The 54,016-nt window shown below is 41.2% G+C and overlaps 1 protein-coding gene across 2 annotated transcripts; it reads right to left on the bottom strand.

Moving 5' to 3' along the window:
- Positions 1-10,256: 10,256 nt before the first annotated feature.
- On the bottom strand, positions 10,257-36,828 carry LOC105533884. 2 transcript variants are annotated; one of them, XM_011972472.1, is made up of 4 exons: positions 36,757-36,828; positions 17,588-17,643; positions 12,278-12,429; positions 10,257-10,735 (listed from the first exon to the last, which is right to left on the bottom strand). In XM_011972472.1, exons 1-4 carry the CDS (start codon positions 36,774-36,776, stop codon positions 10,466-10,468), a joined length of 498 nt encoding a protein of 165 aa, XP_011827862.1. In that variant the 5' UTR covers positions 36,777-36,828; the 3' UTR covers positions 10,257-10,465. The 2 variants fall into 2 exon arrangements, with proteins under 2 accessions (XP_011827862.1, XP_011827861.1); XM_011972471.1 differs by lacking the exon at positions 36,757-36,828 and adding an exon at positions 34,182-34,824.
- Positions 36,829-54,016: the final 17,188 nt, after the last annotated feature.

The raw sequence follows: 54,016 nt of genomic DNA, 5'->3' as shown, positions 1-54,016 counted from the left end.
CTGGTCTCGAACTCCTGACCTCAGGTGATCCGTCCGCCTTGGCCTCCCAAAGTGCTGGGATTACAGGCGTGAGCCACTGCACCCGGCTTAACATGGTGTTTCTACCCTTGTCTCAGAAGCCAACTACTGATACCTGCTTCAGAAAGCTGACTATGAATTCCACAAAGTCCTGCTTTTTGCTTTTGGATTATACAATAAACAAACAAGTCACCCTTCTAAAACTCTGTTTCTGAAATTTTAACATAATTCCTGAAGTTCCAGAGTCTCTTAAATCCTAAAATATTAATAATACCATTCAACTTTTTTTCCCCTAACACTCGGAAGCATACTGATACTCATCCTGTACACAGCCTTTTCTTGAAATAACTGGCCTGATAACAAGAGCACTAATGACAGAGCTATTGCATCAGGTTGATTAATAAACCCTGTCTTAGGCAGCCTCATCATGCGGATAAAGAACAGGAGTCAAGATAATGTTCCTGCTGCCTTCCCCAACATAGATACACACCCACACCACCCCCAGACCTGGAATAACCAGGTGTTATCTTCATCATCACACTAGAGCACTGTAAACCATATCAAAACAAAACAAAACAAATAACAACTTCCCTGGCCACCAAAAAGAGATGGCCCAGTCAGAAATAGTGCTGCCAGAGGCTGTTAAATGAGCTGCAAGGCAGGAATGATAGTTGAGCTGCAGTGATGCTGGGGCCTCCCAAGGATTACCAGACTCCAAACTAGATTCTCCACCACTTTGGCCCAATCAGCATCAACAGGACTTGGTGTTTGTTCACAATTGGTTCAACTCAGATTATTTGCTAAGCTTCTGGAATTCAGAAAGAGTGACTTATGGCCTCACCTTTTTCTCTAGATTTTAAATAATCCTTTCTCCATTTTTTTTCTAGGAGTGAAGGCAATTTTGAAGCCATGACTAGGACCTGCTCTGGTCACAAGAACTAAGAGTTGCTGGGTACGGTGGCTCATACCTGTAATCCCAACACTTTGAGAGGCCAAGGCAGGAGGATTGCTTGAGGCCAGGAGCTTGAAACCAGCCTGGGCAACATAGTGAGACCTTGTCTCTACAAAAACTAAAAAAACAGGCCAGGTGCAGTGGCACTTTGGGAGGCCAAGGTGGGTGGATCACCTGAGGTCAGGAGTTCAAGACCAGCCTGATCAACATGGAGAAACCCCATCTCTACTAAAAACACAAAATTAGACAGTGTAGTGGCACATGCCTGCTATCCCAGCTACTCAGGAGGCTGAGGCAGGAGAATCGCTTGAACCTGAAAGGCAGAGGTTGCAGTGAGCCGAGATCGCGCCATTGCACTCCAGCCTGTGCAACAAGAGTGAAACTCCATCTCAAATAAATAAATAAAATAAAGTTTAAAAAAATCAAAGTTAGCCATGTGTGATGGTATGTTCTTGTAGTCCCAGCTACTCAGGAGGCTGAGGTGGGGGATCTCTTGAACCCGGGAGGTCAAGGCTGCAGTGAGCCAAGAGTGTGTCACTGCACTCAAGCCTGGATGACAGAGCAAGACCACGTCTCAAAAAAAAAAAAAAAAAAAAGAAACAAAAAGTCAAGAGTCCACAGTGACACCATGAATGCCCATGGCTGCAACAATAATGCCTTGACCAGAAGTAGGGGGATAAGGGAAAAGACACAGCCAACATGAACCCCAATTGACCCTCCCTTGCTCCCTCTATGACAGAAAGCCTCCTATTCCCGAATTCACCAGGCTCACGCTCCCTCCAGGACTTTGCATGGGGAGGAGCATTAGCCTGGAATGTCACTTCTCTTTAATTCCCACCCAGCTCTCACTTAACTAATCCCAATTCACCCATAGGGATCTAAGTCAGAAATTACCTACTGAAAGAAACCTATCTGGCCCTAATGCCTGGGCAAGGGCTCCTCCTGAATGCTTCCACAGCACTGCGGACCTACTCTTATTGTGGCCCATTTCACAGTATATGGGGATTATCTGTTTGACTGTCTCCCCAGGAGATTTGGAGTTCCTTAATAACAGGAAGAATCGTCTTTACTTTTCTTCCAAAAACAGAAATCGCTTTACTGTTTTTTGGTTTGTGTTGCTGTTGCTTCACTGGTCATAAAAGTAGTACATGTGCCTGTTCCAGTTGTTCTCTTTCTCAGTGGAAGGCATAACCTAGTTGTTGCCCAAGCGAGAAAACTTGACATCATTTATTCATCCAAAACAAACAAAAAAGAAGAAAAGAAAAGGGGCATGCCTACTATGTACCAGGCATTATGCTAATCACTGTATCTAGCAGTGAAAAGAAACCACTGTCCCTGCTATGGTGAGCTCATGCTCTAACAGAAAAGGCAGACTTTGAACAAATAACTCATGTTATTGAAGAGAGAGGTGAAGGTAGTCTGGAAGTTTATGACAAGGTGACAGTGGGTAGGATGTGAGTGAAGAGATGAACGGGTGGTCAGTCATCTTTGGGTTTCTTCAGCCTCACTGGTTCTACATCCAATCAATGGCTTAGCCCTATACATTCTGCCTCTGAAATCTCTTTCACCTGTCCATTTCTCTAATTTTCATACTGGCATCTCCACCAACGTTTGCCTGGAATGCTGCAACAGCCTCCTAACTGTTTTCTCTGCCTCTAGACTACTCCTCCTAGGCAGAGTCCATACAGAAGCCAAAAGGATCTTTCTAAGAGGAACATCTGATCATGTCGCCTCTCTGACTAAAAGCTTTCAGCAGTTCTCTTGAGCTCAGATAAAATGTGAAAGCCTTTACATAACTTGCAAGACTCTGTACGATGACTCCTCTCTCTTTTCTCCGGTTTCAGTTCTCTGCATTCCTTACATCCCATGCTCTAGGAATACTGATTATGGTTCTTTCTCTCCTCTGGATCTTGATTCAAGCTATTTCCTATGCAAGGAACATTCTTCATTCTCACACTCCCACCCCCTTATTAGTGGCTAATTCTTATTCCTTCTTCAGGTCCCTGGTTAGAGGCAGTTTCCTCTAGGAAACTTTCCCTGAATCCCCCAACCTCTTCAGATTGAGTAAGTGCCCAGCTATATTTTCCATAGCACTCTTTACTTCTATTACAATAATAATTACATTCTGGTGGGATTTGCTAATCTGTAAACTCTATGAAGGCAGGAACCATGTTTGCCTATTCAGTATTGTATCTGCAATGCTTAAGGCATGCTGCACATATTAAAAGCCTTAGAATATTTTCTCAGTGAATAGATAATTAAAATAAATATAATACTCAAAGTTATAAAGAAGGCAATAGGCTAATTCCATCATCCAGACATAATCAATATCAATATTTTGGTATGTATCCTTCCAGAGATTTCCATCTTTTCTCCCTCAAAAATGAGATCTTATTTTTTGTAATATTCAGTCAAATTGTTGTTGCTGTTGTTTTGTTTAATCTCAAATTTGTTATAATGGACATCCTCCCAAGTCAGTACATTGCTCTGTAATGTTCTATTGTATACATATTCCACACTTGAAATAATCCTCACCTTGAGTACTAATACTATATTGGTATAAAGAATACTGAAATAAACACTCATCCTTGAACATACATTTTCTTTTCTTTTCTTTCTTTTTTTTTTTTTTTTTGAGACAGAGTCTAGCTCTATCACCCAGGCTGGAGTACAGTGGCAATCTCGGCTCACTGCAACTTCTGCCTCCTGGGTTCAAGCGATTCTCCTGCCTCAGCCTCCTGAGTAGCTGGGATTACAGGTGCCTGCCACCATGCCTGGCTAATTTTTGTATTTTTAGTAGACACAGTGTTTCACCATGTTGGCCACGCTGGTCTCAAACTCCTGACCTCAGGTGATCCGCCTGCCTCAGCCTCCCAGAGTGCTGGAATTACAGGCATAAGCCACCACACCCAGCCAAAAATACATATTTTCATACATTCATCCTTGATCATTGTGCAACTAATAGCTAGAACATGGCCTGGCACACACGACGCACTCATAAGTGGATGAGTGGCTTAACAAACAAATGAATAAGGGGGTCAGCTATCAATAGGCATAATAAAATTGTGACTAAGAGTTCAGGCATTAGAACCAGTACACTTATGTCCAAATCCCAGCTCCAGCACTTTCCATCAATTACTAGTGTTTTCCTAGCTCCAGTGTCTCTCTCTTTACAAATGAAGACAATGGTTGTACCAACCTCAGAAGACTATTAGGAGAACTGAATAAGATAATAAGGTCAAGTGCATTCTCAGAACTTGGCACACTGTAAGCACTTACAAATATTAATTGGTATCATGATCTTTGTTGTTATTTTTTAAATTTAGTATTGGAATGGAAATTATCATTAGAATGGAAACTTTGCAAAGTCCACAGAAAGCAAGATAGGGCTTCTCTTCGAACAATGGAGAAGAGAAGAAAACAAGTTCTAATGAGGAGACAGAAAGGAGATAATTTAAAATTACAAAAAGAATTGTTCTAATTCAAGTGCTACATTCTCTGTGAAAGTGATTGCTCTCTTTTCTGTGTTGGTAATCATACCTTTCAGAATGTTCAGAGTTGTCCAACTTTTGTAATTTCATTCTTTTTGATAGTTTCTTTATTAATTGTATAATCAAATGTAAGCAAATATTTACAACTTTGAAAAGTTTACACATACACACATGCGCGCATGCAAATTAGAAAAAAAGTTCTAGTATTTAAGATTTATTTATCTATTTGAGACAGAGTCTTGCTTTGTAGCCCAGGCTAGAGTGCAGGGCTTGATCTCGGCTCACTGCAACCTCTGCCTTCTGGGTTCAAGTGCTTCTCCTCCCTCAGCCTCCTGAGTAACTGGGATTACAGGTGCATGCCACCACGCCTGGCTAATTTTTGTATTTTTAATGGAGATGGGGTTTCACCATGTTAGCCAGGCTGGTCTCAAATGCCTGACCTCAGGTGATTCGCTCGCCTCAGCCTCCCAAAGTGCTGGGATTACAGGCATGATCACCACGCCTGGCCATATTTAAGTTTTAAAAACATACATTAGTTTGGCAAGTACTCCCATCTTGAAATATCTCTTTCAATATTGCCTTAGATGTTATTTAAATTAAATTTCTTGTATAATTTAAATTTTTTATGCCCCAATCAGATGGTACATTCTTTGAGAATGGAATCTCATGTCCATCTTTGTATCTTCTAGGCACTCAGAAGCATTCCTTTTACTCTGTAGTTCTTAAGAAAAAAGTAGTTGATTTGATTCCTAACTTTGGTAATGTTGCTTAGGAATGAAAACTTTGCACGGAAAGTCTGTGGAATGACTGTGTGTCAAGACCTCTCTTTCCCTTTTTAAACATGAGATTGAAAAGGGAAAACAAACTGCACTTGTGATTGCTGAAAGCTTAATAGTTACCCCCCGCCTCCTAATAACTTTTTGCATGTCTTAAGATACCCATGAAAATAAAACCAGTATGTTTGGGACACTGTGGTTTGGAAGAATGAATGCATTTTTTTAAAATAAAAATGCACTTTACCAGTAGCATTCATTTTCCAAGGTTGTAATTAGAGAGAAACACTCAAGAAGCAACAAAACTGTGGAACATAAAGAGGGCAGTGACAGGACCTCAATTAACCTAAATTAGCACAGGTTACCCAGAGCTCCAGAAACACCCCAAAATGAAAAAGCCTTTTGCTTTTAGCACTTTTTTTTTTTTCTTTTTTCCCCCCAAAGACTTCAAGATCCAAGTGGAAAAGTTCGCCAGGATGGGTGGGACCTGAACAGGCTGACTCACTGCGGTTAGATTCGGACTGCCAGGGAAAGCTGCAGAGTACAGTTAGGCAAACACTACAGCTGGTTTTGATGATATTTTCTTGTTAAAGACAACATTATTAGAAAAATGTGTAAACAGGACAGGGCAGTGGAGGCCCCCTCTTGATTTTATAGCCAAAGGCTCCCACCCTTCTGTGGCTTTTCTGTACCGTCTGCCGTGCTGATTCTATGTAAAAAAACCCAACTGCAGGCATTCCACCAATGTAACGCTCTCCTTCTCTGAGAGTTCTTTCATTTCCCCAAGAACTTTGGAATCATGGGAGTTATAGTGGCTCTGTTACTTTATTCTTATATAACTTTGGGCAAGTTATTTGAACCTTGATCTCTTCACTAGTATAATGGTTGTAAAAATAATATCTATCTCATAAGTTAGGAAAATGAACTGAAAAGACACTAAATTAAATATGTTAAATATCTAGAAAAGTGCCTGGTGTATAATGAGCACTCAGATAGTAGTTATTGTTATTAGCTGCTATTGTGATCTTAATAAATCCTGTCAAATATGATTTCAAAAAGACTCTGTTCCTCTCCTGTCCTTTTCATTTTCAGTTTTATCATTTCATTCAAAGTGGAAAAGAGGCCAGGCACGTAGTTTGCGCCTGAAATTCCAGCACTTTGGAGGCCAAGGAGGGCGGACCACTTGAGGCCAGGATTTGGAGACCAGCCTGGCCAACTTAACGAAACTCTGCCTCTACTAAAAATACAAAAAATTAGCCAGGTGTGGTGGCGGACTGAGGCAGGAGAATCACTTGAATCCGGGAGGCAGAGGTTGCAATGGAGCTGAGATCGCGCCTCTGCACTCCAGCCTGGGCGACACAGCGAGACTCCGTCTCGAAAAAATGAACAATAAAAAAAAAAATAAAGTGGAAAAGAAATGTACATTTCTTGACTTCCTAGTTTCCCATCCTACCCAATCAATTAACACACCAATACCCTCCTTAAAAATATTCAACTTATTGTGAATACCAAGTAGAGGCAGAAGAAATACAAATCCAACAGGATATCTAATTTTTAATACTTTTCAGCTAGTTTAGTTGATGAATATTTACTGAGTTCTTACTATGTCCTATATTATGCTATATTCTAGAGACTAGAAAAGAATGGGCAAGAGGTTTTTTCTGTCCTCAAGGAGCTAGAGTCTTGGTATATATCCTGGGATTAGAGAATAAGAGAAGGCATCCTAAAATTAAAAAATAAATAAATGTAAAAAGGCACCTGAGCTGAATCTTGAAGGATGAGTAAGCTTTAACCAAATAAACAATAGGAGAGAAAAGGTTTTCCAGGCAGAGAGAACAGCAGGTACAAAGAAATGAAAGTATGAAATAGCTTTGAATTGCAAGCAGTTCAGAATTACTAGAGTAAAAATCATGTAATAGAGAATATTGGAAGACAAAAGTGGATTTACAGTTTACCTAGAAAGGCAGGAGTCTGGTAGAATTTCAATATGCATCAATCTAAATAGGAGGAACTAGTGATTCCATTTCCAAATAAGCCAACACCTTCATTAGCACCAAACTTTTCACCAGCTGAGTTCCCCAACATAGGAAATACCCACTATCTTTAGGTCACAAAGACATAAGGTGTTTTCAGGCTCAATCATGAGTCACTGGGCAAGTTCCTTTGTTATTCTTTTTGCCATTAGTTCATCATTTGTAAATTGGAATAATAATAATGGCTTTTCTTTTTTTATTATATTTGAAGTTCCGGGATACATGTGCAGAACATGCAGGTTTGTTACACAGGTATATGTGTGCCATGTTGGTTTGCTGCAGCCATCAACTCGTCATCTACATTAGGCATTTCTCCTAATATTATGCCTCTCCTTGGCCCGCACCCCCTGACAGGCCCTGGGGTGTGATATTCCCCTCCCTGGGTCCATGTGTTCTCATTGTTCAACTTCCACTTATGAGTGAGAACATAGGGTGTTTGGTTTCCTGTTCCTGTGTTAGTTTGCTGAGAATGATGGTTTCCAGTTTCATCCATGTCCCTGCAAAGGACATGAACTCATCCTTTTTTACAGCTGCATAGTATTCCATGGTGTATACGTGCCACATTTTCTTTATCCAGTCTATCATTGATGGGCATTTGGGTTGGTTCCAAATCTTTGCTATTGTGAACAGTGCTGCAATAAACATACGTGTGCCTGTGTCTTCATAGTAGATTGATTTATAATCCTTTGGGTATATACCCAGTAATGGGATTGCTAGGTCAAATGGTATTTCTAGTTCTAGATCCTTGAGGAATTGTCACACTGTCTTTTACAATGGTTGAACTAATTTACACTCCCACCAATAGTATAAAAGCGTTCCTGTGTCTCCACATCCTCTCCAGCATCTGTTGTTTCCTGACTTTTTAATGATCTCCATTCTAACTGGTAATCATGCCTTTTCACAGGGTTGTTGTAAATGAGATAATGCTGTCACATACTTAGAACCATATTTGCCACATAGAAAGTGATCATCAAATGCTAGCCAGTATTATGCATGTGCTGCTCCAGTCTCACTCAACCCAGCGATGCTGCAGCTGGGTGCTGTGATCAGTGAGAAAGCATACGGCAAGGGATTTTTCTCAACACATCATTGTGGCCATTTGTAGGTAAAAATTATTTCTGACCCAATAACCTGTTCAGATTTATGATCATGGTACATAAACTTATGGCCCTGAAAAAGTCAAAATTTCTGTGAGTCCTAGTTCCCTCACTTAAAAAATGGGGAGATTGATGCTTGTTCCATGTCTTATAAAGACAAAATAAGACAACTTATGAGATGCACTTAACCCACTGCTCAAGTCTACAGAGCTGAAAAGAATAAAGATCCCTTCATCGGTGGATTCTCTGAGTGGGGAAAAGCCCCTACACAATGAAGTTGGCAAGGTTGGGAAATTAATTAAATCACTCACTCATTCAAAAATACAAATGAAGCATATATGCTAAGCAATGCTCTTCTTTCACCATGGAAAATAATACCTATTGATCTCAACCTGACAAACATACAATTGGAGTTTGTATACACATACAACCATGCTGTTGGTTGTGGGTGGAGAACGAAAGAAAAGAAACACTGTTTTATGTGTGAAATGTTGCCATCTTTGTCCCTTTTTTCTGCACCAACATAAATGATAATTGTCATTTTCACTTGTTAATTGACTAATTATGTTTTGTTTCCATAATGTGCCAGTATTTGCATTTTAAGTCTGTTATTTCTTTCCCTGTAATCAAAGGGCCTTTTTTCTCTAGAATTTCCTACATCAGCAAACATTTTAGAGGTAGCCACATTACTGAACAATTACAATTACTTTCGACAGATTAAGTACCTTTAATATTACTTCTCTCCTGTTCTAACTCTCCTTTTCTTACCTCTCTATAGCCCAGTCTCTTATTTGCTCAATCCATGAACATACCTCTCTTCCTTTCCCCAAATTTCTCCTCTATCTGGAATATTATACTCTACTTCTCTAACTCAGCTTTGGAGACCGTGCTCAATGCGCAGCCCCCAGGAGAAATGTCCTCTTGTAAGAGGCCTTTCTCTATTCCTTTAATAAAAGTAGACATTTTCTTTCAAGATCTCAGAGTGTACTGTCCTTATCTCTATGAAAGCACTTGCTATCCTACATTGTAATTAATGCAATGTCTGTACTTCCAAATAGATTATAACTATCTAAGGGTAGGAACTAAAGTATCTCATTTAATGTGATCATGTGTTTGTTGTACGGATAAATGAAATAAGAAGGGATTCCTGGCTGCTCCTTCCAGGCCTGTATCCCTTTGTCTTTAAGCCCTGGAGGAGTCGACCCTACTCTGGCAAAAAACATTTAGCATGTCCCTTCCTCTCTCTGAGTACTGCTACCCGTCCTATATCCCAAGGCTACTGAATGCATATTTTAAACTTTACAGAAAATACCATGTTATTTATTTACATGTTACATATTTTAAACTTTACAGAAAATACCATGTTATTTAGGGTGGGGCATTGGAATGTGTTCCTATCTCTCCTATATTTTTTCTAACCAATGTTTTCTCTAATTTTTAAACCCTTTCATGGAAGCTTTTTGTATTTTAGGTGCTGTCATTCAGAGTCCATAGGATGGATGAATGGATATAAAAATGAACAAACGTGGCCGGGCGTTGTGGCTCACGCCTGTAATCCCAGCACTTTGGGAGGCCGAGGCAGGTGGATCACGAGGTCAGAAGATCAAGCCCATCCTGGCTAACACGGTGAAACCCCGTCTCTACTAAACAAATACAAAAAATTAGCCAGGCTTGGTGGCGGGCGCCTGTTGTCCCAGCTACTCGGGAGGCTGAGGCAGGAGGACGGCGTGAACCCGGGAGGCAGAGCTTGCAGTGAGCTGAGATCCGGCCACTGCACTCCAGCCTGGGCGACAGATCAAGACTCCGTCTCAAAAAAAAAAAAAAAAAATGAACAAACATGTGACACAACACTGCATGATTTACTGGCAATGACTTTCTGATCAAGCCTGAAGTGGGTTGTAGCCTCTTTATTTACTTTTTATTTGACACATAGCACAGAGAGATTTAAACTATCTCTTATTGGCCTTTTCCCTGCATCTTAGCTTGCTTTCTGTCAGTGTTTCCCAGCATTGAGAAATCAGAACTAATCTGTCATATTAGACCTAAACTTTAAGAGAAAAGGACTTTGGGCCTTATATCTGCATTCCTTCAATGCATTCCTTCAATGGAGGTGACACTGCTTATTTCTATATTTCCAGTCATCTCTCAATGAAAGGGAACATGCAGGCTGGCTGTCCTTTAGAGAGCACCCCACAGTTTTGAGGAGCTCTGCAGCTCTGCTCACCCTTTCTGCATCACAGCAGATCCAAAAGGTGAAAAAAAAAGGAGGGGGTTGCGGTGTTAGCATCCTTGCTCCCCCCACCAGCACCACACAGCTGTTCAGAGGTTTAGTCTTCAAAAGCCTCTTAATTATCATGCAAACTCTCCATGCCTTTAAAAAAAATACACACAGTATACATGAGAACGCTGAGCAAAAAAGATGAAGAATAGGCTGATAATTATTAGGCACATGTTATATGGTGCATATTCTTTGCCCACAGAAATATCTGGTAGGATGTACAGAAAGTATTGGTGAAATATTTCTACTTACAAATTGAGGAGAGATGGGGTAAACCCAGGTCAACGCAAACATTTTTGAAATTAGAATTTTACTTTATTTTTTTTTTTTCTGTCAAAAGTTATCAATTCCAGAATGAGAGAAACCCCAGTATTTTACAATTTACACATTACTTACGTGGGACCTGCTCGCTGGGTATCCCTGAGGGGGCACCAAAGAGCTATTTCTTTCTTTCTGTAGAGCACAGGAGTGTAAGAAATTCCAGCTGCCTGTTTCTGGGCTATTTAAAACCCAGTAACTTCTACAGACTTCCTGGGATCAACCCAGCTCACAGGGAGCTGGGGAATCTGTATTACATTATCAGTTATTGTTTTTGGTCAAATCTAAGAACAAACATATGAAGAAGCAGAGCACGCAGCACTGGTTCAGGAGGTTCAAGCAACATTATCAGATTCTTGTTGAGAAACAAACGGTTGTTACTGCGCCACCGCATACTGCAGACAATTCCTAGATATCAAGAGAGGTCCAAGCGAGCAACAGAGAATATAATACTAGCTGCTGGACTGGGACTCCCGGGCTCACTATGTTGCAGCTACAGATTCTCAGAATGCCATTTAAACTTCCTGAGTTTATCTGAGAAGTAAGCCAAGGGTATAGGTGATGAGGCAGCATTTACTGGTATAGTTAGTCCCCCTTTATCCACAGTTCTGCTTTCCATGGTGTCAGTTACCCATAGTCAACCACAGTCTGAAAATATTAAATAGAAAATTCCAGAAATGAACAACTCATAAATTTAAAATTGCACATTGTTCTGAGTAGCATGATGAAATCTCGTGCTTTCCGCTCCATCTCACCCTTGAATCATCCCTTTGTCCAGCACATCCAGGCCGTATACATTGCCCACCAGTTAGTCACTCAGTAGCTGTCTGGGTTATCAGATTGTTGCAGTATCACAGCGCAGTGTTCAAGTAACTCCTATTTTACTTACTAATGTAAAAGTGCAAGAGTAGTAATGCTGGTATATTGTTATAATTGTTCTATGTTATTATTAACTATTGTCAATCTCATTAACAATTTATAAATTAAACTTTATCATAAGCATGTATGTATAGAAAAAAACATAGTAAATATAGGGCTCAGTACTACGCAGTTTGAGGCATCCAAAGGGGGTATTAGAATGTACCCCCTACAGATAAGGGGGGGCTGCTGTACAGGCAAGGGGGTCCATAAATCACACCCCCCAGCACACAGCTAACAGAGCATATGTTTATTGGGACACATGCTCTTGAAAGAGACACCATAATGATAATACCATCCATAATCCAGACCAATCCATTGGTCATATTTTTATAAGACATCACTATTCCATAGTACTGCTTCTAATTGGGATAACAATTATCCACTCACATGACTTACCTTCTCAAAGTCTCGAAGAGCCTGGGTCTGTACCTGAGGAGGTTTCTCAAATGCTCTCAAGGAATATGTCTGCACAAAGGGGACCTTTTCACCACTTCTCCAGATCTGTGACTGCACCGGAGGGCCTCGATCTTTAGTGTCACTAAGAAAAGCTGTCAGTGAAACAGAACAACAACAAAAAAGGTTTATATAATGGCACTAGGATCATTCTGACTGGCACATTTCAGCAGAATTCAGTTTCTGCAAAATACAAACTCAATCTAGGCCACATAGAAAAAGTTTACATAAAGCAGCCTGTGGTGGATCATATTAATAGCCATCCCCAGTGAATCAAATTAGTTTGTGTCCATATGCCTTTGCAATATGATACTTTTGCCATCAAGAAATGAAGCCTATTTCCCCAGCTCTTGAATCTGGGTTGGCAAAGTGGCTTGCCTTGACTGGCAGAATATGATAAAAGTGCTACTGTATGAGTTCCAGAGACTAGCTTTGAGAGGCCTTGCATTTCTGCTCTTGCCTTATTAGCATCCCAAGACAACCATGCTGTGAAGAAGTCAGTCTACCCCACTGGAGAAGGAAAGGCTGTTCAGGGAAGTGAAGATGCCCCAGCTGACAGTCACCACCTGCCAGACATGTCAGCAAGGCTGTCTGAGATCTTAAGTACCAGTCAAGCCATCAGAATGTTGCAGCCAGTTGAGTGATCCCAAGTGAGACCAGCAGTGACAATGCCCAGTTTGCCAAAACAGAATTGTGAGAAATAATAAAGCATTGTTGTTTTAAGCCAGGTGTGGGCAGACTTTTTCTTAAAGGACCAGACAGTGTTTTAGGCTTGTGGGTCATATCATCTCTGTCACAGGTACTCAACTCTACACTGTAGCACGGGGCAGACACAGACCATCTGTAAATCAATGAGTGTGACTGTGTGGCTATAAATCTTTACTTATAAAAACTGGCTGTTGGTCCATGGGCTGTAGTTTGCTGCTGACCCCTGTTTTAAGTCACTAAGTTTTGGGATGGTTTGTCACATAACAAAAGGTAACCAAAACAGTCTAAAGGAAAGAACCAAGCTACTAGCAAACTCTATCTACAAATATCTCTACAGAGAATTTTTCAGGTTACTATTTAGTAATAGTAACAATTGTAACAACCAACATATTTAAAGGGCATTACATATTACAAAATAGTTTCACGTGAATTATTTCATTTATGAAATCGCTGCAATGAGTGAAATAGACATAAGTGATTATTAAATCCATTTTACTGATGAACAAGTAAAGGTTCAGAAAGTTTGCTTGTCCAAGATCACATTGCTAAAAAGTGGCAGAACCAATCCCATATTTTCTCCATCTGTCTTTCTTAGCAGTATGCTACTACTGTGTTATTTTAGCAATTAAAGGGATTGCAACAGGTCTGAGAGTGGGGAAAACAGGTAAAGAGTCAGAGATTCAATCACTCCATTAACCAATGGAAGCACTGCTTTGGGAGAACCTAGTGGAGTCTAAGCTGTAATTAACCCTATGCTTGCTTTTGAAAAGTAACGTTGTTAAAGAATGAGAAATCAGAGCCTCTGTCAAACAAAGTACACAGAGGACTCCATGTTGGGGCAGGGCTGGAGTTACAGACTCAGGTAGAAAACATAGAAAGCTACATTACTTTCTTGGCTGACGAAGGAAATAATGAACCTTTACTATGGAACTACTTTTTAAATAAGAAAGAAGACAATCATGGCAAAGCATTAAGCTCTACAGACAGTGTCAGGGCAAGTAAGCAAAACAGGTACAGGGTGACTGGCTTGCTGAGGAAAAGTTAACTAGACACTTGGGCAAAGGAGATCCAAGGCAGTAAGAGGTAAAATGCCATTGCATGCTTTTCTTCCTATCTCTTTTTCTTTCTCTCTTTTTCTTTCTCTCTTTCTCACTCTCTTTCTCTCTCTCTGCTTCCTTCCTTCCTTCCTCCCTCCCTTCCTTCCTTCCTTCCTTCCTTCCTTCCTTCCTTCCTTCCTTCCTTCCTTCCTTCCTTCCTTCCTTCCTTCCTTCCCTCCCTCCCTCTTCTCTCCCTCCTTCTCTGCCTTCTTTCCTTCATTCTGCCAACTTGCCAGAAGGAGCCCAAGAAAAAGCACCCAGATGCTTCAGTCAACTTCTTAGAATTCTTTTTTTTATGTTCAGAAAAGATGGAAATTCATTTCTGCTAAAGAGAAAGAAAAAATTTGAAGACAGGGTGAAGGTGAACAGGCCCATTATAAGAAAGAAACAAAAATCTATATTCTCTCTGTAAGGAAATGAGAGAGAGAAAGAGAAAGAGAGAGAGAGAGAAAAGAAGTCCCAGGATTCTAATGTACCAAAGGGATCTCCTTTTTCTTGTTTTGTTCTGACAATTGCCCCAGAAGAGCACAGGAGAACATCTTGGCTAATTCATTGGTGATGTTGTAAGGAAACTGAGAGAAATGAAAGAAATGAAGAATTACTGCTGCAGATAATATACAGCCTTGAGGAAAGAAAGGCTTTTAAGATCATAGATATAAAGGCTATTGCTGTATTCTGGGATAAAAGAAAGTCTGATGCAGGGAAAACGGAAGTTGGAAAAACTGGAAAAAGAAAAAAGAAGAAAGAAAAAAGGACTGGAAAGACATTGATGAATAGAAAGATGAAAAGGGTGAAGAAAAAATGATGATAGTCAATGGGGTGATTTTAAAAGAGGCTTTTGTTTTGTTTTGTTTTTTAAATTTGTTTTTTTTGTGTGCGTGTGTATGAGTTTGTTTTTTGCCTAAAAGTATTTAACTCCCCATTACACCACTGATTTCAAAGAAAAAAACTGAAATGTAAGATCATATCATTTGTTTTTAAACTGAACACTGTACACTGTCTTTTTATTTTTGCAAAATTAATGTAGTATCCAGTGTGTCTTTAGATAACCCTGTCCTTAATGATATTTTCAATAGCCACTAACCTTGCCTGGTACTGTGTGGGGGTTTAAACTAGAACAGAAATTTAAAGCAGGCTTTATTGGTGCATAGCACAGATCAATTACATATATATGGAGATATTATTTTTTTGGCTCTTCAATTGTTTTTCATGCAGCTTACCCAATATAATTGTTCTGTTAGTTGCATACTACTCTGTGATAGCAAATAATAAAATAATTATGATGATATTGCATCTGTTTTGGTGATATTCTGAATGTTTCTAAGTAAATGCAAAATTTTTAATTAAAAGTAATTAGAGGCTGGGCATGGTGGCTCACACCTGTAATCCCAGTATTTTGGGAGGTTGAGTCAGGCGGATCATTTGAGGTCAGGAGTTCAAGACCAGCCTGACCAACATGGTGAAATCCCATCTCTACCAAAACTATAAAAATTAGCCAGGTGTTGTGGCAGGCGCATGTAATCCCAGCTACTCCGGAGGCTGAGGCAGGAGAATTGCTTGAACCTGGGAGGCAGAGGTTGCAGTGAGCCAAGATGGCACCACAGTACTCCAGCCTGGGTGACAGAGCAAGACTCTGTCTCAAAAATAAATAAATAAATAAATAAATGTAAATAGAAAAAATGATTTCTTCCACATTTAGGTGAAATTAAATATACTACTAAGGGGAAGATAATTTGATAAGACAGAATAACAATACTTTATAGTTAGATTGGTGAATATGATAGAAAGAGCAATGCCTTGAGGCTTAGATTTGAATCCTGACCACTTGCCAATTGTGAGAATTTAGGCAAATCTCTTAGTTTTGCTGACATATTGCCCCTGTAAAGACAGGGATAATAATATCTGCTTTATAGAGCTGTTATATGGATTAAATAAAATAATAAATAAAAGCACCTTGCCACATGTCTTATATGTAGTAAGCATTTTATTCATTCCCCTCACATTTTTGCCCTAGTCCTTCAATTTTTGCCTCAAAATGTAGAATATTGACATTTAAAATGTTGAGCATAGTAACCCTTGGAATTTGTGGATTTAACACACAATTTCAAATACTAATTTTAAGTGACTCTGAAACTCTTAACTTATTCAAATTAAAAACTTTTTTCCAAATTGTGCATATAAGCAATCTGTGCTTCCAGGCTGTTACAAAAAAGGCAAAGAACTTAGCAAGGAAGTAAAACCCTCAGGTTGAGAACAAGTTTTATGAAAAATAGACCCCAAAAGAATGTTATCTTCTCTTTGGTTTTGCAATTCAAGTAGATCTCTGTCTAATGTTAGCGCACTAATAATTGTGCTGTTGTTAGGAATACATTAATAGTACAATAGGTAAGATACTGAGTGCTTATTCCTTGACAGCCTCTGTACTAAAAGCTTTTCTCCATCTCACGTATGAGATTAACATTATTATTATACCCATTTTATTTATTTATTTATTTATTTATGTTTTATTTTTTGAGACTGAGTCTGCTCTATCACCCAGGCTGGAGTGCAGTGCCACGATCTCGGCTCACTGCAACCTCTGCCTCTTGGATTCAAGAGATTCTCCAGCCTCAGCCTCCTGTGCAGCTGGGATTACAGGCATGGGCCACCATGTCCAGCTAATTTTTGTATTTTTGGTGGAGACAGGGTTTCACCATGTTGGCTAGCCTGGTCTTGAACTCCTGATCTCAGGTGATAAGCCCACCTCAGCCTCCCAAAGTGCTGGGATTACATGCTTGAGCCATTGTGCTCGGCCTATTATACACATTTTAACGGTGTATTAAGATAGAGCTTTCATTTTAGTAGCATAATTTATTTTAATCATTGTACAAGTGAGTTTAGCCTTGCAATTACAGAATCATTAAAAGTATGAAGAATTCACATAAGTATCTGTAATGATTTACTGTACTGTGCTGCTTCTCAGTACATAGAATTATATCTAGCTTATAATTCTCAGTGTGAAATTGCTACAGTAGTATGTGCAAATTTGGAAATGCACAAAAGTTTGAAGATATTGCCATGATGAATTTAAAGAGGCCGTAATTCAAGAGAATTATGATCAATAGAAAACCAAGAATTGGCCAAGTGCCAATTTCTCCCACACACTTTGGAAAGCTGAATTGGGTGTATCGCTTGAGGTCAGACATTCAAAACCAGCCTGAGCAACATAGCAAGACTCCCATCTCTAAAAAAAATATTAAAAATTAGGCATATGTCTGTAGTCCCAGTCACTCAGGAGGCTGAGGTGGAAGGACAGCTTGACCCCAGGAGTTTGAGGCTGCAGTGAGCTATGATCACACCACTGCACTACATCCATAGTAAGAGAGTGAGACCCTGTCTCAAAAGAAAAACAAATGAATAAATAAAAGAAACAAAGAATTTAACAAGGCAAGGCCCATAACATCCTTACCTGCTGTGTGACTTGTTCTGGGTACCATCTCCCCATCATCCTCTGCAAAATAATCTCTGTGGAGAAAAACACATCATTAATGAATGAGTTACTACCCCACAAGGCTCCCAATCCCAGGGATCGAGGAGAAGACACCTACCTATTTGTTGTTTCTATTTATCTCTCTGCAAGTATTTACTAAGCTTCTATTATGTATCAGGGACAGTGTCAAGTGCTGGGGATACAAAGGCAAACACCACAGAAGAGCTCCTGTTCTCAATAAGTACGTGAGAGCCAGCCTTTAAATAATTTCACAAGTATTAGCTATTGTAGTAAATGTTGTGAAGGAAAATGCAGAGGGAAATTAACTAGCACAGGGACTCAGAGAAACTCAGGGAAAGGAACGTTTAAATGTAGATGGGAGGATGTCAACCAGGTGTAGAATGGGAGATTGGGAGTGGGAGAGTGTTCCACCACGAGAGAACAGCAAAGGCCCCGAGTCAGAAAGGACTCTGGCTTTTTAGAGGAACAAAGAAAGCTAACGTTGCAACCAAGCCATGCAGGACCTGTGGTATGGGGTAAGGCTACTGAGTCTAGTGTGAAAAGCTATGGGAAGTCAATGAAGGATTTTAAATGAAGGAAAGCGTGGTAATGATCAGATTTATATTTCAGATAGGTCATTCTAGCTGCATTCTGGCTCTACACAGTGAGACTGTGGAGGGGCAAAAATGGATGGTGAGAGTCTATATTCCAAATAGGAAGTTGTGATGGTTTAACGAAGGGGAAATTTTAAAAATTCAAGATATGTTTCGAAAGTAGAATTGACACAGAAACCTTGAAAAACAGATAAAGTTTATGAGTGGAAATGTTAATAACACCATGATTCAGTAGCAAGAGGTGTGTCTGTTCATCACAGTAAATACCACCATCCCTAGCAGAGAGGGGACAGTATCTCAAAATGTATTCAACAAATACTTGTCAAGCCCATGCTATGTTTTTAGGCACTGTTGTAAGCTCCACAAATGCAGCAGTGAGCAAAACAGACAAAAATACCTGCACTCATGGAATGTTTACAGTAAGGGGAGACGAATAAATAAATTGTATAGTAGCACTTGGAAACAAATGTTATTAAAAAAAAAGTAAAGTGAGGAATGTGGATAGGGAGAGCTGGAGTTAGGAGGAGGTAGAGGGGATTGCAATTTTCAGTAGACAAGGCTGCTCTATGAAGCCATAAGGATAGGCATGGAGGTCTCTAGGGAAAGAGTCTTCTAAGCAGAGAACATAAAATGCAAAGGCCCATAAGAGGGAGCATACTAGTTAGTGGCTGGGCGCAGTGAGCACGTGGTGAGTAGTAGGAGGCGAGGTCAGGGAAGTAATGGGAGGACTGGGCAGAGGGCACAGACTGTTTGAAGCCTTTCAGGACACAGGGAGGCATTTAGCCACTAGAGTCTTGTGAATCAAAAAGAAAGACGGACTCAGTGACTAATGTTTTAAAGGGCGGCCAGCTACTGTCTTGACAACTGACTGTCTAATGGGGAAGTCAGAAACAGATTATTGCAATGGCCCTACAGAAAGATGCTTTCAATAGATAGCTTATTCTTTAAACTCTTGAGGGCTCCCAAGAATTCTATAAACAGAGATTTAAAGGACTTCTCTCTCTCTCTCTCTTTTTTTTTTTGAGACAGAGTTTTTCTCTTGTTACCCAGGCTGGAGTGCAATGGCACGATCTCGGCTCACCACAACTTCCGCCTTCCAGGTTCAAGCGATTCTCCTGCCTCAGCTTCCCCAGTAGCTGGGATTACAGGCGCCTGTCACCATGCCTGGCAAATTCTGTATTTTTAGTAGAGATGGGGTTTCTCCTTATTGGTCAGGCTGGTCTCGAACTCCTGTCCTCAGATGATCCACCAGCCTCGGCCTCCCAAAGTACAGAGATTACAGGAGTGAGCCACCACGCCCAGCCTGCAGGACTCCTCTTTTTAAAAGCCAGAAGATATTCACAGGGAGGCAGAGGAGGATCTGGCATTTGCTTGGAAATTGGTGGTTTTTTCTTCCCTGCCTCAGGGCTGGATCTTGGCAGAAATCTTCACTTAGTTAAGTCCCAGATGGACATGAAAATACCAGACAGGGCACATTGGGCTGCACATGCCACCTGACAATTATTTCGTATCTAAAAGTAGATCATCAGCTTGTGATCCTTCCAGGCCCCCTGCCTCTTTCCCTTCTCCTCTTTAAAAGCTTTCCCTAAGAGTAAACAATGCCAAAGAGGAAGGTACTACATACACACTCCCCTCTGTGGAGGTAAAATAGAAGGATGTCAAAACTATCAACCAGAACAATGTCTTAAAAAAATTTGTGGGGAAAAAATTTATACTTAGCTGCCGCTATTCACTGAGCATTTCTGCCTAGTCCACAGACAAAGGTGGCTGCATCTGCTGTCAGGAGCAAGGTCAACCCTCAGGCCAAATTCAGCCCATCCAACATGTTTTATTCAGCCCACACAAGTTTGACCCATTTCTAACTGCTCTTGGGAAATGACTGGGTCTACCAACACTGTGCCTGCCTTCCCACACAGGGGGATAACTTGCCCCCTTTACACAGGACAGGGATGTGTTTTCCAGTTTGCCACAGTTCCTGCCACTCCCTGTCCTTGTCGTCCCTCATTCACTTAATTATGATACTTGTCTGGCATCTTGCAGGCTTCTGATGCTGTTACCCCAGTACAGACCAAGTGCAGACAGAATTTCATTTCTGCTTTCTTAAGACGCAGTCTTGAGAAACCCATTGGCTTCAACACACAATTAATTAATTTGTGGTGACAAGCTACTATACTGGCTTGTATGTCACTTTCACCTCTCTGGGTATTAGTTTTCTCTAATATTTATAAAAGAAGGACATGAATTTCTAAGGTTCCTTGCAGTAATTATGCAATTCTATTCTAATAGATGCTTAAACATAAAACCCATTTTAATACTGTCCAAGGATCCAGGGTACCTTCCAGACATGATCTCACTCAATCTTCTCTGCTCTGCAGATTACTCATTATAGGTCAAGAGCAAGCTACAACATAGCAATACATATCAGCCCTACCAGACACCTCACCCTTCCTGCTTCACCCACATCCACTCTGAGCACACTGCCTGCCCGATATGAATCAATAACTGGAAGGATAGAGAGGTCACTTTAGATGGGTACTGAGTTAATAAGCATACTCTCAGTGTCTCAGGAGATTTTTAAGAAATCACTTTAGCTCTATTAACAGCTCAAGTTCCCTCTCTTATTGCCAGAGAAAGGGGCTCACTCAGCTGCTCCACAAGTTAGAAAGGAATCTGATGCTCCCCAAGGGAAGGGGCTCAGAGTGAAGAAACACAGTATATATACCCTGTGGTCTCGGTACTCAGAATCTATTGAGGGAAGCAGGAGTATGACTCAGAGAGATAATTATTAGAAAAATTAGATTTAACAGAGATTTCAGAACATAAATAAGATAGCAATTAATTTTGTCCTGATGGGGAGTGGGCTGGGGCAAGGTTGTGGCGGGGGGAGTCTAGGAAATTTACAGAAAACAGAAAACACCGAATCTAGGTCTTAAAGAATGGGCGTAAATACACAAGGAAACATAACAAAGACCCAATGACAGGAAGATGAACGGTGTGTTCAGGGGGCTTTCATTTTGTTTTCCCCTTCACAACAGCCCCCTCCATCTTCCTGCCTCCAGCCTGAGGAGCCCTAAACTGCCTCCTAGGACATCTTCCAACTTCCTGTTTACCTTTCCCCCACCTCAAGCCTTCCTGCCCGAGCACTCACCCTCAGGTGGAAATATGAAGGAAAGCCAAGGGTGAAACTGTTGCTTCCTTTGCACCTCCCTCCTCAAACAGTATAGCTTAGAAGCCCCCAAAATGATTTAAAATAATGTCAGCAAGAAAGGGGCTAAGATTTACATCACTGTGCAAATACCCATAGAAACAAACTAGAAAAGAACCCAGAGAAGTGAAAAGGCCGCAAGTTTAGAATGGTAGAAAATACACTGAGCATCCTCCCCCTGTTTTTCTTTTTACTATTTTTCCCAAAAGGCTAATTCTTATTTTTAAAAAGCTTGAATAGTGTATTTTTAGTTAATTTACATTATTCTTCCTAATTAATGACCTTGATAAAAGATGAACTCTGGAAATGATTCGGTTTGGCGTGGCCTCTCAAACAGTGAGGGGCATGTGGCTACAGTGAGGGGCATGTGGCATGACAGCAAGACTGCTGAAGTTTGCTCTTCCTTGGGGTCCTCACAGGAGTAGGCATTGAACCAAACACAGATTCTGTTCCAATTCCCATATTCTTGGAGCTCATTTAACATGAGTTGCTGGTTTCTGTTTCAAATTGAATAAATCTTTCAAATGTTCCAAGATCCACTTTTCCTATTTTTAATTTACAGCTATATTCAACTATGGCAAACACAAAAGGGTCAGAATGAGAGGAACTGTGGCCTACTTTTTGATATGTGAAGCTCTGGCCCTGACAATTTATAAATGGTAAGATTCCAGAAATAGTGTCAACTTAAAAACAAAGACATCTACAGTTAATTTCTGGACTGCTGGTACATAACTTTACAATTCCAAAGGTTTTCTTGTGCTGGAATTTTCCTCAATACTAATCTTGCATTAAATGAACATACTATTATTAATATTATTATTTTGTTTTTTTGTTTTTTGAGACGGAGTCTTGCTCGTTGCCCAGGCTGGAGTGCAGTGGCCTGATCTCGGCTCATTGCAAGCTCCGCCTCCCGGGTTCATGCCATTCTCCTACCTCAGCCTGCCCAGTAGCTGGGACTACAGGTGCCCACCACCACGCCCGGCTAGTTTTTGTATTTTTTTTTTTTTTAGTAGAGACTGGGTTTCGCTGTATTAGCCAGGATGGTCTCGATCTCCTGATCTTGTGATCCGCCCACCTCGGCCTCCCAAAGTTCTGGGATTACAGGTGTGAGCCACCGCGCCTGGCCTAAATGAACATATTATTATCATGGACAACCATCACCACTCCACCAATGCTGCCTCTGAAATTTACTGAATGCCTGATACTTTTCTAGGCATCAGTTCACTCAGTTGTCATAGAATCCTGTGAAGTAGGTACTGTTATCCCTGTTTACAGATGAGGATCAACAAGGGACTTGGAAGGATAAAGTAATTTGCCCAAGATCGCACAGCTAGTTAGTGTCAGAGCCTGAACTTGAAAGCTATATCTATTTGACTCCAAACTTTTACTCTTCCCAATACGCCCTATTTCTAACCACACATTTACTGGGAACCTCCTTTGTACCTGTGTTGACTCCAGGGAACTGACCCCTGAGAAGCTGAGGCAAAAGGAAAGGTGGACTGTTTGCTGTACTAATGAGATGGAATTTTTGTCTCAAACCCTGACACAAATTTTTTCTTTGACTATCAACTTATCCCTGTTGGGCACAGCTTACACTTGAGTATTTGAGTACTGGTGTAACAGATGTCATGTAACAAAATAATTAAAATCCCAAAAGGGAAGTGGTTAGTGTGACTTTTTATATAGGTCCTATCATGCAAAGTGAGTCATCCATCATTTTATACTTCTCTATCTCTAACCCACTTTTTTCAGAATATTTACACCTTTCTCCAGCCCCTCCTGTGATAACACTTGGCATTGTCCCTACCCGAGGGAATAAACTGCAAGACAGGAAAGGTGGTGCAAACAGAAACAATTAAAGTGGAAAAGGCATTAGTGAACAAGCTCTGAGACTTCTCAGATTTTTTTTTTTTTTCTCTTGCCAAGGAGAGACACTGGATATATTTTCTGTGTTCCAAATGTTGCCAAATACCCTCCCCACAATGTGGCACCAGAATTGCAAAAACACATATTCAGATGCAAATAGGGTAAAAGGCCCAGATGCAGAACGTTAAGACTATTATATAATACAGTGAGATTACCATTTTTTCTCATCTCCAGACCTATCATTATAACCTCTGCAAGTGAGGATGCTTAATTGGCAAAGCCCCCAGAGCAGAGAGAGCATCACGGTGAGCCTCCTTCTGCATGCTGACTAAGTGTGGGCTGACTTGGCACTGATACAGAAACATCCACTTTATTCCAGTACAGGCTGCAATTACACCCTTCACTCAAAGTCTATTCACTGACAGTGACCATCACTCTGAGAGGCTGTTTTCTGGAGTGCTAAGACCCCAATAGCTACAGTGAGCTACAAAATCATTGTGCATCCACAACAACTTCTTTAAGCTTTAGGATCTTTGTTTTGTTTTGGTTTTGGTCCTGCACTAAGTCTTCATCCTAAAGAAAATAAGGAAACTAACATTACTTTCTTGATGCTATTCATCAAGGTTCAGAGAAACCCTTTAATAAGTAAGTAATTATTTTTCTTCACTTTGCCTTCTGAGGTCATCACATATCCAAATATCTAATAAATTTTCATCTACCTCCCCCGCATCAGCCAAGACACAGATATCACTCTTTCAAAAGAGACATGAAAATAACCTGCTTTGGATTCAGTCACATCACCCAGGGATGGTGTATGGTCTCTCCACCCACCTCTGAAACTTACATTTTGCATTTTGCTTTTGGTCCTGGCAATGCACCCTGCAATCCTGTTTTCATTAACAATTAATATCCACAAGGCACTGGAGTATATTGCAGTTGGTTCAATCTTTCTAGACCCCTAGACTGAATGTTAAGAAACAGGTGATTTTTTTCCCCTTTCCACCTTTTATATTCACATAATATTTCAGTTTTTTTTCTTTACAATGTCTATTTTTAATGATTTTAAAAGAATTACATGACTCTTGTAGAAATTTTGGGAAATGGAAAAGGGTACAGAGAAAAATAAAAATAATTTTTAAAATCCTACCACCTAAAGGCAACATTGATAAAGATTTTTATGTATTTACTTTAGTTGTTCTTCAGTTTATTTGCCTGTGTGAATTCTGCAAATAGAAATAATATTGAACATACAGTTTTTCATCTTGTTTTTATTTACACTACGGAAATCAAAGGTTGTGAGGAATACATTTTTAGAGGAAGAGAGTCAGGGAAGGAGGAGCAGGGGAAAGAGGCAGGTGGGAGGAGGAGGAGAATTTCTCAGCAGCGTTATAGACCTGTTGAGGATTAGTAAGAATGAATCTAGAGTCTTTCTTCTCAGTATGGTTTTATAACATACTAAAACAACACTCATAGAATCCTCTAGGATTTTAAAATAAAATTGACTAAGGGTTACCAAAATGGGAGATTGTTAAGGCAGTGAGAGATTCTAAAGCAGCGTTGAGAACATGATTCAAAGAGCTGACCCTGACGTCTAGGTTCAGTATGGAGGTGAATAAAGAGCAGATGGCTTGGAAGATAGAGAGTTGAGGAACTGGAATACATGACGAGATAAACAACATTCAGAAAGAATGAGGAAGTGGGGGACTTGACCTGTGGTCAAAAAGTATAATTTCAGCATTAGAGATCCTAAGGGTGGAAAATCTGGAAGAAAGATGAGCTACAAAAGATGGCTGTGCTTATAGCATACTGAAGTGAATTTGAGTTAAGGCACTGTCAGGTCAAGGTATAACCATGAAATATGTGCATGCCTAGTGACCCCTCTAGAATGTCAGTCTCTGGAAGGGAGGGTTTTTAGATCATTCACTATCATCTGTCCAGCATTAAAGAAGTCTAGATCATAGGAATTTGATGCATATTTCTTTTTCTCTCTTTCTTTCTTTCTTTCTTTCTTTCTTTCTTTCTTTCTTTCTTTCTCTTTTTCTTTCTTTCTTTCTTTTTTTCTTTCTTTCTTTCCTTCTTTGTTTCTTTCTTTCTTTTTTCTTTTTTTTTTTTGCTTTTCCCGTAAGTGAGGAAACAAGATGCATATTTCTTAAACAATGATAAATACAATCTGAATGTATAGTGGCATCAAGCTTTGATAACCTGCTGTATCCATTCTACAGTAAGAAGACACCCACCAAACAGATATTCCTATCAGCCTTTTGGGGAATGTTCTCTGGAAAGCTCTTAATAGATGACCCTCTAAGTGCTAGAAACAATGTTAGATGCTGAAGACTTACAGACAAAAACATTCTATTCTGCCGATAAACTTGGAGTATGGAAAATATCAAGTTAAACAACCAGCTACATGCTACAACAGAGTAGGCACAGCATGTTCTGGCTACAGAAAACACCCAGACCTAGGTTCTAAAAATAATTCCAAAAGGAGGTACTTCTGAATCTAACCTCTGAAGGGTACACAAAGTTATCCCAGCAAAGGCAAGGCTACATGTGTAGGTGGGAACAACTGGCCTATTAAGGCCCACTCTCAATAATTTTAGCTCAGGGTGAATTAAGTCGCAGTGACTCTACAACCAGCTCCCTGGGTCTGCTGGCAATAATGCTGCTCCTGTGGTGCCAATAACCTGAAAATCTCCAAGTAATACAAGAAAGTAATACAAAGAAAACCTCCGAGTAATACACAGAGAAACCTAAAACCAACTAAATTCCAAACTTTACATGTTGTCATTTGGTAGATACAAATGTGAACTTCTTCCTGCAATAAAAACCTGTGTTGACTTAGGTTAAAAGCAGCATATAAAGGATATTCCCCATAATCCCCTAACCAAACATGGCATCTATTTTCTCTTTCCTTGTAATAGACATCCTAATAGGCATACATAGTTTTGATGTAATTTACATCTACCTTTTACTTTCTTATGTTAAAATTTTCTGTTTATTATCATTTCAGGAAACATTTCAGGATAGTAATCGAGATTAACAGCAACAGTGAAGCATTTTACCCTACAGAAGGGTAAAAGTTGGAAATGGAGCTATTGATTCACCTGGGTTTGTCACTTTATGTCAGTGTGCCTCAGTTTCCCCCTTTACAATACAGGGATTCAGGTCTTGAAAAAGAGATTTAAGTTGAATGAAATATCCTTCTTATGAGACTATAACTTTCAGAAATTTGCAATGTACTTTCGAGACCTGGAAATGTTGACATAGTTATTCTACTTCTGAACATCTGTCATTCAAAAAATAACGCTGTGGAAGAAGATACTTTATGCACCTAGATATTTATCAAGTATTATTTGTAATAGTTAAAAATTGGAAATCTGCATGCTTTGGGATAGGGTAATGATTTAAAGATATTGTAAATCCACAGCATGTTATTCTACATTATGAATGATAATATACCACATTATGAAATGGAAAATAAATTCATTCTTAAATTATGTGAAATGATAGAAATTATTCAATTTTCTTTGTCAGTCAATGCTTTCTTTTCCTTTTTTTTTTTTTTCTGACAGAGTCTTGCTCTGTCACGCAGGCTGGAGTGCACTGGCATGATCTCGGCTCACTGCAACCTCTGCCACCTGGGTTCAAGCGATTCTCACGCCTCGGCCTCCCAAGTAGCTGGGATTACAGGCACCCCCCACTATGCCCACTAATTTTTGTATTTTTAGTAGAGATGGAGATTCAATATGTTGGCCAGGCTGGTCTCGAACTCCTGACCTCAAGTGATCCTCCCACTTTGGCCTCTCAAAATGCTGGGATTACAGGTGAGAGCCACCGCACCAGGCCAGTCAATGCTTTCTATATGTCAGAAGTTGTTGTTTCTTTACACCGTTTCCACCATGACCACGATAAGAAGACACTAGCTGCAAGTTACCTCTTCCCTCACAGGCCTTGGAAAAAACAAGAAAGAAAGACGTTTCTGTAGAATGTAACAAGCAGAAAAGGACTGAAGATAATGAGACAGATTAAGGAAAGATGAATCACAGGCTGTGAAAGTGCTATGAAAATAAAACATTATTATTATACAATTTATTATAAATAGTCTACGACTAATTTAGCACTTTAGCCATAAGGGTTCAGAAAAAAGAAATTCAGATCATACTTGTCTTGCTGGCCACAGAACTCAGAAAATGCTCTGAGACAGAGGAAAACAAGTCCTCAGTGCATTTGAGTGTTTTAAAATAGAATCGCATAGAGCCACCTTGGGTCATTATGACATCTCTTGTATTCTGGACTTTCTTCTAACTGTAAATGCTATTTGAATTTTTGCCAGAGACAACTTGTGGAATGTTCTGAGCCCAGTTTGGAATTTTATTTATAAAATGGGGGTAGATTTCAATAAGAGTAGTGTCCTGGGGCATCCACTGAATGGATGGAAACTCCACCTAGCCTTGAAAATATGATCCCTCAGCCACAGTCAGGCGAGCCTCCCAGGATGGGGAGGGTACCATGAGGAGTCACTTATCCTTTCTGAGACAAAAACAACCCCTTCCCAGTCTTTAGGTATTTTAAACATAGTCCTAGCATGTAGCTGAAAGAAATGGGGGTTGGGGAAGTCAGGTCCAGACTGATCTAGTATGCAGAAAATAAGCATGTAGGAGTGAAACCATTGATTCTGGCAAATTACCCAAGCCAAAATCCAAGTATAGGCCCATTTAAAAGTATGCCAGAGTTTCCAAGGCAGAATTTCCTTCTTAAAATTCAGATAATTAGTTGCTAGCAGTGCTGAATATTAAACAGGAAATTCAACTTCCAAAGATGTTTCAATAAAAGAATTATGAAAACAAGCATTTTCCTAATATGAAGTGTTACATGCAAAGCACCAGCACCATAATAAGTAAAGATATTGGAATTAACTAAGCCTTCATACAACACATACTAGTTGTGTGAACGCCAGCAAATCACTTAACCACTTTAACCTCAGTGGCCATATATCTCTGGTTGTAACTATGTCTTTGTAAACAGGACTCTCTACTAACTCACCATGAATTGAAAGAAAAATAAATGTCCCTGATTCCTCTAGGCTAAAGATTTATACAGAGAAAAACAAATTCAAATAAGCTCTCAATGGAGATCTGTTAAGTACAATATAGCTGTGTAAATGGACACCTTGTCTTGCTTGAAGGCTGTACTTCAGAAAAGAAACAAAGTCAAAATTCTTAAATTTTGAAACCAGATCATTACTTTTCTTGAATGTTACTTCCATTTTCCAAATTTTCACAGATACAGCAGGCAAATGCAATTAATGCTTGCATTTTATTAAATCAAATTGCAGGGTAATAGAAAATAAAGCAAAACAGACTAATTTGCTTTCCTTTTCTAACCTTCGGTCTTACAGCTTGCCCTTAAACATTTCTAGTTCACTCTTTTCTTGAGTTATGTGTTCGGGGAAGTTGTATAAGGTTCGTATATGATTCACCTGACATTTACTCAGCTTTCCCATATGCTAGAAATCAGAACATTTCCACTGAAATGGGGAAGAGAATTAGTAATGATTTTTTCAGCATTGAAAGATATGGTAGACTAAAATAATGGCTTTATAAGAATGTCCACATTCCTAATCCCCAGATCCTGTGTATATGCCACTTTCCATAGCAAAAGAGGGCTTTGCAGATGTGATTAAAGATTTTGAGATGAGGAGATTATCCTGGATTATCTCGTTGGGTCCAATGTAATCATAAGAGTCCTAGTAAGAAGGACACTAGAGGGTCAGAATGAGCAAAGGAGATGTGACGATAGAAGCAGAGGCCAGTGACGGCATTGCTGGAAGGGGCTATGAACCCAGAATGTGGGCAGTCTCTAGAAGCCGTGAAGGGCAAGGAAGAAATTCTCCTTTAGAGCCTCTAGAAGGAGCACAGTCCTGCTGACACCTTGGTTTTAACCCAAGACCAAAGTTCAGGCTTCTGACCTCCAGAACTTTAAGGCAGTATATTTGTGTTGTTTTAAGCCACTAAGTTTGTGGTGATTTGGCCGGGCGCAGTGACTCACACCTGTAATCCCAGCACTTTGGGAGGCCGAGGTGGGTGGATCACTTGAGGTCAGGAGTTTGAGACCAGCCAGGCTAACATGGTGAAACCCCGTCTCTACTAAAAATACAAAAATTAGCTGGGTGTGGTGCCATGTGCCTGTAACCCCAGCTACTTGGGAAACTGAGGCAGGAGAATCCCTTGAACCTGGGAGGCGGAGGTTGCAGTGAGCCAGGGTCGCACCACTGCACTCCAGCCTGGGCGACAGAGTGAGACTCCATCTAAAAAAAAAAAAAGTTTGTGGTGATTTGTTACACCAGCAACAGGAAATTAATACAAACAGTAATCCTGAAATACTGATAATCTTTAAAGCAGAAGGTGTAGGGAGCTGCTAGTCCAGACAGGTGGATGCTAAAAATTTAGAGCAGTAGAAGCTGCTTGCCTGGTTGACACCGGCCCTGCCGGGTGGGAAAACCTCCCCCTTATCATCAAGTTCTTCATCAGCTCCATGAGCTTATTCTTTTGACAACCCTCGCCCTGTTCACGGAAATAAGTCTGAAAGCTGGTGACCAAATCAGCTTTTTGTAAGGCCAGTATATTCATAGAAAATTTGCTACTCTAGAGCCAACCATGCTCTGTCCAATTGATTTAACCAGTGAGTTTAGCAACAGTCAGGTAACAGCCCCAGTGGGTAGGGGGCCTTTCCATTGAGCTGCAGAGGGGCAGATGATGTGTAGCTGGGAGTAGAGCATATCTAACTTTGAGAACTAAAATACAAAGCACCTCGTCCTTTGTGGGTAAATTGAGCAAGTAGCTAGCTTCGGAAGCAAGTCATAAACTGAGTCACCTACAAAACTCTACTAAAATAAAAGCATAGATTTTGGAACTAAACAGTTCAAGGCTATATTTATTTCTCAGCTGTGTGTGTCACTCTGGGCAAATTATTTAATCTTTCTAAAGCTCAATTTGCTTTTCTTAAAAATGAATGTAACATTTACCTTATAGGGTTGTAAGGATTAGGTAAATTAAATATTCAAAGGGATTAGCACACAATGGAAGCTTAATAAATGTTATCTATTATGGTTAATTTTTATTCTTTCAATCCCCTATCCACCGTGTACCCAGAGCAGCCAGTGCATATCTCTGCCTTAGTGTTTATTAAAATTACAGATGATGAGAATGTAAAGCCTTCAAAGGCAGAGACCCAGCCTCATTCATTGCATTCATTGTTTTATTCTTAGCATCTAGCACAGAGTCTGGCCTGTTTGGGGCTCTCAAAATTTATTTATTTATTTATTTGTTTGTTTGTTTGTTTGTTTTGAGACAGAATCTCACTGTGTCACCCAGGCTGGAGTGCAGTGGTGCAATCTCAGCTCACTGCAACATCAGCCTCCTGGGTTCAAGGGATTCTCCTGCCTCAGGCTCCTAAGTAGCTGGGACTACAGGTGCAGGCCACCACACCTGGCTAATTTTTGTATTTTTAGTAGAGATGGGGTTTCAGCACGTTGGCCAGTCTGGTTCCGAACTTCTGACCTCAAGTGATCCACCTGCCTCGGCCTCTCAAAGTGTTGAGACTACAGGCATGAGCCATTGCACCCAGACCTCAAACTTTTAATGAATGTTTATGAACTAATCTGATCTCTGAGTTAGGAAGGATCTGAGATGTCAGCCGTGATCTGTGATTACAGGATTTTTCCAACTGTGACCCATGAGGTGGAGAAATAAATTCAGTGAATCAGAGCCAACATTTTATTTTTAAAGAAAAAGAATAGAATAGCAAATACCAGAGAGCAAAACACATGGTAAACTTAAGTATTGTTACAAGAAACTTTGTTTGTTACATATGTAAGTGTACTTGGTTGCAATGTAAATATATTACTTATTGTGAGTAGAGGTTAAAAAAAATAATGTGAACATTCTGAATGTTCCACCTTGCCAGCATTTGCTATTTTCTATCTTTTTAATCTCAGCCATTCTGACATGTATACAGCAGCATGGTGTTGTGGTTCTAATTTGCATTTCCCTGATGACTAGTGATATGGAGCACCTTTTCACTATGTTCTCTCCTTTGGATACCCTCTTTAGAATTTCTTTTGTAATCTCTTTAAAAAAACAATCTGGCAGTATTTACTAAATCTGAACATGCATTTCCTATTACCCAGAAATCATACTTCTACTTATTAACTCAACAGAAATGTGTACATATGTTCACCAAAAGACCTGTACAGAAATGTTCATAGCAACACTGTTTATAATAGCTCCAAACTGGAAATTGCCCAAATGCCTATTAAGAATAGAATGGACAAATAAATTTGATATATTTATACACAATAGAAACCTATTTAAAAGCAAGAATAAATGGACTACAATACCATATAACAGTATAGAACTCCAAAAGCAAAAGATTGAGTGAAAGAAGCCACATACGAAAGAGTAAAAATGGTATATAATTTCATTTACATAAAGTTCAAAACTAGGCAAAATTATTCTATGGTGTTAGAAATTAGGATAATGGTTATCCTTGGAGTCATCAGGAGGGCTTCAGGGATGCCAGTAATGTTCCCTTTCTCTATCTGAATTCCCATCCCATGAGTATACTCAGTTTGTCAAATTAATTGGACTGTAAATATATAATTTGTGATTTTCCAAATCATTTCTGAATTTGTCTGAAATTGTTACATGTAAATATAAAATTTTTAGAACTTAATAAATAATACTTTTTTCTTCAAGTGTGAAAAACACTGGCAGAGAGCAAAAAGCCGACACACTCACTCGCATCACCATCAAGTAAGTGGTCATGTAGACTTTGCCTGAGTAACTCCAGGGTCAGCAATCTCTACTGCCCAGGCAGCTAACTTGTTAGAAAGCTTTTTCTTTCTTTTTTTCTTTCTTTTTTTTTTTTTTGGTGAGACGGAGTCTCGCTCTGTGGCCCGGGCTGGAGTGCAGTGGCGCGATCCCGGCTCACTGCAAGCTCCGCCTCTCGGGTTCGCGTCATTCTCCTGCCCCAGCCTCCTGAGTAGCTGGGACTACAGGCGCCCGCCACCGCGCCCGGCTAATTTTTTGTATTTTTTAGTCGAGACGGGATTTCACCGTGTTAGCCACGATGGTCTCGATCTCCTGACCTCGTGATCCGCCCGCCTCGGCCTCCCAAAGTGTTGGGATTTACAGGCGTGAGCCACCACGCCGGGCCTTTTTTTCTTTTTCTTTTTCTTTTTCTTTTTTTTGAGTCGGAGTTTCGCTCTTGTTGCCCAGGCTGGTGTGCAATACCATGATCTTGGCTCACCACAACCTCCGCCTCCCCGATTCTCCTGCCTCGCCTCCCGAGTAGCTGGGATTACAGGCATGTGCCACCACACCTGGCTAATTTTGTATTTCAGTAGAGACGGGAGTTCTCCATGTTGGTCAGGCTGGTCTCGAACTCCCGACCTCAGGTGATCCGTCCGCCTCGGCCTCCCAAAGTGCTGGGATTACAGGCATGAGCCACTGCACCTGGCCAGAAAGCTTTTTCTTTACTCTGAGCCGTAACTTGCCTCCCCACAACTCGCTTGCATCGGTTGTTCTGTCCTCCTAAGAGATTCTAAAATGATTCAATCCCTCTACCACCAACAGCTCTTCGGAAATTTGAAGGAAGCTACCACATCCTCCCCACTCCCAGTCGTCATTTTTCCAGACTCAGGAGTCCAGGGTTCTTTGGCCATCCCTCAAGGCATGGCTTTGAGTTCCCTCCTGTCTCTTGATTGTACTTATTTTATCTAATGATGCCCAGAACTAAGCACAGTCCTCTAGGAGAGGCCCAAGAAGAGCAGAAAGGAGCCAAAAGTAGAATCTCTTTTGATCTAGACAGAATCTAGACAGCCTACTTCTTCTGTCAACAAACCCTAAGCTTCAATTTGCCCCTTCTTTAATATTCACATTATACCATTCATTCCTGTTGAGCTTAACAATCAACTAAGAGCACCCAAGTCTTTTGCATAAGCCCCAAATTTACCTTCTGTGTTTGTACCGTCTTCACTCTCTCAGGAGTCAGAGCGCTCATTTGGCCCTACCCCAATTCTCCAAAGCTAAATCCTGCAGATGGAAGCTTATCTGTTATAGAGACACCTCTGGAATGGTCTCTCTACCCTTCCGCCCACTAAAAACCAGAAACGAAATCTTTGTTTCAATACGTGGTCTCTTATCCTTACCCTTTCCTTGAATGGGGCTTCATTTTAAAGTGTATTTGGGGGAAGGACTGGAAGAAAACGCAGTTTCACAGGCCATCTCCAAAATCTGACCTAAAAGCCAACTGTTGCCTGGCCTCAATAAAGCCTGAGCAGTGTAGGGTGGGTGCCCTGATCTCTTTCCTTCTCCATTCCTCCCCCAAGTGGGCTCCAACTTGGGAGGTTGTGGAGGTGAGTACTGCTGGGCTCTGCTCACTCAGTCCCTTTGCCTTTGTGTGAGTAGTGAGAGATGAGGCCGAGAAGGAAAACGTGGCAGGGTGAGAATAAACCTGATATTGTTCAAAGCATCTGTCATCAAACATATCTCTCAAGAAGACCTACTGGAATCCCTCTGGCCACACGAACAAGCAAACGACAGAGAAACATTTCTACAGAAAGTTCCAGGCAGCCTCCCTGGGTATTTTTAACGTCAGGACTCGGTGGAAGGGAGATTCATTAAGCAAGGGAAACCCCAGAAAACAGAACATGTGCAGAAGGACCAAAAGAGGTGGGCTGGGAACCAGGCAGGGCGAGTCGGCAGAAGAGGGAAGCTGTCACGGGGCCCTGGTGGTGAGGGGCGACCTCTCCCTAAGGGCGCAGGGGGAGGGGAGGGAGGAGGACCACCAAGTCCGGAGTGCGGCGAGAAGGAAACAGCCCACCTACCTCGTCCAGATCTGCTCCATTTTCCAGGCTCTTTCCTTAGTCTCAGGGCGCTCCTCACCCGGGAGGGGAAGCAGCCTGGGAAAATGAGAAGCCTTGCCCACGAATCTCCAGCGCAAAAAGCAGCAGCTTTTTCCTCCCCAGCTCCTTCTTTCTGCGTCGGCGACGAAGAGAGAGCTCTGCTCCCTGCTTTTTTAGAAAACGGATTTGACGTGGCCGAACCTGCGGCTAGCCGTGCGACCGGCACAAGGGAGGGACTGTTCTCAGTAGGAGGCTGGGCTCGGAGCGGCTAGGCGCCCGGGGCTGTTTCGTGAGCTGGAGCCAGCGGCTGCCCGGGCGGCGGTGCGCGCACTCTCCAGGCTGAGACACGACTGGCTGGCACGAGTTGCTCGGCACCAGCTGAGCTGTCAACCGCGAGCGGAGGCGGGGCTCCCGACAACCAGTGTGCTCGGGGCAGAATCGGCCCAGGTTGCACGCCCCCTGAACCACCCTCGCGTCTCCCCGGCCCCTCTCTCGCCGACTCAGATGAATGATGACGGCAGAGGGCAGACAGCTTAGAGGACGCCGTACCAAGCCCCGTCCCTCGCCCATCTCAGCCAAGGGCTTAGAATAAAATCAACCAACTATAGGGAGAATTTGTAGAGGAGGTCTTCCTGTGTGTCTGCATCGCCCCACCCACAGGTAACCCCAGAGCCAGAGATGGAGTCTAGAAAGGTTTAGGAGCAATCCCGGCTGAATGCAGATGTACACGCTAGGTGGTCATGGAACACGACGTTATCCTCCTAGAGATGTGACATGCCAGTTTCACCATTAATCTAGGGACAGGACCCGTCATCAGGAAGGGAAGCATCCCAGCAAAACCTTACAGCCTCATTAGCTGCCTGCATCTCAGACATCTCCTGTTTTAGGGTATTCTACCTCCTCGTTTTTTCAGTTTCACCAGCAACTGGGCTCTACTAATAGCTTCAAGGAGGGAGAAGCTTCCTGACTCCCAGAACACTAGAAAAGCCTCAAGACAGTAGCCGTCAGGACCTAGACTCTCCCTTGTGACTGTTTTAAGATCATGGAAAAGGGCTCTTTGGAGATGGCATTGCCTCAGGCCCTGTACCATGTACTTATATATCAAGGTTTAAACAAGGCAGCTCAGGTGATCCGTCCGCCTCGGCCTCCCAAAGTGCTGGGATTACAGGCATGAGCCACTGCACCTGGCCAGAAAGCTTTTTCTTTACTCTGAGCCGTAACTTGCCTCCCCACAACTCGCTTGCATCGGTTGTTCTGTCCTCCTAAGAGATTCTAAAATGATTCAATCCCTCTACCACCAACAGCTCTTCGGAAATTTGAAGGAAGCTACCACATCCTCCCCACTCCCAGTCGTCATTTTTCCAGACTCAGGAGTCCAGGGTTCTTTGGCCATCCCTCAAGGCATGGCTTTGAGTTCCCTCCTGTCTCTTGATTGCACTTATTTTATCTAATGATGCCCAGAACTAAGCACAGTCCTCTAGGAGAGGCCCAAGAAGAGCAGAAAGGAGCCAAAAGTAGAATCTCTTTTGATCTAGACAGAATCTAGACAGCCTACTTCTTCTGTCAACAAACCCTAAGCTTCAATTTGCCCCTTCTTTAATATTCACATTATACCACTCATTCCTGTTGAGCTTAACAATCAACTAAGAGCACCCAAGTCTTTTGCATAAGCCCCAAATTTACCTTCTGTGTTTGTACCGTCTTCACTCTCTCAGGAGTCAGAGCGCTCATTTGGCCCTACCCCAATTCTCCAAAGCTAAATCCTGCAGATGGAAGCTTATCTGTTATAGAGACACCTCTGGAATGGTCTCTCTACCCTTCCGCCCACTAAAAACCAGAAACGAAATCTTTGTTTCAATACGTGGTCTCTTATCCTTACCCTTTCCTTGAATGGGGCTTCATTTTAAAGTGTATTTGGGGGAAGGACTGGAAGAAAACGCAGTTTCACAGGCCATCTCCAAAATCTGACCTAAAAGCCAACTGTTGCCTGGCCTCAATAAAGCCTGAGCAGTGTAGGGTGGGTGCCCTGATCTCTTTCCTTCTCCATTCCTCCCCCAAGTGGGCTCCAACTTGGGAGGTTGTGGAGGTGAGTACTGCTGGGCTCTGCTCACTCAGTCCCTTTGCCTTTGTGTGAGTAGTGAGAGATGAGGCCGAGAAGGAAAACGTGGCAGGGTGAGAATAAACCTGATATTGTTCAAAGCATCTGTCATCAAACATATCTCTCAAGAAGACCTACTGGAATCCCTCTGGCCACACGAACAAGCAAACGACAGAGAAACATTTCTACAGAAAGTTCCAGGCAGCCTCCCTGGGTATTTTTAACGTCAGGACTCGGTGGAAGGGAGATTCATTAAGCAAGGGAAACCCCAGAAAACAGAACATGTGCAGAAGGACCAAAAGAGGTGGGCTGGGAACCACGCAGGGCGAGTCGGCAGAAGAGGGAAGCTGTCACGGGGCCCTGGTGGTGAGGGGCGACCTCTCCCTAAGGGCGCAGGGGGAGGGGAGGGAGGAGGACCACCAAGTCCGGAGTGCGGCGAGAAGGAAACAGCCCACCTACCTCGTCCAGATCTGCTCCATTTTCCAGGCTCTTTCCTTAGTCTCAGGGCGCTCCTCACCCGGGAGGGGAAGCAGCCTGGGAAAATGAGAAGCCTTGCCCACGAATCTCCAGCGCAAAAAGCAGCAGCTTTTTCCTCCCCAGCTCCTTCTTTCTGCGTCGGCGACGAAGAGAGAGCTCTGCTCCCTGCTTTTTTAGAAAACGGATTTGACGTGGCCGAACCTGCGGCTAGCCGTGCGACCGGCACAAGGGAGGGACTGTTCTCAGTAGGAGGCTGGGCTCGGAGCGGCTAGGCGCCCGGGGCTGTTTCGTGAGCTGGAGCCAGCGGCTGCCCGGGCGGCGGTGCGCGCACTCTCCAGGCTGAGACACGACTGGCTGGCACGAGTTGCTCGGCACCAGCTGAGCTGTCAACCGCGAGCGGAGGCGGGGCTCCCGACAACCAGTGTGCTCGGGGCAGAATCGGCCCAGGTTGCACGCCCCCTGAACCACCCTCGCGTCTCCCCGGCCCCTCTCTCGCCGACTCAGATGAATGATGACGGCAGAGGGCAGACAGCTTAGAGGACGCCGTACCAAGCCCCGTCCCTCGCCCATCTCAGCCAAGGGCTTAGAATAAAATCAACCAACTATAGGGAGAATTTGTAGAGGAGGTCTTCCTGTGTGTCTGCATCGCCCCACCCACAGGTAACCCCAGAGCCAGAGATGGAGTCTAGAAAGGTTTAGGAGCAATCCCGGCTGAATGCAGATGTACACGCTAGGTGGTCATGGAACACGACGTTATCCTCCTAGAGATGTGACATGCCAGTTTCACCATTAATCTAGGGACAGGACCCTTCATCAGGAAGGGAAGCATCTCAGCAAAACCTTACAGTCTCATTAGCTGCCTGCATCTCAGACATCTCCTGTTTTAGGGTATTCTACCTCCTCGTTTTTTCAGTTTCACCAGCAACAACTGGGCTCTACTAATAGCTTCAAGGAGGGAGAAGCTTCCTGACTCCCAGAACACTAGAAAAGCCTCAAGACAGTAGCCGTCAGGACCTAGACTCTCCCTTGTGACTGTTTTAAGATCATGGAAAAGGGCTCTTTGGAGATGGCATTGCCTCAGGCCCTGTACCATGTACTTATATATCAAGGTTTAAACAAGGCAGACATACTGTAATTAGAGTGCTTGCCGCCCTGAAGCTCCTTTTTAGCTCTCAAATAAGACCGTTTTATTAAATGACATAATCACTGTTATTATTAGCATTATCACTGACCTTCTTTTTTTTTATTTGCAAAAGGCTTTATAGTGCCCACATGTGGCAATGTTGATTTCATTGTGCTTGTTTCAAAGATGATAAATTTGATACCCATAAAGGCCCGAAGTCTCTGCTAAGGTTCTGATGCAGGCTGTGTTCTCCATTGGATGGCCCCAGAGATATGTTCCCTGAATTTCTAAAGATACGACCCACAAGACTTCTCCAGGATGAATTTATTTTTTCAGGTCTCCTAGGCATTTAACTCAGGAAGAACCTGGCATGCTTGGGTATTGGTGAGACTGTGGGGAGTCTGTGGTCTTGGGGCAACCTGTCATCTTGTCTGTTATCTCTTGAATTGGCTCCCCTACATACTAGTACAAAGTAGGGGTGGGGAGGGGAGGATAACAAAACATTTGAAGGGTTAGCAGAACTGTCTAAAAGGCCCCTAATCTAGGCTCCTCCAACACTTGATTTATTGGTAGGACCACACTGCTCCCGAGCTCAGAATGTTACCAGGAAAAATTTCAAGGTCCAGTTTGATCTTAGACAAGGCTCACAGGCCACCTGTCTTGAAAAGAATATCCTGTTGCCTCTGATGGGAGGGAAAAAAGGCAGGGAGAGTCAGATTTCCATCCTTCATACCAAAGTTGGGGCTATATTTAGCTTTGTCTCAAATCAAATTATGGGCTACCGAGTTGTGGAGAGGAACTCTGTCTACAGGCAGCTATGCATTGGATTCAAGAAATGGTAGCACTAAGTGAGCTGTGGGGTCTCAGAAGTGATGCTAGAATATATGCTCATGTATTTTTAAAATAACTTTTTTCAAAAGTTTACAAACATTCATTGTAAAAACATTTGAAAAATACAGAAAGATATATAGATTACTCAGAATACTCAGGGATCTTCAATATTAAAAATGTGTAGCATTATTTTCCACTCTTTAAAAAATGCATCTTTTAATCCAAACACCAACTGTTTCTTACACACATGGGTATATTCTTGAGAAATTTCCCTGTTGTTTTAAAAGTTATACTTATTGTCAAAAGAACAATTTTTTGCATTAGATTTCAGAAGAAAAATATTCACCCATCTAACCATTGCTACAGCACAAGTGTTTAAATTTCTCCAAATTCCCTTTAGTTATTATCTATATATTAAATATATATTTACATAATTATGATTACAGCTTAGGTATATGTTTATATTCTCCTTCTTTCACTTAGTAAATATTTGTCCATGTTGTTAGGGAAAGATCATAGTTATTATTCTAATGATTGTACAATATTTTATAATATTGGTAGGACCATAGGTTACTTAAAATATTCTATTATTGCATGGTTATGCTATTTCTGATATTAGACTGTTATAAATAATGCTTTAATGAAGAGCTTTCTGCCTTTATCATTCTACTTTTTTGAATTACGCTATGGTTTGAATATATGTATGCCTTCAAAATTCATACATTGGTACTTAATACAGAGTGTGATAGTACTACAAGGTGTGGCTTTTTAGGAAGTGGTAAGGCATGAGCGCTCCACTCTCATGAATGGGATTAGTGCTCTTATAAAAGAGGTTGAAGGGATTACTCTGGTCCCTGTTGTCCTCTGTCCCTCCAGCCATGTGAGGACACAGCATCTGTGGCAACAAGAAGCCATCTTGGGAGCAGAGAGCAGGCTCTTCCAGACACTGAATCTGCCAGCACCTTGATCTTGGCCCAGCCTTCAGAACTGTGAGAAATAAATTTATATTATTTACAAATTATCCAGTCCAAGCTATTTTGTTATAGCAGCAGGAATGGACTAAAGATGATTTTCCTGGGATAAAAAGACTGTCTAATTTTATTATCTTAGACTCAAAAGCACTAGAAATTCTCCTTTTTTTTTTCCTTATTTAATTTGTAAATAATTGGATAGTTACATTTTAGTTCTATATCTAGCTAGTGTATAAATAATGCAACACCATCTCATTTTGCTTTACATTTCTTAGAATACTAGCTAGTAAGATCTTATTTCATATCCTTTGTTGCAAATCATATCTGTAGTAGCTAGTCTCATGAAATCCTTGTGCTGAGTCACTGTATCAGTCATCTTTTTGCTGAAACAATGCTGCTTAACAAAGAACTCCCCAATCTCAGTATTATACAACATACATCCATTTCTCCCCCAAGGATCTATAGTTTAGGTATGGATAGGTTTAAGTCTGTCATTTTCATGGCAGAGTGCAGGAGTGCAAGAGAGTTGGCTGAGACTCATGATGTCTGTTAAAGTCTCTAATCAGAACTGGCACACTCTCGCTTCTGCCATTTTCCATTCACCAAAGTAAGTAATATGGCCAAGTCCAAAGTCATTGGTGCAGAAAAGTACAGTCTGCCCACAGAGTGCAGGAGGGGAGAGTAAATATTTGTGGAACAATAATGCAATCTACCAGTCACGATATGTAGTGCTTTTTGGCTTTTTGTTAAGCTTTTCTCCTTGCGGATACATGGTAACTTTATTCTTCCTCATCCTATTTTAACTTAGCTATGGCTTTTGAACAATGAAATGTAACTTGTTTCGTTGGTTGAAACGTGAGAGGAAGTCTCATGTGGTCACTTCTAGGAAGAAGGCAGACATTTTTAAGAGCTGGTACATAATTGGCCCTTTTCAGTTTCCACTGTTTTATTGATCCTTGAAGATCAATACATGCTAAGATGAAGCTTTCATCAACCTAGATCTCGGAGTTACTGTGATAGTCAGAGCCTTCCTGCGAACCCTAATTGAACATGTAGAATGAGTAAGAAATTCATTTTTGTTGTATTAAGTTACTGAGATTTGGGGATTATTTATTACTGGAGCATAATCTGGCCTATCCCAACACATTGCTTTTTATTCTCATTTTGCAACTGAGGATTGTTATGTGTGTGTCTGCTCACAGTTTTCTGACTTGGAACTCAAATAACCCGGGTAAATGATGTTGATAAATTAAACTATTCATTTTATTCTTTCCTGAGGGCACTGCTCTTAGTTTGGTCAACTGTGCTTCAGCGAATACCTGAATTGATGATAAGGGACAAAAAATCGGAAGGTGTCACTGTCTTTACAGTCAGCTCCACATATTCCAGTGATACTTTTACCTTTCATTCAGTTTTTAAAATTCATTTTCCTTTTCTTCTCTCCAACTTGTTTCTGGGTAAAAAGGACTATTGATGTTGATATAGTTTACTGCATAATCTGTACATCAATAATAAAAATAACTATGTCTAATATATTTTTGCCAGATCCTCCTCTAAAAATTTTATGTGTACTAACTCCTTTCATCCTCGCAGCAGTCTTTTGAGGTGGGCTCTAGTTAATGTCTACTTTACAAATGACTAATGTGGAGCACAGGGAGGTAAATTATACTGCCTACATTCACAAAGCTGATAGATGGCAAACTAGAGATTTAAAACCAATCAGTTTTGTTTCAGAATGGCCTGCCTAACCATTTTGCGTACTGCTTCCCTGAGTTTGACACTTAACATTTGCTGGGCACTTGGATAGGAGGACAGTATGTCTGCAACATCGGTCACTTCAGTGATCCCTGTGATCACTTGGTTAGTCAGAACATGATGTCTTCTTGATCCATCACAGCTCCACGTCTGTCTCTCTAACCTTGGGTTTAAAAAACAAATGTCCTTTCCAGACAAAGAGGCATCATTCTGAGATCAAGGATACAGTGTCTGTAGTAGATTAAAGATGACCACAAATTACTTGCTACTTCTCCCACTGAGAGGTGGAATCTAATTCCCCTCCCTTTAATATGGGCTACCGTTAGAGACTTGCTTGACTAATAGAATACAGTAGAAGAGATGTCTTACTGCCCAGGCTAGGTAAGTAAGAAGCCTTGTAGTTTCCATGTGAGACTCTTGGGACATGTCTTCTAAGGCCTAAGCTGCTGGATAAGTCAAACTACCATGGTAGAGAAACCATGTGCAGAGGCCATGAGACCACATGACAAGGGAAGGGCCTAGCTGAGCCCAAAGACCAGCAGTTCCCATTAGGGTGCCAGGCATTATGTGTGAAGCAGTCTTCCATCAGCTGCACACAACTGAGCAACCCTAACTGTGACCACTGTGGAATAAATTTGCCCTGCTGAACCATGCTAGAATTATTGATTACCAAAATGATGAGATACAATACATTGTTTATTGTGCTAAGTTTTGGAGTAGTTTACTAAGTAACAATAGATAACTGGGACTAAATTTGGTATCTGAAAGTGGACTTCTGCTATAACAGAAACTGAAAACAAATGGCAATGACTTTGGCACCTGGTTGCCACAGAAGATAGAAAGGCCTCGAGAAATGTGTTAGTGAATACTGGAAGGACACCGAGGAGACTGCTGGAGAGACTGTGAAGGACAGTGAAGAAAATACTATGGGGGGGGTGACTGAAAAAATGACCTGTGTTATGTAGTCGCAGAAAGTTTATCAAAACCATTGTCTTTGATAATGTGGGAAAGTAGAAAAGGCACCCAGTGAATGGGAGGATCTGGCTAAGGAGATTTTCAGCAGAATTTCAAAAGTACAAAGAGGTTTCTTTTAGCCACATTATTATAAGGTATTGCTAAAAAAAAAAAAAAAAAGTGGGCTAAAAAAGGAGCCATTTGGTTTTTAAGCCGAATTTAGAGGAATTATAAAGAGCCAGGACTTGCTGGGTTCAGAAGAGATCGGGTGCATTCAGGGCGGTATGGCCGTAGACTTTGCTGGGTTCAGACATCAAACTGCTTCTCATCCTCAATCTCTCTAGACAGGAAAAGCTTTCAAAATAAGAAATGGCTTCAGGGCAAAAATAAAATCCAAGATGTGACAGCTAGACCTCGATTAAGGTGGTGCCTCATACATCCTTTCAGTTAAACAAAAAGGCCTCTACAATCTTGGGCAATGTATCTCTCCACTGGACAAAAGAGTTTCTAAAAATTTTAAGGTTCTGTTATCCCACGTCAGACTCACAGGTAGTCCAAGCAAGGTGAAAAAGCTGGCTTCAGGATGAAATATGGATGTGGATTTTGCCTAGTAGGGTTGGTTATCAATTAGTATATAAGATGCCTTAACATTTTTAAGTGAATTATACCAGCATGGACTGACTGAAGAGGATGAAGAGAGTACAGAGTGAAAAGATGCCTTTGGACCCTCAACCTGTCTCAGAGAAACAGGCTGAGAAAGTCAGCCAGCCGAAAATAAGGATTACTTCTTAGGGAAAAAGAAGAATGACTTGAAGAATGGAACCAAGAGCCCAGAGGACTGATGGAGAGCCAGAGGGAATCGTTCCCAGGAGCAGGACTGGGCCCTAATCAAGGAACTGGTAATATGTACTCAGCTAGATTTCAAAATTGCTGTGGACTACTGACAGCTGTATGCCTCTGTTCTCTGACTCTTTGAATGGGAGTGTCCATGACGGTTATCCTATCTCTTTCCCATTGTTTCTTGGGTGTGCAAGCCCCAATGACTTCAGATCAAGGGGACTATCCTCAAGGAGCTGAGTACCAAAAGCCTCATCATCACCTGAATTTAAGTTAGATGATGAGAAAGTGGACTTCTAGGCTGATGCAGTAAATGTCAGGAAACTTTCAAGGGCTTTAGGAGAGTGTGAGTTTATTTCACTTGTGGTAATAATGTCTGTGGCCAGAGGAAAAGGAATGTGGTAGATTCAAGATGGCTACAAATTTTTTGCTACTTCTCTTAATCAGAGGTAGAATCTAATTCTCCTCCCTTGGATCTAAGCTGGCCTTCATGACTTGCTTGACCAATAGAATGCAGTTCTAGGCCATAAACTTCTGAACCTGGGCAATAAGAAACCTTGCAGTTTCCACTAGGCCTCTTGATATACTGAGCTGCCATGAAAGAAATCCGACTACCTTACTGGAGCTATAGAGAGAAGCCTTGAGGCCACTTGTGGAACATCATCCAGCCGTCCTTAAAGGCATCAGGCAGAGAGTATAAGTGAAGTTACCTCGGATCTCCAGAGCAGCCCCGCCTTCCACTGAATACCACCAAGTGATCTAGTCAATACCGCATGGGGAAGACAAATTGCTCAGCTGAGACCTGTCCAAATTACTGACCCACAAAATCATAAAATACAATAAAATGGTTGTTTTAAGCTACTGAATTTTGAGGTAGATTTTTTTATGCAGGAATAGACAACTGAGACAATGCTTTAAAATGGACACAGTATTTCTGATGCATTATCTCATTCATTGATTCATTCAATAAATAATTACTGTGAACCATTATGTGTCAGGCACTACTCTTTATTCTAGAGACACAGTAGTTTAAAAAAAGGCCAGCAAAGACCCTGTTTTCATGGAGCTTATAATCTATCGGTTTAGATAGATAATAAGGAAAGAAATAACTACAATATGCCAGATGGTGATAAGGGCAATAAAGATAAGTGAAGCATGTCAAGGGAGCATCCCAGCAAGGCAGCCCTCTTTTTATAGAAGAGAAAACAGAGTCTTAGAAAGATTAAATAATAGGCAGTAAGAGAAGCAGGTTCCCAGGTACAATAAAACTGGAGTTTCACTTGATGAAAAACTGTTCAATAGAATTTATAAATTCAAATTGTTGTTTAGTACAACAGAGGAACCTAATAGGCAGAAGTGTGGCTTGGATGGATGTTCCTGGCTACCAAGGCTGTCCGAGTAAACTGTTGTAAATACAAGAATGAAAGGATTTGCCCTTCACTAGCTGCAGTGGAGTGGGGCAGGAAGGTTTGGAGGAGGATGTGTGGCTCTGAAGACTATACATTGTAGGCAAAGTGCCAGCTGTGACTCAGAACAACCAAAATCAGGACCAGGAGCAGTTTAGAAGAGAAAACAGTTCTTGGAAAAAGCAGAAATATTTGTGGGGTACAGGGGAATTTGTAAGGGACTTCGTTTCCTAAGTGAACAGGTAGGAGTTCAGAGGCAGCTAATGCTCATGGGACTTAATTTTATTTCCACAGTTGGTAAAATTCAAGGACAATGTGGTTACCTTCATTCATTTGATTAAACAAACACAGAGCATATGCTAGGCATTGCTAAAATCTAGTGTAGAAATCCAGTGTTAAAATCTAGTGTGGAAAGCCAGGCAAGCATTCATGAAACCATAATACAAACCAGATCGGGTAAAGTGCTACAATAAAGGTACACACCAAGCAGAACACGAAGGAGGGAGTGAGTAATTAGATTCCACCAGAAAAGTTTTTCTGAAGAGGGTAGCATCTGAGTAGAGTACTGAAGTATGCTAGCAATATAAAATTTTATCATACATTAGGATTACAAAACACAGTGCTTTTATTTAAAATTTAAAACAAATTAGCTTGTTTTCATCATTCCACAGTGTATGCATATATCAAAACATTGTACCCCATAAATATATGCAATTACTATTTGTCAATTAAAAATTAACTTAAAAACAGTATTGATGAAAATAATTTTATTCTTCACTGGTAGAAGGAAAAATATTCCCGGTCTCCTGTGAGTGCCTAGGGTCCCATTCATCTGAAAGAGCAATGCAGCGCAGCTGAGGTTGCTGGCAGGCGTTACAGCAGAGCAGTTAAGATTACTGGCTCTACAGTCAGGGACATGGGTTCCAATCCTCCTCCTCTGTCAATTTGCAACCATGCAATTTTGGACATTACTTAAACTCTGTGCTTTAGCTTCCTCATTTGTAAAACAAGGTTAATGATAATAACTACCTAATAGGGCCACTGTAAGAACAAAATGAGCTAATATATGAAAAGTGTTTAATTCATTGTCTAGCGCATTTTAAGCATTCTATAAATCATAGTGATTTTTCATTAATGTTTGCATACCAGGCAGAACTCCAATACTGTATAGAAGTCATGAATTTTAATTTCAGTTCTGCTCCAAAGTGCTCTCTAGGGCTAGGCCAGTGACCCAGATTTTTCCATTTCTCATCTTTCTGATTCATCATGTGAGACCAAAGCATTGGCAAGGAAGCTGAATAAGTAGATTTCCTCACTTGCTGGCTGGAGGTCTAGGGAGCAGAAAAGATGGACATTTCCCCCATCTTGTATCTGTCTTAAGGAATGTGTGTGTGTGTGTGTGTGTGTGTGTGTGTGTATGCAGGAATAGACAACTGGGACAGTGCCTTAAAATATACACAGTATTTCTGATGCATTATATCATTCATTCATTCAATAAATAATTGCTGTGAACCGTGTGTGTGTGTGTGTGTGTTTATTCAGATCCATCCCTTTCAGTGGTTAGCCTTGTCTGTCAGCTATAACAAAAACCTCAAACCTCAAGGAAAGAAATTACAACCAGGCCTTCAGACAGCTGGTGGTAATTTACTCACACAATCCCCTTTATCCTTTCAACACCCACTATTTATGTGTATCTGACGTTGGGAGAGGGAAAATCATGCAAGAAATATGGTATGTAAATTTCTGGAAAGGGGGTTGGAATAGTGAGGGAAGACTTGTGTGAATTACATGAATAATTCTCCTTGATTTGAACATACGTATCAGATCTTGAAAATTGAAGGGACTGATGTTAGGGTCAATAAATACATTTCTGGAACCAGAAACAATACTGGAATAAATTCATAAATAACTTCCAAGGCATTCATGACAATCACACCATCACTAAAATCTGAGTCATTTTCCAGGACGGGACAAGTAGTTCCAGTACAAGTCGAAGGAGCATATGTCAATCAATCCAGACTGCTTTAAAAATTCATAGCGATAACAATAACTAAATGGAATGCATCATCCTAGTTCAGATCTTGGACTGGATTCTGAATTAGAAAAAAAAATATTGCTGCCACGTTCAGTGGCCCACGCCTGTAATTTTAACACTTTAGGAGGCTGAGGCAGGAGGATCACTTAAGGTCAGGAGTTTGCAGCCAGCCTGTGCAACATAGTGAGATCTTGTCTCCACAAAAAAAAATTTAAAAATTATCTAGGCATGGTGGTGCATACCAGTAGTCCCAGCTACTCTGGAGTCTGAGGTGGGAGAATCACTTGAGCCCAAGAGTTGAGCCTACAGTGAACTGTAATCACACCACTGCACTCCAGCCTGGGTGACAGAGAGCAAGACCCTGTCTCTTAAAAAAAGGAAAAAATACCTCTAAGGACAAGACAGCCATATATAGCCATGTTCCTTGTCTTTGTTTCTTATATCAAGCCATCTACTAGCTGGTCCCTGAAGCCATATTTAACAGCTTTCGCTCATACACACATATGAGTGAAAAGTAACATTGATTTTTTTTTAACTTTCCAGCTTGAAAAATTTAAATTTTTCAACATATAGAAACATTGTAAAACTAGCGCAATAAAGTCCTGTAAATCTTTCACTTGCTTTATAGATTGTTAACATTTTGCCACATTTGTTTTCTCTCTTTACACACACACACACCCCCACAAGCACACAGACACAATCATTAATACTATTTTGATGAACCATTTGAAAGTAAGATGTAGATTCTTCACCCCTAAATATTTAATGTGTATCTCCTGATAATATTTAAAATCGTTAAATAACTGTATTATGTAAAAAACTATAACACCCTTTTCGGGTCAGCTTTTATCACTATTAAGGAGAACACTTTACATCGTAATCTGAAGTCTCAGCAGTGAATTACTTAACTAAAATCAGGAGCTACCCTCTGCTAGATATTTGGCTCACATCTGTACAATCAAAAGTGCTGATCAAAATAATCACTCCCAGGACAAAGGCAAAATACACAACAAAGACAAATTCCCTCTTCTATGCACCAGCCAATTTCTTGGCAGTTTAGAACAGCTGTTTTGTCCTTTCTTCCAGCTGGCAAAGGTTCAAAAATATCAAGATACAGCCTCAGAAAGCTTCACACGAGGAAGAAATTTTAATGAGAAAAATCTCACATTCTGTTCACTTTTGTTTTCATTTTCATTTTAGCATGTAAGATGTCAAAATACTGAGCTGTTGAGTATAGTATCAAACATCTGGCAATTCTGGACAAAAGATGAGCAAAACTCAACAGTCCTTTATCTTTGCAAAATTCAAGTGGCTTTAGGAGTTAATACCATAGGGGTAGGGTGCCGTGGCTCATGCCTGCAATCCCAGCACTATCGGAGGCGAGGCAGGCAGATTGCTTGAGCTCAGTAGTTTGAGACCAGCCTGGGCAACATGTGAAACCCGTCTCTACAAAATATACAAAAAAAATTTAGCCAGGCGTGGTGGTGCACATCTGTAGTCCCAGCTACTCAGGAGGCTGAGGTGGGAAAATGGCTTGAGCCTGGGAGGCAGAGGTTGCAGTGAGTGGAGATCATGCCACTGCACTCCAGCCTGAGTGAAAGAGCCAGACCCTGTCTCAAAAACCAAAACAAAACATTATATCAGCTGGTAAAATAACAAACACATCCAACATTAACCACCGCAATTCCTTTCAACCAGAATAATCTTTTACTCAGATAAAAGTATCCTGGTTTTAGGCTATGCGTGTGATGTAATAATAACAGACAGAGAGATACAGAAATACTCAAGCTGGCCTAAGCTCAGAGCTTGTGGTATACAGAAGAGAATTACTGCATCCTTTATTTGCTGGCTTCAGTACATTCTTAGGAGCTAGAGGGAGGGGAAAAAAATCAAAACTAGAAGGGTCTGGTGCTGATGGACCAGATCAACTTGTTCAAACTTTGATTCAACTGTTAAGGTATTCAGGGCTGGAACTAGGATGAGAGGAGCAAGGTACTCACCGGAAGTGTGAAATGTAAAGAGTGCCAAAAACTCAGTAATCAAGATAAATAATATTTTAATGCGATATTTTAGAAAAAAAATTAATGCAAAAAAATCCACAATGAACAAAATATCAAAACTTTAAATAAAGACAGGATCCAACCATGCATTTTCATGATTCAAGAAGTGTCTTACTTGCTCCGTCCTAGTCCAGGCCCAACTCGTTCATCCCCAGATGATGTGCCAAAAGCCAAATCTTTAGAGGCGTCTTCTCTGGTGCTCTCCAGTGCTATGCTCTGCTGACCTTGTTGGCAACAGCTCTCTGTTATGAATGGTCAGACATCAGGTGGCACCTTTAAGACATCACAAGGTAAAAGCAGCTCTCTGAGCTATGGCCAGCTCTTCCAACCTCCTTTCAAACAGTCTTACGTCTCAAGGGGAAGTTTCTGTAATGTATAGGGCATCAGGGAGAGGGTAGAATGAGGTAGAAAGGGGAGATAATGGGAGAGGGAAAAAAGAACAGGTGACCTCACGAGTTGGCACTAATGTAACTAGAGTGCAATATTTCAAAAGTCTATCTTTTTAAGAAAACCTTGAGCCCCAACTCTCATTTGGAGGCACCTGCTCACTCACCTCCAAAACCAAATCCACCTCACCTCTGTTCTTCTTTTTCACACTGTCTACAGGTAGTTCTGGAAATCAAAGTGGCCAGGCTGCTTCTTGCATGCAGCCTGTAGTGAATTCAAGTAGTGTAGGATACTTCAAATTGGAGCCTCTTCACTGTGAATAGCTGCTCATCCCCAAGTACCAAACCTAATTTTGTGACAATGAAAACCATCTGCAGGTGCCCCCTGCTGGTAGTACTATCCTAAACACTTGCCCTCACTGATGTATTTTGTTTGGTCAATGGTCCAGAAAGTCACAGTCACAGTCATCAACACTACTCCCTATGCCCTTATACCTAAGCAGGTTCACTTATTTATGCTACTTGCCAGGCACCTGCAGGTGTGTGGTATTTGCATTTTCCTTCTATGGATTCCTAGTTCCTCATGGTGGGAACCTGGGGCCCGACTTCTTGCCTCTCAAACTACTAATATGTCTGCCTCACAGGGCCAGGCACTTCTCTAGTCTTGAGTCACTCGTCATCTTTTTAACCTACCCTTTGGTAGGACACTGGAGCCATAGATGTGAACCTCAGCCTTTAAGGCATGCAAGAAGACAGCTGAAGTCCCCAGGGCCAGTCACTGCCAGCAATGTCTTCCAGGGGTGTTTGAAGGGATGACTGAGCAAGTAGAGTCTGAGTTTGTTATTATTCTGAGGATATAGACAAAAATGTTTAACAAGGCTTACATAGCTTGGCATAGTCTTCAGCCTCAGCTCTGGTTATACTCCCCCTTCCCTTCTGTGCTTAGTTTGTACTAGTCTTGTTTCAGAGAAGAAAGAGAGAGAGAACTAATTCCGCTGCTCTTCTGGTGTCCAGGAGCTCAGGTAATGGATACAGACGGTAATAGGCAATCTCTAAGTTGGTCCCCAATGATCCCTGGTCATCAAACCCTTGTGTAATTTCCTCGCCTTGAGTCTAGTACTCATTTCTAATGAATACAGTAGGGCAGCAGTGATGGAATGTCACTTCTGAGATTAGATTATTTTTTAAAAAGCAAGAACAACAGTGGCTTCCATCTTGAGGATGCATGCTCTCTTTCTTTTACATCAGTTGTGCTGGGGGAACTAAGCTACCGTGTTATAAACAGACTTACGGTTTGGACAGGAACTAAAGCCTGCCAAATACCATGTGTGTGAGTCTGAAAATGGACCTTTCAGTCCCTGTCAAGTCTTGAGACGACAGCAGCCCCAGCTGAGTGCTTGACTGCAACCTCATGAGAGAACTTGAGACAATTCTACCCAGCTAAGCTGCTCCCAGATTTCTGACCCTCCAAAACTGTGAGTACTAAATACTTGTAGTTTTCAGCCACTAAGGCGGTTTGCTATGCAGCAATAGTAATAGTAACTAACACACAGACTTCTGAACCTTTCCTCAATCCAAGGTCATTGTGTGGAGTTAGAGATCCAGCTCTCCCATTCACAAAGAAGCTATTATTCTCTCTACAGTGAAGAAAGACAAAGAAGTCAGAACAGTTTTTTAAGGCTGCACATCAGGAAACTAGATGTATGGTGAAAATTTGGGAGCGATAAGTAGGACCTTTCCCAGTCTGTAGAAGATACCACCAAAGCATGCTCACTCGAGAATGTGCTTTTAATTACTACCAAGCACACTTTTTTTCTTTTTGAAGATATGTGCAAACAATGAAAACCCTTCTTGCTGAAATTACAATACAGCTGTACATTTTGGTTGAAATGTTTATTTGGAGATTTCAAAGTCAAGGTTTAAATAGCCAAAAGATCATAGATTAGACTATCATGGAGACAAAAAGGATCTAAAATTTGATATTGTTTGTACACTAGGGTCACTGCTCATGTTAACATTTCCTTCATTGCATCCACTTTCTCTGAGCTGGTGTTGTAGGGTTAGATGTGAGTGTGAATGAGCATGCATACAGTGGACAAAATCCCCCCATTCTGTAAATGCATGTGCCCATTATTCCGGGCAGTGAGCCCAGCTTGCTTTAAGTCTTTGTTATTTGAATAGTGTCCCAGATTCTCCTTTGAAATGTGCAGTTCACCTATTTTTATTAACCTTAATATGGAGCTCTCTGATGCTTTTTTGATAGATTCTTGGTCATGCCCGGGTACACTTCCTTTCGTTTTAAACAGGTCATATATTTATCTGTGCTGGCCTTCAGGTGGTATGCCATATAAATTAGAAAGCAAATTCTCACAAGGTCAAATTTTAATCAGGTAGCTTATTATTTTTAAACAGATGACATTTTCATATTTGGTATGCTAACTTGGAGACCAGACCATTTTTGTCCACCAAAGTTCCACCAAAGTCTTTTGTTTTATTTGTTTTGTTTTGGTTTACTTTTTAACAAAAAGCAAACGTAGGAAAAAAATTTAAAAACATACAGGATGCACAAAAACAATTACTTAAATACACATGAAACAGAAAATCAACACCTGCCAATTAAACACAACTTTCACCATTTCATAACTGTGTGATCTTGTCAAATTACTTAACCTCTCTATAAAACTGGGGATCATGATAACATCTTTTTCACAGAATTATAGTGAGAATTAAATATTATTCTTATGAAATGTTTAAGATAGGGTCTAGCATTTATCATTCACTCAATAAATGTATTAATCATGTAATTATATATGTAATTATGGTGATAATGATAATGTTGCTGCCATGAGATGTCAGGTTTCATAATATAAAATCATTATAGAATTCTGTTTGGAACTCCTGTGAGACCTAGTATTAATCACCTGTACTTATGAGGCTGCTCCAGCAAATAAATCTAAGAGAACAGGCAACTTCATCAAGAGGTTAAAGGGTCCTAGGGCAGTGGTCCCCAACCTTTTTGGTACCAGGAACCAGTTTCAAGGAAGACATCTTTTCCACGGATGGGGTGGGGGATGGATTTGGAATGATCATCAGGTATTAGATCCTCATAGGGAGGAGGCAACCTAGATCCCTCATATGCCCAGTTCACAATAGGGTTCGTGTTCCTCTGAGAATTTAATGCAGCTGCTGGTCTGCTGATTGACAGGAGGTGGAGCTCAGGGGTAATGCTCACTGGCCCCCCACTCACCTCCTGCTGTGCAGCCCAGGTCCTCACCTCCCGCTGTGCAGCCCGGTACCAGTCCATGGTCTGGGGGCTGGGGACCCCTGTTCTAGGGGAATACCATCACCATGTCTGCTACCCTTCCCACTGTGGGTACTACCACCATTTGGTCACCATATGCAACCCTGTGTGAAGATATTTTTAATATTATCCAGCGTCCTTTTCATTTGAGTGACCTCTATCTCCTTGTCCCACCACCTAACTCCCACCTTCATAATGAGTGGGGAGAAAACCTCCACTAGGGTGAAACAAAAAACCTCAAACAGAGGCTTCAAACAAAACTTAATATAAAGACTCCAACCATGAAGTTGTCTCTCTTTATTCCCCAGTTATCTTCTTGGTAGGTTTTGTTTTCAGGATCTGCAGGGTACCAAGTTATCTGCTAGAAGGCCCAGGCCTTCTCTTCTTAACAACCCTGCTGCTACCACCATGATGTAAATCACTATGATCTCATATTGGTGTTACTTACTACAATAGCCAGCAAAGCAGCTATTGGCCTCCTAAGGTCTGCTCTCCAATAGCAAAGTGACTTTTTAATATTTTTCGGATCATATGATGTTCCAGGTTTTAACCTTCACTGGCTTCCCAATGTCCTTAGAATAACAGCCACTTCTTACCACGGCCTATAAGGTCTCAGGTGACCTGGCTCAGGTTCACCTCTGCCCCTTCCTCTTATTTATTATGATCCAGCTTCACTGGTCATTTTGTTCCTCAAACACACTAAGCTTATTTCTACCTTAGGGGTTTTGCAGTTCTTTCACCTCCTGCTTCAATTCCTCTCTAACGAAGTTTATTTTTTAATAAACTTTATTAATATCAGAAATCACTTTATTTGTCACTTTATTTGTATATTTATTTATTTATTTATTTGTTTTCTGTCTATGTCCTCACCAGGCCTACTACAACTTCATTAAACTTAAGCTTGTGAGAGTAGAGCCTTTATCCAATAATCTTGTTTCTCATTCTATTTTAGCACCTAGTATTGTGCCTGATATTTCATATATACTTTTGGAAAGACCTGTGAACAGACTCCAGCTATACTATTTTTTAAAATAGGATTTAATGGAAGAGGAGACCCACAGAATCAAAGGAACAGTTGAAGACTCAAAAGAACAGGCTCAGAAGGGGCAGGAACAGGGGAAGCAACAAGGATCTAGGTAGCAAGAAGGGGCCGATTGGTTCTGGCCACTTTTTTCTGCTCTTATGTTGCTCCACTGATGATGCAATGCTCATAAAATCAGATCATCCTCGTGTGGGTCTCCAGATCATCACTGAGCTCAGGATACCTTAACCAAACTTCCCACCAAGACTATAAACTAAAGCAAAAAAGGCAATTCTCGCCACCCAAAGAAAAAGTAGGGTTATTGTCCAAAGAAGGGAGGAATGGATACATCCATAGCCAAAAACCCAAAACAAAAGAAAAGTCTGCAATAATCTTTCACTTGATATTTTGTCATCTAGAAAACACCTTCTATCTTTCTTTCTTTTTGAGACGGAGTTTCCAGGCTGGAGTACAGTGGCGCGACCTTGGCTCACTGCAACCTCCGCCCCCTGGGTTCAAGTGATTCTCCTGCGTCAGCCTCCTGAGTAGCTGGGATTACAGG

The sequence above is a fragment of the Mandrillus leucophaeus genome, unplaced genomic scaffold (assembly GCF_000951045.1).
Source record: "Mandrillus leucophaeus isolate KB7577 unplaced genomic scaffold, Mleu.le_1.0 Scaffold1292, whole genome shotgun sequence".
In the NCBI taxonomy this organism is placed as follows: domain Eukaryota; kingdom Metazoa; phylum Chordata; class Mammalia; order Primates; family Cercopithecidae; genus Mandrillus; species Mandrillus leucophaeus.
The sequence above is the reverse complement of the archived record's forward strand: the minus strand, read 5'-3'. Positions and strand labels throughout refer to the sequence as shown.

Bases quoted from the DNA above. Each gene is read 5' to 3' on its own strand.
- LOC105533884 (XM_011972472.1), bottom strand. From the start codon at position 36,776: ATGGAGCAGATCTGGACGAG. The intron at 17,644-36,756 runs GTAGGTGGGCTG...TTTTCTCCACAG, and splicing joins ATGGAGCAGATCTGGACGAG to AGATTATTTTGCAGAGGATG. The intron at 10,736-12,277 runs GTAAGTCATGTG...TTTTTTTTAAAG, and splicing joins CTCTTCGAGACTTTGAGAAG to GCATGGAGAGTTTGCATGAT.